The sequence below is a fragment of the Gossypium raimondii genome, chromosome 13 (genome assembly GCF_025698545.1).
Source record: "Gossypium raimondii isolate GPD5lz chromosome 13, ASM2569854v1, whole genome shotgun sequence".
Classification (NCBI taxonomy): domain Eukaryota; kingdom Viridiplantae; phylum Streptophyta; class Magnoliopsida; order Malvales; family Malvaceae; genus Gossypium; species Gossypium raimondii.
In genome coordinates, this window is record NC_068577.1 from 40,230,361 (window position 1) to 40,302,449 (window position 72,089).

Genomic DNA, 72,089 nt, shown 5'->3' on the forward strand with positions numbered 1-72,089 from the left:
ATTAATAAACGAATAATAGTAGTAAATAAATAAATAAGAGTAGTAATAATAATAATAATAATAATAATAATAAATTTATTCACTTTAATAAGAAAATAACTAAAATGAAAAAAAGGGCTAAATTGAAAATAAAACAAAATTTTAGGGGAGAAATCGGGAATAAAATGAAGAAGAGAACCAAATTGTAAACAGCCTCAAAAGCGGAAGGACTAGGAGCGCAAATAATCCCTTTTGTCCAAAAAAGCGGATCCTAGGCGGTTCGGGTCGGGTCGGTTCGATCCAGGTTAAAACGGCACCGTTTTGGGACCTATGCACACAGGCCAAAACGACGTTGTTTAACCCTGCTATATAAATTAAAGTTTCTATAAAAACTTCATTTTCACTTCCCTTCTTCAAAAAAAAAAAAGAAAAATTTCTCTCAAAACCTCTCCCCCTCCGGGCACCGGTCTAGCTCCGGCCAAGGGTCCGGTCGACCGTCAGATCGCATCACCGTGCCAAGGTGATCCAAGAATGGCGCCATAGTCTTGTGGTGGCGAAAATTCAAAATCCCCCTTTTCACTCCTTTTTTTGAGGAGAGCCCAGATTTGGGCCAAAAACACTGAGATTTTGGCTACAATCAGGCCAAAAACGAGAAAACCCTTCGGTTTTCTCTTCCTTTCGGCGACTGAGGTAAGTGAAAACCCTTCTTTTGTTTTTTGTTTTGGTATATGTAAATAGGGTAGGAAATAAATAATAACTATAGACTAAAAATGCCGAAAAAGAGTAAAACAGAAATGGATTTAAACCTTAAAATTTTTCTCTGTATTTTCGATATTCTATTTGTATTTCTTTTTCATATTTTTTTCTTTACAGTATACAAATTCGGCCTTTTATAGCTCGAGATATACACAAGAAAATCATAAAAAACTAAAACTATTTATTCTGTTATTTGCCACGTCTACTGCTGTTTGGATCCACTTTTATCGCAGGTATGGAGGCCGTGGAAGGGGCGCACGTGCGCGGAAAAGGCGGCGGCAGTTAAGGCGTGCGGCGGCTAGGGTTAGAGGCTAGGTTTTTGATTTGGCTGAAAACTTGTTAAGCTTTGGGCTTGTTGGGCTGTTATTATTTTGGGCTTGAGCTAATGAAATTGGGCCATATTGGGCCGAATGTATTGAATTTATTGGGCTGTGCAAATGGTTTTGGGCCTCGGGCAATTGGGTATTACATCTTAGATGACCAGGAAATCAGATTGTGACCTAGGTAAATAATATAAGCACTGGTGAAGGTGTAGTCATCTTTATTACCAGCCTAGTCAGCTTCGTAGAATGCATGAAGAGATAAAGATGTGTGACGGTGCAAGGCAAGACCATGATCAACTATATCAGAAATATAGCAAAGCAAGCACTTGACAACATTCCAATGATCAATGGTAGGTCGATGCATGAATTGAGACAACTTATTAATAGCATATGTAATATCAAGGCGAGTGAGGCACAAGTATTGGAGACTTCCAATAACTGTTCTATATTCAGAAGGATTTGTCAAAGAAGTGCCAAAAAAATCTACAAGTGTCGGCTCTATAACACCCTCAACTAGACCTGATTCACTGGGTACGAATCTTAGGTGTTACCACACACAATACTTAACAATTTAACAAACAATTTACAAAGTCTCATTTCTCTAATTATTTTTATTAACAAATTTAACATATAAAAACAAAGGAAGTATTATACAATAACTTGTTACATTAAACTTGATAATATATCTTTACAACATAGTAGATTATTAATGACACCTTGCTTTCTTATATGACACCCTGTACTGGAATCGGGCTTGCATGTTGGCAATAAAGATCGACAAAGGAATGGTGGGCATGTCTTTTACCAACAGCATGATGCAATTGCAAATTGTTTTTGCGTCCAGTTATGGTGGTCTTGTGTCATATGTGCAATTGTGCAATCAATAAACCTCTTCAAATAATACCTAAAAAAGTGTCACAAAATAATCACGAGTAAACATAACAAAGCTGTCGACAAGACACTAAAAAAAGCTTCTCTTGATGTGTCGCACGAAATAGCCTATTTATAAAGCATGTTTAAGTGGCCAATTAATAGTGTTTTGATAGGCTTTAAACTCCTATTTAAAAGCAAAAATTACCCCATTAATTATCCTGAGTATTTATCACATAAAAGTCTTCATAAATTAATCTTTCAACTGCTCTAAAACTCTTTTGAATAAATTTGATATTTATCCCTAAAAAATAACATTTTAATAATTAGACTTTCATGGTTATTCAATCACTTCAAGCAATTCGATTGGGAGTCTTAACACCCTTCTCGAACCATGCTTTTGATTTTGTCAAATATGCAGCATTCAAGTGAATTAAACTCAACACAGACGAAATAGCGTAGATGAAACCTATTCAAAGCCCAAGTCGATACCCAAGTAGAGAAACAATTTCGTTATAACAAGATATGTAACAAGCAATAACAACTTTCCCAACATAATTCATTAAATTAAGAAAAAAATGAATTGAAAAAAAGATCAAATTATAATATTTACCCTCGAGATCATTCGCCAGTTAACAGGCATTTACAATATTTTTGTAACAATTCAAAAAATACATTTACACACATTTTAATGATGGTTCACTTACACAGGAAGGATTCAATTTCTCGATTTCTTTTCCAAACCGATATATATATATATATATATAATGTGATGTTCTTTTTGTTTTCTTTTCTTTTTCCTTTCCACCTCCTTGTTAAAAAATCTAAATCTAATGTGAAGCCTATATATAGGTTCAAAGAAGTTACAATTAAGAGAAATGAAATGTAATCAAAGAAATAAAAAAAAAAGATTTCATGAATTTAGAATACAGATAATCAAAATTCTGTGTGTTGACTTGATGATTAGGGTGTGTTGGAAAAATTGTAATTTTTTGGAAACTTTGAGGCATATTCTTGATTGGTAAAGGTAGAGAGTTTAATCCTAAAATTATGGTTTTATATTCTACTCCGGGAGACCTTTACAACAGTATATCATATGTTCAAAATGGTTGAGTGATGAATGAGAAATTTATGCTCAAAGTAAGCTGTAATACCCAATTATTGCCCGGGCCCAACTATACTCACTAAAACTGACCCAAAGGCCAAATTACAACCTAACCCAATTACAAGGCCCAATTGGCCTAAGATAACAGAAGCCCTAAGCAAGAGGTAGCCTCAACAAGACGTTCCCACGTTAAAGAACAATCCATCACCCACGTCGTTTCACCCACGATCAAGCAACTCAAGATAACGCCGATTCCACCGCAATAAATCAAAAACAGAGGATTGATCAAGGGGGCGAGAGAAAAAAGAAAAAAAAGGAAAATGGTTTTTGTAAAATTTGGGTACGTCTAAAGCGATTTTTGAATCTGTAAAAGGGGTTAGCAAATTTTGTAATGGAAAAAAAGGAAAAAGAAAATACAAGGAAAAAAGGCAAGGATTTTGAAGAGAAGAAGGAAAGGAGGACTTACCGTTGGGGTGTCGTCGGAGTGCCCTCACATCGCCGTTGCTGGTCGGAAATGGGGCTTGAATGGCTGAGAAGAGAGGAAGCTATAGCGCAACTTCAAATGGTAGAGAAAGGGAATGACTTTAGGGTTTTCAAAATGGGATTTTATAAGGGTTCAAAAAGGGCTATTTTCGCAATTAGTCTCATGATTTTAGGGTGTTTTTCAATTTATCTCTTTTAAATTTTACTGCACATTTTATTTTTGTTTCAAATTGGTCCAATAGTGTGCGCGCTTTAGGGCGGTTGGAAAATTGCTCTTCGGTCCTTTATCTATTGCACTGTTTAAATTTACTCCCTTTCTTGTTTTTATTTTCAAATTTAGCTCTCAACTTCATTTGGCATTTTAATTTAGTCCTTAATTTGATTTTTAGTTTATTTTATTATATTGTTTATATTGTTTATTATTATAATTATTATTATATTATTATTATTGTATTTATATGTGTGCGCCTATATATATATATTAATATACATATATATTATAAATGTTTTAAATATATAGGTAGTACGTATATATATTTTATTACCATATATTTTATTTTTATAGTTCGTACATATTTTATATATACATTCATTTTTTATATAATAATATTTATGTTTTCATGTTTTATAATTCATATGTATATACATTTTATAATATGTACATATATTTTGCATTCTTTTCAAGGCTTTTATAAACATTTTCCATGTTTTATATTTACTAATACATTATATTTTTACCTTTTTAAAAAAAACATGTATTAATATATTTTATGTGTATTTTATTTTATTATTATTTTTATGACTTACGCATTTTTTTCCCTTTCCCTCATATTCCTATCGTATTTGCTAAAATTGTTTATATATTATACTTATAAATATGCATAATTTAAATTAAAATATTTGTTTCATATTGCATTAACATTTTAACATATTTTTAAAATACATTTTGGTTTTGTCAAAATATTAAAATCATTTTTTATGATTCAAGGGTTTTCAAAATAAAACGATATTCAAAGTTAGGGATTTTCGAGGAAAATTGAGCCCTAACGCATTGGGTTCCGATTTTCTTTGTTAATTCCAAATAACCGAGAATATTCGTTATTTAAAATATATAAGTAAAAATCATTTTTGGGAACTTAATTTGTTATGTCCTAACGTATTGGGCATGACATAATTGCTTCCTCGAAATGAAGATTTACTTATAAAGCAAAAGTGATATTCAAAATTCGGGGATTTTGAGAAATTGTACCCTAACGTATTGGGTCTCAATTTCTTCGCATGACTTGAACAATTGATTATCATTTTCAAGTTTCATCATTTGAATTTTAAAAATCTTTTTAACCCTGGACATTAAGACATCAAATAATCAATTTGGTACCGATTTTTGGGCGTTACGAGGGTGCTAACCCTTCCTCGTGCATAACTGACTCCCGAACCCTTTTTCTCAAATTTCGTAGACCAAAATTGTTTTTAAGGTGAGCCGATCACACCTCAATAAAGGATCGGTGGTGACTCCAGTTTTATTTTTAAAGTCGACAACCCAAATTTTTGTTTTCAAAAAATGGTTTCGACAGCTTGGCGACTCCGCTGGGGACTGGTTAGAGAGTTGAGCCGTAAATTGATTAATTTTTGTCTTTTGGTCGAAAAGTCAAATTTTGTTTTAAAATTCATGATTTCCCCTTTGCATTCATGGGTTTTTATCATGATATGTTTGTTTAATTGGTCTAAGTTTGTTAGTGTGTTTGCATTTTGCATTACATGGACGATTTTACCCCTCTAGGTGGGAGTGAGAAGCTACTCCTTCGTGAGGTTTTCACCTCCGTGCAGGATAATGGATCGCTTTCGGGATACATCTGTACCTATGTCTTCGTGAGATTTTCATCTCCGTGTAGCCATAGGGAAATGTATTCCCCTGAACTGAACTCGGTCTATATGAGCCTATAATGGGTGAGGATCGAGGAATCTGCTGGTTTGGGTACCCTTGCTCTAGAAGCTAAACCTCATATAGTGAACTTTAGGAACTTACCCTAGGTAGAATTATACCAAACCCTAGTAGTTACCCAAGTAGGTATTTCATTATTTTCTGTTTGTTTTTATACCTGATACTGACTTGTTGTGTTTTGTTTTGACTGCATGACATTTTGATTGCATTGCATTTTCATCTTAGAAAAGAGATGTTGATTCAAGTTCGATTACTGACTTAGAAAGCTTGTCATGGAATACGGATTTCTTGATAAAATGGAAGATAATACAGTTGCCTGAATATATCCTGAGAAACACGATAAGGGCGATGGAAGAGTTCATGACTTTACTTTGTGGCCCGAGGATTCAAGATGATTATTCGAGAGCTGTCGACATTCCAAATTCCTTAAAGAAGCTAATAAGCCTTACGAGGATGGGCAGACGATGGATTGCAACCAATATCAAGCAAAAAGGAGCTAGTAGTGCTGTTCATTGGAAATTTGCGAGATTTATCTTAAACATCCAGATGAAGTAAGAGGTCGATGTTTCTTGGAGTATGAGGGCGAGACCGTACATGCATTCGTTTTATGTAAAGAAGTTTGTCTTCTAGTGAATTTTTCTAAATGGAATTGAATCAGAATCAACGTCTCTTTATGCATTCATTTCATGCATTCGCATTACATGACATCATATGCATTAAAATCCATTAAAAGGGCCTAATTGGGTAAAATTATTTCAGTCAATTTGGAAAACCGACACCCTTACGGCACCCAAGCAAAGACTAGAGAAATGGACCAAAGGTTGGAGAAATTAGAGCGAATGCAAATACAGATGCAAGAGCAACTGACTGAATTTCAACAGGAAATGAGAGATATGATAATAGAATTACAGAGAGCTATTACGAATCAGTTAACCCGGTTGCTAGCTGGAGAGTTAGAGAAAGGGAAAGACTCGGTGGTTCATTATGTGGTTGATAATGAGGATCTTGCCTATTCCCTAGGTTGTACTCCAATAAATGTCCAGGTCCAGCCAGGTGGGCGTCCACAAGAGGCACTCTTTACTATTAGATCCCAACAATATCAAACTGGCACATCAACACCAGTAAGTTGCTTGACAGGCTTAGGATCCAATTTGAGGAACAATTTAGCTAATCCTATTGCTATTGATAGCCCAGCAGAAGTAAAGCAGGTGAGAGAAGGGTACCCAAATACTACAAAAGCCCTAAAGAAGAAGGGGAATAAGAGGGATAATGCAGATAGATATAACAAGGGTCACTCAAAACTAATCACTGTGGGCCGGACAAGGATAGAAACTACTAGCCATCTGAGCCCTTTAAAGCGAGAATCTTGCACGAAGACAAATACAGAAAGGCTTCAGTTCACCCTATACCGATGTCATATAGCGAGCTATATGAGAGCTTATTTAATGCACACGTCATTGCCCCTTTCTACTTAAAGCCTTTGCAACCTCCGTATCCTAAATGGTATGATGCAAATGCTCAGTGTGAATACCATGCGGGAATTACGGGGCATTCGATAGAAAATTGCACTGCTTTCAAGAAGCTAGTTGAGAGGTTCATCAATAGGGGTATTGTCAAGTTTGATGATTCATCCAGTGCAGAAAATCCGCTACCCAATCATGACTGATAATGGGGTGAATGTGATGTATGAGGAAGTGTTGAGAGGTGTTCACATCAATGCCATATATGAAGACACAATTAAAAAGGGTCCTTTTTAGATATCTATCCTTATGAACTTGGGAGTGTCCTAAATAATCGGATTGTAGAAGAAATCCCTATAGTATTTAGAGCTTGCTTAGAGTAATGTTCAAAACACACTTGTTGCTTTTAGCCTAGAGGCAATAAGAATTCCTTTGTGAAGTAGGCTCATGTCTAAATGTCGTTATTTTAATGAAATGCATCCTTGCGATCATTTTTGAACTAGTATCTTTTCAGTCTGTCTGAATAGTTATTCTTTCATTCTTTTGGATTTTCTTCCACATCATTCATTCATTCATAATCATATTGTATAGATAGTTCTTCATAAATTTATACATTCTTTTGTATATTCTTTGATATTTATTATGGGCCCCCAGATATCAATGACATGAATGACACTGCTACAGATTTAGAATCTCTTTTTGAGCAAGACATGTGTTAGAGGGATCTCGTGACTTTGAAGATGACATAGATCGTGGCCTATCTCCGGACTTGTTGAGGATGGTAGAACAGGAAGAGAAACAAATTTACCTCATGAGGAGACAATGGAGATTGTAACCTTGAGGGAACATGCATAGCTGGAGCAACAAAGCAAGACCTTGTTGAGTTACCTTAAGGGTTCAAAGATGTCATCGCATAGTCATACGAAGACATGCCCAGGTTAAGCACAGATATTGTAATCTGAGCAACAACATAACGTTAACAATTTGCAGTATGTTCAAGATTCACATTATGAATGATGCAGTTAGAATTCTTTGTTGGGGCAATACCTTCTTCTCTGGCTTATCCCGTTGAAGTCAAGTTGTCATTTTTCTGTATTTTTGTTGGATTTCATCTTAATCGAAAAGGAAAATCTAAAATTTTCTCCTCATAGTTTCGCCCCAAAAGGCTCTATGAAAGAAACCTGATACCAAAGAAGATTTTTCGCATACAAAATGAAAGCGAAAGATCTTATGGGGAATACCTTATCTGGAATAATATTGATTCTGATCGAAAAGGATGACCTGGACTTGCCTAATCCTATGAGTGCAGATTCAGTTCAAAAAAAAAAAAGAAAAAAGGAAAAAAAGAGAAAAAAGAAAAAAAGAGAACAAAAAGAACAAAAAGAACAAAAAACAAAAAACAAAAAGAAACAAAAAACCTCTACTGGGGCAATGTCTTTCTCTTTAGCTTATCACGGTTTTTCCATTGAAGTTAAATTCTTTCTCTTCGAGTATTGGCTGAGCTGAAGTAGGATGAAGATCCAATCTTGATAAGATCAGTTGAACTTAATTGAAGGAAATTGGCTAAAAGTAATTCGTCACGATCAGATGTACCAAAAACGGATAATGCAAGCTTATAACAAAAAGGGTTCGTCCCAGAAAATTCCACGAGGGAGACCTGGTATTGAAAAAGATCATTCCTCTACAAAAAGATTTAGAGAAAAATGAGTGCCAGATTGAGAATGTCCTTATGTTGTAAAGAAGACATTTTCCGGAGGAGCACTGATCTTGAGTGAGATGGATAGTAAAAACTTGTCTAATCCTGTAAACTCAGATTCAGTCAAGAAATACTTCGTTTAAAGAAGGAGAGGATTAGGGTAAAAACCCGCAAATGACACTTTGAGTCGCAAAAAAAAAAAAGATGAGAAATGAAAAAGTGAAAAAATGAAAAATGGAAAAGTTAAATGGAGAGGCTAAGGTGAAAACCCGCAACGGGTGCCTTAGACCAAAAGGGATTTGAGTTGAAAATCTGAAAAGGGCGGCTCAAATATTGATCAGAATGGGCATGAGGTAATCAGAGCAGCTCAAATGTGGATTAGAATGGGACATGCTGTGATGTGCCTTAGTTAGCAGGAAAGGGTGCGCAACATCTTGGGGCATCGACAGAGTAATGTAGATCTCCTAAACACATGTCAAACTCAAAATGGTCTTCAAGAAGTTTGTACAGAGAAGTTCAAGCTGCAACATCTGGGGCACCTCGTCTTCATACTATTTATTTTGAATTTGTTATTCTTGGAATACTTCATTCTTTTCCAAGATACGCATTCCCAATCAATTTCTTTGTTATCCTTCTTTACTATTTTTTATAATTTATTCATTTCGAGCTATGCTCAAAACTAACTTTATTCTTATCCATTGTTATGACCTTTTTGCAAGCATGTTGCATTGGAATAATGATTAATGGACTAATAAAACTTTCACAAGGGAAGTTTTGCATATTACTCTAGAAGTTTCTAAACAATATAGGAGCTTGAAACAGGACTGTTGTTTAGAACGCACCAGGTTTAAAGGTGGGAAATCTAATAAGGAAGAGTCTAATTAAGACTTTCTCTTTGGATTTTGTTGTCAAAGGCATTAATTGAACAAAATGACAAGATGTCATGTTGGTGATAAAGCTTCATTGAGCAAATAAGTAATGATCATCAGGCAATAGAAAGAGGTTACCTCGGAGAAGAGAGCCTTCATTTTTGCATGAGTCTTTGGTATGACACCTTGGGAACGGTGTAAGGAACTAGAACGATTTAAGTCCTGTATCCTTGAATTGTGATAAGAAAGGATTGAGGAAAAGACACATATTTTTACCATTGGGTTACGGTGGAAAAATGATGGTACATTTTTGCATCCCAGTGGATTAAACTTTGAGGTTTACAGTGGGGGCAACCTGATTAAATGTTTCTTCTGAAAAGCCAGCTAAGTAAGAGGGATTTGTAGCACGTCGGAGATAAAGCCTTAATAAACTTTGAGCAATGATAACCTAAGAAGGATCGTTCTTGAAAAATATAGAATAAAATTCTGCATTCATGCAAATACTATTCACACCTGTCTAGTTAGGAGCATTGGATTCATTTTGATCATGCCATTAGGCATAATCAGGTTCATCATACATGTCATGTTTTACAGAGAACAGATCGAAGATGACAGATTTTACCTCCCTGTGGTTATAGTGGAGTACATTGAAGCCAATAATTCTACTTCCCTGGGCAGCAGTGGAATAGATTGAAGATTTCAGATCTTGTCTCCCTAAGCAGTAGTGGAGCAGATCAAAGATGACAGATTTTACCTCCCTGTGGTTACAGTGGAGTACATTGAAGCCAGTAATTCTACTTCCCTAGGCAGCAATGGAATAGATTGAAGATTTCAGATCTTGTCTCCTAAGCGAGAGTGGAGCGAGATCAAAGATGATGATTTTACCTCCCCGTGGTTACAGTGGAGTACATTGAAGCCGATAATTCTACTTCCACAGGCAGTGAAGTGGAATAGATTGAAGATTTCAGATCTTGTCTCCCTAAGCAGTAGTAGAGCAGATCAAAGATGGCAGATTTTACCTCTCTGTGGTTACAGTGGAGTACATTGAAGCCAGTAATTCTACTTCCCTGGGCAGCAGTGGAATAGATTGAAGATTTCAGATCTTGTCTCCCTAAGCAGTAGTGGAGCAGATCGAAGATGGCAGATTTTACCTCCCTGTGGTTACAGTGGAGTACATTGAAGCCAGTAATTCTACTCCCCTGGGCAGCAATGGAATAGATTGAAGATTTCAGATCTTATCTCCCTAAGCGGTAGTGGAGCAGATCGAAGATGGCAGATTTTACCTCCCTATGGTTACAGTGGAGTACATTGAAGCCAATAATTCTATCTCCCTGGGCAGCAGTGGAATAGATTGAAGATTACAAATCTTATCTCCCGAGGCAGTAGTGGAGCAGATCAAAGATGGTAGATTTTACCTCCCTGTGGTTACAGTGGAGTACATTGAAGCCAGTAATTCTACTTCCCTGGACAGCAGTGGAATAGATTGAAGATTTTAGATCTTATCTCCCTAACCAGTAATGGAGCAGATCGAAGATGGCGAATTTTACCTCCCTGGGGTTACCGTGGAGTACATTGAAGCCAGTAATTCTATCCCCCTGGTTGGCAGTGGAATAGATTGAAGATTTCAGATCTTATTTCCCTAAGCGGTAGTGGAGCAGATTGAAGATGGCGGATTTTACCTCCCTGGGGTTACAGTGGAGTACATTGAAGCCAGTAATTCTATCTCCCTGGTCGACAGTGGAATCGATCGAAGAATAGCAAATCTTATCTCCCTAAGCAGTAGTGGAGTAGACTGATGACGGCGGATCTTGTTTCCTCGACATTGTAATTGGATAAATTGAAGAAGATAATCTTATTTCCCTGAAGTTGCAGTGGAGCGGATTAACACCACGGATCTTATCTCTATGAATTGCAAAGAAGCAGGTCGCGTCAACTTTCAGTGGAATAAATTGAAGCTACAAGTCATATCTCCCTGAAGTTGCAATGGAGCAGACTAAAGATAGCAAATTTTGTTATTTTGAGAAGTTACAGGGTACAAGTCCTATCTCCTTGATGTTGCAGTGGAGTGGATTAAAGCACCGATTCCTATACCTCTGAAGACGCAGTAGGTTGGAATGAGGCTACTTGAATATAGCGCCAAGGTCCAACATGACCGGGCAAAATTGGCCATTTTTTAGTCTTTACTATGTTCCCATTACATGACAACGAGCAAAGAGGGGTAGCTATAATACCCAATTATTGCCCGGGCCCAACTATACTCACTAAAACTGACCCAAAGGCCAAATTACAACCTAACCCAATTACAAGGCCCAATTGGCCTAAGATAACAGAAGCCCTAAGCAGTAGGTAGCCTTAGCGCCAAGACGTTCCCACGTTAAAGAACCGTCCATCACCCACGTCGTTTCACCCACAATCAAGAACTCAGATAACCCGATTCCACCGCAATAAATCAAAAACAGAGGGATTGATCAAGGGGGTGGAGGAAAAAAAAAAAAAGAAAAATGGTTTTGTAAATTTTGGGTACGTCTAAAGCGATTTTTGAATCAGAAAAGGGTTAGAAAATTTTGTCTTTGGAAAAAAGGAAAAGAAAATACAAGGAAAAAGGCAAGGACTTTGAAGAGAAGAAGGAAAGGAGGACTTATCGTTGGGGTGTCGCTTGAGTGCCCTCACATCGCCGCTTCTTTGGTCGAAATGGGGCTTGAATGGTCGAGAAGAGAGGAAGCTACAATGCAACTTCAAATGGCGAGAAAGGGAATGACTTTAGGGTTTTAAAATGGGATTTTATAAGGGTTCAAAAGGGCTATTTTCGCAATTAGTCCTCATGATTTTAGGGTGTTTTCAATTTATCTCTTTTAAATTTTCTTGCACATTTTATTTTTGTTTCAAATTGGTCCAATAGTGTGCAGCGCTTTAGGGCGGGTTGGAAAATTACTCTTTCGGTCCTTTATCTATTGCACTGTTTAAATTTACTCCCTTTCTTGTTTTTATTTTCAAATTTAGCTCTCAACTTCATTTGGCATTTTAATTTAGTCCTTAATTTGTTTTTTAGTTTATTTTTATTATATTGTTTATATTGTTTATTATTATAATTATTATTATATTATTATTATTGTATTTATATGTGTGCGCCTATATATATATATTAATATACATATATATTATAAATGTTTTAAATATATAGGTAGTACGTATATATATTTTATTACCATATATTTTATTTTTATAGTTTGTACATATTTTATATATACATTCATTTTTTATATAATAATATTTATGTTTTCATGTTTTATAATTCATATGTATATACATTTTATAATATGTACATATATTTTTGCATTCTTTTCAAGGCTTTTATAAACATTTTCCATGTTTTTATATTTACTAATACATTATATTTTTACCTTTTTAAAAAAAACATGTATTAATATATTTTATGTGTATTTTATTTTATTATTATTTTTATGACTTACGATTTTTTTCCCTTTCCCTCATATTCCTATACGTATTTGCTAAAATTGTTTATATATTATACTTATAAATATGCATAATTTAAATTAAAATATTTGTTTCATATTGCATTAACATTTTTAACATATTTTTAAAATACATTTTGATTTTGTCAAAATATTAAAATCAATTTTTATGATTCAAGGGTTTTCAAAATAAAACGATATTCAAAGTTAGGGATTTTCGAGGAAAATTGAGCCCTAACGCATTGGGTTCGATTTTCTTTGTTAATTCCAAATAACCGAGAATATTCGTTATTTAAAATATATAAGTAAAAATCATTTTGGGAACTTAATTTGTTATGTCCTAACGTATTGGGCATGACATAATTGCTCCCTCTAAATGAAGATTTACTTATAAAGCAAAAGTGATATTCAAAATTCGGGGATTTTGAGAAATTGTACCCTAACGTATTGGGTCTCAATTTCTTCGCATGACTTGAACAATTGATTATCATTTTCAAGTTTCATCATTTGAATTTTAAAAATCTTTTTAACCCTCGACATTAAGACATCAAATAATCAATTTGGTACCGATTTTTGGGCGTTACGAGGTGCTAACCCTTCCTCGTATGTGAATCGACTCCGAACCCTTTTCTCGAATTTCGAGACCAAAATTGTTTTTAAGGTGAGCCGATCACACCTCAATAAAGGATCGGTGGCGACTCCAGTTTTATTTTTAAAGTCGATAACCCAAATTTTTGTTTTCAAAAAATGGTTTCGACATAAGCTACTTGTGAAAATTTGTTGAGGAAAAGAAAAGGTTAAATCCCACATTGGTTAAATACCAAGTGTGAGATGTGTATATATATGAGAACCCACTTGAAAAGTGATTGAATGATTACACTTGAAACCTTGCGTATAGGGGTGGGGATGCAAATCCAAACCCATCGAGGTTGGGGCGCACATGCACAACATTGGCGACGTGAAATGTCTGAACCGGTCAAACCCAAAATGGCCTTGTGGATATTTTAACCCAACAGGAAATTTATTTTTCTCAATAAAAAAATACAGAATCTGTTTTAAAAGGACATTTATATTGATTTTATTCAAATTGATTTAAAGGCTCATTGATGTAGATTTTGTATCTTTATTCATGGAAATTTCCAAAATTCTTTCATATTGAATGCTTATAAAAGCCTAAAATTTTTACACACACTCTCACCGAGTTTATTTTGCTCTCCAAAATTCTTCTCTTTTTCCTCTTCATATTTTCCAACGTTTCTGTGATAGAAGAAGGCAAGGTTTGTTCGTTGATCACTGCAGAGGTGCTACTGCTTCGATAATCTTATTGTTGTATCCTAGGAGACAGTCGATCAATGTTTCTCCAAGTACCATAGCAGCAGCTGGATCTGTCTTAAGGAAACTATGTAAAATATGCCTCAACATCTAGTAAAACTCGATTCTTTTATTTGATTTTTGGTTTTCATAATCTTATTTATTTAATTGATTTTTAGTATCTTATATTTTAAATATAAATATTTATTTTATTCTTATATAAATATTTGTTTATTTATATTTATATTTTTTCGCTGACGTGTTTTGTCCAATAGAGTGTCCAATAAAAAAGGCTTTTATCTCCTTTCCTAAACAAGATGCTTGAGACTATAAAAATTGACTTGCTAAAATTATTTTCACCGTGATATTCTATAAAAATGACTTAGATGAGTTTTGTTTCTCTTTCACACTACTTTACTTTTGTCATTAGAAAAGAATGACTTAGTTAACCCAAAAAAAAAAAAGTAACTGGAAATTGTAAATTTTAAAAATAATGAATTACATGAAATTAAATATTAACATTTAATTATAATATTAAATACCAAATTAAATCTTAAAATTTACTTTTATCTCATTTACTCCTATTTATTCAAATTAAACCTGAAAATATTATAGATATAATTATAATGATAAAAATTAAATTGTAAATGCTAATTATATACTATTTCAAAGTGTAAAAAGTTAAACTTAAAATAGAAGAAAATATAATATAAATTAGGCAATACTTATTTTTATCAATTTATTTAAAACAATAATCTTATGTACCTCTATAAATCATAAATGCTAAAGTCAATATTAACCCTTTTATTTCTATTGGACTCTTAGGAAATTATTTTATACCTCGTATAAATAAATAAAATTTTAAAATTATACATAAATTATGATTTAATGTGCAATTGTATATATAAATTTTAATTTTGTGCAATTTTATACATGAAATTTTGATTTGATCCAATTCTTCTAAATTATTAATACAATTATTGATATAACATCATTTTATGTGTATATATTGCATACATAAATAATTATATTTATCTAATATAAAAATAAATTGATATATTTATTTCTTTAAATGTGTATGCTTAAATCAAAATTAAAGTTTCAAGTATATATTTGAACCACGATTAGAGTTTCACGTATATAATTACACCAAATTAAAATTCATGTATACAATTACACGTTAAATCAAAGTTCATATATAATTTTAAGATTTACTCCTACTAACATTTAAAATAATGAAATTAAGAAAACAATTAAATTATCCCTGCTAACATTTTAAAATAATCAAATTATCCTATTAATTTCAATGGCTCTTATATAGAGTTAGTTTTATATTAGATATAGATTAAACATTTATGATAACCTTAAAAACATTTATAATTAAAATAATTAAAATATTAAATTAACATGTTTAACAATAAAATTTAAACTATTCATAATTCCAATCTTAAAAATATTTAATTTAATTTGTTGCATGCAAACATGTGTATAAAAATTAAATTGTTAAAAATGAAATAAAAAGCTAATAAAAATAATTTAAGAATAAATATGGTATTTAAAATACAATTACTTCAAATAAATACTAAAAGTAACTTCCAACAGCTTAAAAAAATCAAAAGTGAAAATTGTTAAAATATAATAATAATTAAAATAATTAATTAGATTTTTCAAAATATCTAAGTTACCCTTAACTTTTAATGTGTAAATTACCTCGCCTTAATTTATAATACCTAAATTATCCCTATTTATTCCTAATGACTCCCAAAAGAATTGGCATTGTAATATATATGTGAAATGGAATAATCATAGACATTCTAGTCTTAAGGAAAACAAATCTCTTCCTATAAAGAAAGGTGATCATATTGAAAGTCTTCACATATCCTTACTTGACTTGCTTTTCTCTATGATTGGGTCTCAATAAAGTGCTACTAAAAGTCTTTAAAGATGTTCCATTAGAGAGTCTAACAAGTCAAAAGATACCAATCAAATATGTCAAGTTATATTGACTTGCAATATACAAGCTAAGTTGCAATGGAGTTACATTTGATCCAAGTAATAGCTTTAACAAACTCTACTGATAGTGTATCAAAAAATTATCCTATATGAATATTTATCTATCTATTATATATATATATGTAGCGATTATTTTGTCAACTGATAGTGGTGTAAAAACTGCACAAACGAGTTGAAGATACTGCCAAATGTCTCTTTTATTATTTTATTACTATTTTACTACACTATAAAAACACATTACATCATTGTAAACTTGTTTGTGAAGGTTTTATTTTATTTTATTTTACTAACGATGGACATGATAATAATTTACATACATAGGAAAATTGTTTGGCACATTGTAAGTAGAGATTTAAACTCCAAAAACAAGATTTTAAAGTGATACATATCTCATTTAAGATATAATAAAATAAAATAAAATTCAAGAATTAAAAAATAATAATATATGATAGTATTTGAATTCTACTTGTGAAATTAAAATATTCTAGTTCCAGTTAACTCATATATATTATATGCTTCCAATTATTATATTGAAAAATATATTATAATTGTTAATGGCTTGGGTGCTTATGGCTTGGTTGAGTCGAGTTTAAATAGATAAATTTTAGATTTTGTACTATTTAACTTGAATTTAAATGAATAAAAATAATTTAATATAATTGCAAAATATATTTTTAAATATCCAAAATAAATCATTGATGACATGTAATTTTATTATAAAAGATATATAAATAAATTTCCTCGATTTCTAAATGGATTGCTTTCAATTTTCATTGTCTTCTTGAACTCTTTGGTGTGAACATAAATGTCAGTTAGAAGATACAAAATTTTAATTAGTAAAGAGGAGAGACTTGAGATTGAGAAAATAGATTCAGATTTCTATGATTTCATACAGAAATTAGACCATGTCAGTCTTTTCTTTTATATTAATTTTAGATTGACTCTTTACTTAATTCCCCGAAGGAGAAATAAATATTTGATTAATGGAAGCTCCAAATTTTAGACTGACAAATAATAAAATATTCATCTGTTTACTTAATTTTGGAGCAGTGCATCGACTATTTACTTAATTCCCAGAAGATACAGAAGCCCTATGATGCTTTTCTAAGACGTATACATGCAATACGTTTGTCTTTTACTGATGTGGTCTCATGCTTTCTGCATATAAAAATGTAAACTTGACAAAATTTATGGAATAAAAAGAAGACTCATTGAGCGGATCCATTTTTCCAAGTCAACTCGTTTGCCTGAAAGTAATTCAAACATAAACCACAGGATCTAGGAAGGAACGTACTACTGACCCGCGTCTTTGACGAATTGAGTCTTTGGATCATTATTTACATCCTATATAAATAGATGGAACTGAGAGATTCAGTAAGTAGAGTCCGAAAGATGGTGAGACAACCGTATCTGAAGAAAGGAACATGGAGTCGTGATGAAGATCACAAGCTGATTGCTTATATTGTGAGATATGGGATTTGGAATTGGAATGAAATGCCCAAACATGCTGGTATATTAGACATCTCCTTTGAAGCTTTCAACTTAAATCATGAAATGAAAGAACTCAACTTAAATATCGTTAAGATTTTGTGATTAGAGTATTAATTACCTTCTGATTTGTAGGGTTGCAAAGATCAGGGAAGAGTTCCAGACTTCGTTGGATGAATTACTTGAGGCCTAATATAAGGCGAGGAAACTTTACCAGGGAAGAAGAAGAAACCATAGTCCGCCTGCAAAAGATACTAGGAAATCGGTTAGTAGCACAGCCATAAATGTAAGGTTATAGTTGGGATGATATATATTTGCTGAAATTTTGATTAATTATTATATCAGATGGTCAGCAATAGCAGCAAGGCTCCCACAAAGAACAGACAATGATATAAAGAACTACTGGAACACTCGCTTGAAGAAGAGAGTAATATCGGAGAACAAAAATTCAACAGCTGCAACTACATCAACAAAAGAAACCAATTCCAGCATGATGGAGAATTCGTCTGATGCTGATTCCTCATCGATGTTGACGAATATTTTGTTGGACTCACCGGTTTCTACAATAGATGACTTGCTGGAACCACCCGCTTATTCTTGTTTTTCTCCATCAGGCTCCGACCTTGTAGCAGTTGATGACAAATATAGTATGAGTACAGACAACTTTTTAGTTTCATGTTGGGAAACGCAGAGTTACTTGGAGCAGCCACAGATGATAGAAGGTTTGGATTGGGAAGCAGTGTTACCAAATTCTGAGCTGTGGCACAGCCACCATCAGCAATGCTATGATCCTCTGGATGATTTCTGGATCAATCCATTAATTTAGTATTGTGTCAGTGTCAGTTATAGATTCTTTTAGTGTTTCTCTACTAATATTCCCTGGTCTTGAAATGGATAGTCTTTCCTTGTCTCATAGTTCTCGAATGTGAAAATAATAATATCTAATGATTTTCAATATTTTCATAATAAAATAGGATTTAGACTTGGATCAGGCTTGAAACGACGATCAATAGAGAGTCCCAATCCCACCTCCACTCATCAGCAACAATTCTACGACTTTAAACAACTTTATTTTCTTCTGTTCTTTCCAAAAGAATCTTTTTTTCTTTTAGCGATCTAATAATTTTACATTATATATTTTATATACAGAGAAGGTGTCTAACTAATTTTACATACTTCCATAATTTATTTTACTTTTATTATTAATATTTTAACAATTCAATTATAAAATTTATCAATATAATTATACTTATCATGGATATAAAATTTTAAATTAATTTAATACTTTTAACATATTAATCTAAAATATTTTTTATTAATATATATTTAACAACTAATTTTTTTACATGATCTATATAAATTAAACATAAAATATAATAGAATAAATTATCTCCTTAGTTAACTTAGAATTGTGTCGTTTTTATTTATTACTGTCAAAAATTTTATTTAAAATTATTTTTAAAAAACGAAACCTATTCTTGGATCTAGATGCGACGTCATCATCTTCCTCTGATGAACTGGTTGTAGTGTAACGATTGTTGGAGATATACTAATGCAAAACGAAATCATTAGTATTAATAAGAATAATAAACTGAGCATAAATGAATAAAATAATCACTGTATCGTGGACGAACCACTTCCCTAGAAACAAATTTGTCCTGATCAGTGTAATCGTGTAGTGGACGTTGCCCTCCCAAGGTTAACATAGTACTTCAATATTCGTACACTCGAATAAAAAAGGTGGAACACAATTGGTATTACTCTCCTCCAAAGGAATCGGAAAAATAGGCTGGAAAATAAAATTGAGGATTAGGTACGAAAATTTGACCAGAAAAGATAACAGATGAGTTGAGAAAAGAAGAATGAGGTTGTTGTTTTCCTTGTTGTGTAAAATGAGGACAATGACCTATTATTTGAACTATTTTCTGAAGGGGCAAAATGGTAAAACGTGTTGTGTCAGTTTCCACAAAAAGTGCAACACCTAGAAACTGATGAGACGTTTTTGTAACAGTTAGAGGATTTTCTGCAACTAAAAATATTCTGAAAATAATAAAACAAAAAATAGAAATTTTATCCAAAAAGAAACATGTGCAGTACGTGTTAACATAGACACGGACCGAGCTGGGCAATAGCACGCGTGTGTTGGGCCTTTAGCCCCAATTACTCAATAAAGGTAAGAGACAATGCTATATTTAAACCCTCTTAGATGCATTTTCTCAACCAATGTGGGATTGCCCACTTTGCATTACCAACATTCCCTTACAAATGCAAAAGAATTGGAAATTTTTGTAAACATGAGAAAAAGTACAACGTGAGAAGAACAACAATGAAATTATCCGCTTAAGCATGAGTATCATGTGGATTTGAAGTAGTACATAGAAAAATGGGTGATTCATCTTTTTAACAAGTGAACGAATCTTGAACTTGTTAAGATAGGTGTTAACTCATAACATACAACTAATCTTAGAGTCAATTGATGTTACGTGATAGATCAACAAGTTTTAGGCAATACACCTCGGGATGCTGGTAAGTGCTTCAGAAAAACGATCCAATGTCTTTCATTGAAGGTGGCTAGTTCTTCACACGTACGTAGGTTATTTCATCAAGTCTATCTCAATATAGACTACCTGAATTAGGATTATGAAATCAGTAAGAGCGTTTGTTAAGCTCATTCTCTCAAATTTAAATTTGGTGAATGCATCAAGTATGTCTCAATAGGACCACCCAAACCCTGGGATACGAATTCGTTAAGAGTAAGAACTCAACCTTATGCATGTACATCATTCGCCATAGGGATAGATAAAAATATACAATATGAGTCTTTCCATCGTTTCATTTGACCATATTAAACTTAGAAAACTAAGTTAGGTATCCACCATGAATTCCTCAACCATTAGGCTTAAGACTCATCCCCCTCGACGAATCAAGAATCATTTTCCTACTTAACCCTTTGGTTAGTGGATCAACTAGGTTTCTCTCAGACCTCACGTACTCTAAAGCAAGTACTCAATTCTTGATTAAATGTCTTCATGTCTTATTTGAATATGTCTCTTCTTACCATTGTAAGCTTAACTATCAACAACACAAATTGCGACTTGTGAGTCACATAATAGAGATACGGGAGGTGTCGATTTTCCCCATAAAGGAATCTCTGCAAGTAGATTCCTAAGCCACTCGATCTCTTGTCCGGCTAAGTCAAGAGCTATAAACTCTAATTCCATTATGGAGCGAGCAATACATGTTTGTTTAGTAGACTTCCAAGAAATAGTTGTTCCACCCAAAGTAAATACATACCCACTTGTAAATCTAACTTCATCATTATCATTTACTCAGTCTGCGTCACAATATCCTTTTAGGGCTATAGGGTTTCCGACAAATTCTAACTTCCAAGTTATAGTACCTTTAAGGTATTTAAGAAAATGCTTTAGAGCATTCCAATGTTCATTGTTAGGATTACGGGTATATCTACTTAGTCTACTGACTGCATAAGCAATATTAGACCGAGTGTAGTTCATAAAAAAACATGAGGCTTCCAATAATTTTAGCATACTCTAATTGAGAAACATTATTTCCTTTATTATTTATTAGTTGTATGCTAGAACCAAAAGGAATTTTCACAGGAATTACATCAAAGCTGTTAAACTTCTTTAACACTTTCTCTATATAGTGAAATTGATTTAAAGAAAATCCTTTTTCTAATTTGGTAACCTTAACCCCTAAGATTACATCCACCTCTCCCAAATTAGTCATATCAAACTTGGTAGATAAGAAATTTTTGGTTTTGTTAATGACTTCTATATTATTACTGAAAATTAACATGTTATCTACATACAAACTTATGATGACACAATTAGAACCAAACATCTTAAAATACATACATGCATCTGCACCATTAACAATAAAACCAAAGTTAAGAATAGTTTTATGAAATTTCTCACACCATTGTTTTGGAGCATGTTTGAGACCATACAAAGATTTTTTAGTGTACAAACTTTATCTTCCATATTAGGTGCCACAAATCCTAGAGGTTACTCCATGTAGATCTCCTCGTCCAAATCACCATTCAAGAAAGTTGTCTTCACATCCATCTATTGTACCAGCAAATTGTGAATAGAAGCTAAAGTAAACAAGACACGAATGGTTAAGATCTCAGTCACAAGAGAGTATGTATCAAAATAATCTACTCCAAGTTTCTGAGTGAACCTTTTTACAACTAATCTTGCCTTATACCTTTGTATTGACCCATCTGGTCTAAGTTTCTTTCTAAAGATCCATATTTTACTAATAGGTTTAAAACTTTTAAGAAAGTCTACTAGTTCCCAAGTGTGATTAGACATAATTGACTCTAGCTCATTATTAATGAAATCTCTCCAAAAACTAGCATCTATTGATTTTATGGCTTAATCATAGGTTTTTGGATCCTCATTTATAAAAAATTCATGAGCAATAGAACCGCTTATTGGTAACTAAAAAATATAGACTTTTTTAGCATTTTTTGATCATTAATTCATGCAAATTCCAAGTGTTTTTCATTAGATTCGTAATTTTATTAAAAATATCTAATTTGGATAAAATTTAATACACATATATTTTTAACTATTTTGATGCTAAACTTGAATGATTCTACCAATTTTTTGTAGTTTGGAGCAATATAAGAAAATTCAGTCTTGAATTCACATTGGGAAGCTCAAATTGCTGTAGCATCCTTACAGCATAAGCCATATGGAAGATGGTTGATTAATAAACAACCATAGACGCCCCAAAATATTATTTTTGGACTCTAAAAATTTATTTGACCCAATTCTCAACTAGGAACTAGACAGCCTGATGCAAAGAAAGAGGCCCGAAGCATCCAATTGAGGAGGAATGAGCCACCAAACCACGAAAGGCCCAAGCCATCCATGATATTGCCCAAATCAACCATCCAAAGCTGATTTAGATAATTAAAAAAATCAATCCCTAGATTTCTTAATATGATTGTTCCAACCCCTCCACTTTTAAAGCTTTTTATTTCAAGCACCTAGCTAAAAATAGCAAGCCATCAACACCCTCTCACTACAATGAAGGGCCGACCACATCAAGAGAGAAAATCAAGGCTCTTAATTCTTATTTTTAACCATGCTTCACTAGTACAAATAGACCCTCACTTTTTCATCAATTCACCTCTCAATTCATTCTTCCATCTTTCATCATTCATCTCCAATTTGTTCTATATTTTCTCTCTTTTTCCTTTCCCTATATTTTTCCCTCTCGAAAGAGTGTTTGCAAGGTTTGAGAGCAACCCCATTCGGCCATATTGAGAGCTTCTTAGCTTGGTTGTTTCGGTAAGAAAGGAAAGAATAAGGGAAAAAACAATTAAGTTATGCTTCAGAGATTTACTAGAAATGACTTAGAGTTTCTTCTTTCCTTTAAATCTTTTTTTATCAATTCCATGATTATGATTGCAACTAAGTGTTTTGTTTTCAATATAATCATGATTGCTTAGTTTTTTTGGTGTTAGAATAATTTGATTTTCTTAGTTTAATTTATTTAATTTTGTTAAAGATGTTACGTGCTTTTGATCATTTATTCATACAAGTAAAATCATGACTATGTTTCTTATGCATTATGAATGTAAGGAAATGACTGGATTAAGTAATTAATCTAATCAAAGTTTTAATTAATTGACAAAATACTTGTGTGGTGTATGTTTAATCAAGTAGGGATTAAATTTGTAATAATACAAATAATATTAATACATTACATAGCCTTGTATGAAGTTACGCTTATAAAATTATAAGTTTATTAAATATAGAAATATGTGAGATAGAATTAGTAATTGAATAAGTCTAACATTTTACTCAATTAAATAAAGGTTATTATATGATCAACTTCCCACGGAATCTCCGTAACATCTTTTAATAGTGTTTAAATAAATCTAAGCTAGGAAAGAAGATTATTCAAACACAAACATGTTATTATGATAACTCTAAAAAAACTTTCATATTTTTTGTGTTTAATTTATTTTGACATACTTAGGTCATTTTAGTTAATTAAATTATTTAGTCTATCCACTCTTACTTGTTTGCATCATATTTTAGTATAAATTATTTTCACTACCAATTTGTTTAAGTTTTAATTTTTCACAAAGAATTGCTTATACAGTCCTTATGAAGACGATACTCTATACTTATCACTTTATTACTTGTCAACGATTGTGTACACCTACACATTTCGGCGAACCACTTATCAAGTCTAAATCACTAATCTGAATTAGAAAGGAAGTAAGGATATCAGGTCTGAAACTAGTGACACTTCTTTGTCTTTTACTCCTCCTAAGTTCAACATCATCATTAAGAACATCTTTATCATGTGCACTAGAAGAAGAAACATGTTCATCTAACTGTATATTAGTAGTTATGCTAGATTTATTTAAAGGAAAAACATTCTTAAAGAAAACAACATCTCTAGATTCACATATGGTATGATCATGCAAATACATGAATCTATATACAACACTATTTAGAGCATAACCAACAGATACAACATCAACAATTTTAGGTCTAATAGTGCTCTTTTTAAAAGCAAGCAAGCCTAATTTTGCAAAACACCCCACCACTTTCAAGTATTTTAGATTAGGGGAATAACCTTTCCACAAGTCACATGGAGTACAGTTTAAATTTTTATGAGGCACTTTATTAAGAATATGGCTTGTAGAAAGTACAGCCTCCCCCCACATACTGTCAGGTAAACCAGAACTTAGTAGTAAAACATTCATAATTTCTTTTAAAGTTCTATTGTTCCTTTCAACTATGACATTCTGTCGTGGAAAATAATGAGCAAAAAACTAGTGTATAATATCATCTTTCTCACAAACCTCTTTAAGGAAATTAATGTCATATTTACCACTTCTACCAGATTTCAGACGTTTTATTCTCCTATCAAACTGATTTTCTACTTTTGCTTTATAAAGAAATTTTTTTTTATCATCTCCATCTTTCGATCTTAGAAGATAAACCTTTGTATATTTAGAGTAGTCATCTACAAAGGTGATATAGTAGCGTTTTCCACTCTTACTCTCTGTATTTTTAAAGTGTGCTAGATAAGTATGAACTAACACTAAAAGTTTAGTATTCCTATCAATAAGAGTTTTTAATAAAAGTCTAGCCTTCTTGGATTCAACACAAATTTCACATTTATTAAAGCTACTATCATCTAGATTAGGGAGTAGATTCATTTTCATGAGCTTCTTTAGAGAATGAATGTTCACATGACCTAACCTAGCATGCCACATATCAAGGGATTCAAAAATATAAGCATAAGTGGTGTTTTTATTATTATCAGTAAACATAGTCTCAATCACAAATAAATTTCCACTCAGATAACACTACAGCAAAACAGGTTTTTAACAGCGTTTTTAGTGGCATTTGGGGAAAAAATATCGCTATAGATCGAGCTTTAGCGGCGCTTTTTGGAAAACGCCGCTATAGATCGACTATTAGCGGCGCTACTTGAAAAACGCCGCTATAGGTAGACAATTAGCGGCACTTTCTGAAATCGCCGCAAAAAAAAATTAACCACAACGCCGTCGTTTTATGTTAACTTTAGTGGCATTAGCGACGCTTTTTAAAAAACGCCGCTAATGGTCGACATTTAGCGGCGCTCTTTGAAAAACGCCACTACAGGTCGACCATTAGCGGCGCTTTTGGAAAAACGTCGCAAAAGACGTTTTATTTGTCTATTTATTATTTAACTGGTTTATTTATATTAACTAAAATACAATTTATTTTAATTGAATATTTAAATTATTCGAAAAAACAATGACACGAGAAAAAGTTTGAAAGTAAAACATAGAAAAATATTTTAAAAATGAAAAAATGAAAATACTATTATTTAAAATAATTTTAAAGTTTTTGGGTGCATGACTGATTGTTTTTAATGTATATTAAATAATTTCTTATATAATCGTAAAAGAGATAGTATTAATTTTAAAATATTGAATTAATTATCATTATAGTTTAGGGTTTATAGTTTACGGTTTATGGTTTAGGGTAATAGTTTAGGGTTTAAGGTTTAAGAGTTACTATTTTAAGGTTTATGGATTATGGGTTTAGGGATAATGGTTTATGGTTTATGGTTTAAGGTTTAAGAGTTAGTATTTTAAGGTTTATGGGTTATGGGTTTAGGGATTATGGTTTATGGTTTATGGTTTAAAGGTTGGGGTTTAAGGTTTAAGGTTTAGGGGTTAGGGGTTTAAGGTTTAAGGTTTATGTTTTATGTTTTATGATTCAGAGTTTAGGGGATAGGGCTTAGGGGTTTAGGGTTTAAATTAATTAGTATTTTTTAATCAAGCCTTTTTCACCCTTATTTGTAGGGTTCTTAGAATGTCATATGTTCATCCTCGTGTTAGAAACAAGCTTCAGACACGAATACTTCAAGTAAAATCAAGAGTCAACGGAATAGAATTATCCTTTCTATTAACCAACCATGAACTTCTTTCGAATTGATTTGATCCTTCTAATTTATTCGATTCTATCGTAACATCATAAGCTTTGTCTTCTCTAATACAAAAAACTACGTATCCTTCATCAAGAAGACATATCCAGCTCGAGTTTTCATATTATTTAAAATTATTTTCATACACAATTATAAAATTTTACAAATTAAATATATAGTGTGGAACGAAATAAATTTAATTTAAAGGAATTTAAGAAATAATTAAACCTTTCAAATATAGAAACAAAGAAGAAAATTGGATTAAATCTTTAAATATTTAGTAGTATCAAAGGCATTAGCGGCTTTTTTTTCATAAACGCCGTAAAAAGTAAGCAATAGGGCAACAATAATTTTTTTAATAAAAATGGCGCCGTTTTATTGGATTTCTTAGTGGCGGTTTTGGTTCAACGCTGTAATATGTCGGGTTGTAGCGGCGCTATCCTAAAAACGCCATAAAAAGTTATTCTGTTTTTATCAAAACGACACTTTTTTATTTGTTTTTAGTGGCATTTTTGGTAAAATGCCGCAATAGGTCAGGCTTTAACGGTGCTAGGTGAAAAATGCTGCAAAAGGTTAATTTGTTTTAATCAAAACAGTGCCGTTTTATTTGATTTTTTAGTGGCGTTTTCGTCGAAACGCTGCAAAAGGTCGGGCTTTAGTGACGCTACCAAAAATGCCGCAAACTGTTATTTTGTTTTAATCAAAACGGCGCCGTTTTTGTAGGATTTTTAGTGGCGTTTTTAGTTAAACGCTGCAATATGTAGGGATTTAGCGGCGCTAGTGGATAAACGCCGCAAAGGTTGATTTGTTTTAGGCAAAACGCCATCGTTTTGCTCTCCTCCATTTTACCCAACCAATAAACCCGATGAACGTTATTCATTTCCCCCTTCTTCTGAATTTTATTTCCCCCTTTTTCCCTAGTCTGAAATCCACCCAAAATTTGCAGCCCAACCTTTTTTCTTCTACTTTTTTCCCCAACCTTTGCGGCTAATTCTTTTCCCCCCCGAAATCCCTAAGTTCCACCCGAAATCAGCAGCCCAACTATTTTTCCCCAAATCGGCAGCCTTGAAATCGATATTGAAGGTTTGTTCTCGTGTCTTGATTTGTTTTTTCTGCTATGGATTTTATATTATTTTTGGGTATGTTTTAAGATGTGCGTATCTATATTTTAGCTGATTATTGCTCAAAAAAGGTGAATTTGGATTCGACTGATAGAAAAAATGGATATAGGTGTTCATGGTTGTTCATGGCTGTTCATCTTTGTTTCCATAATTACAAATGAACATTTTTTTTTACTGTTAAGCTAAATTTTGGACTGTTAGGCTAAATTTAGGAGGAGGTTAACATTAAAATTACATTAATTTAATGGTTTTTGTTGAGTATTATTCTTACTGATATATATAAGTTTAATTGTTTGGTAACTTTTACGTTTAAAAATAATTCAGACATTCGGAAAAAGAAAAAAAATCTGAGTTATGAAATAGAAAGAATCATGTAATAATTTAATGCATTACAATCTATCATTTTTATGAATTTTTTAAAAATTTCACTTACATTTCTATGTTTGTTTGTTAAAAAAAGTCTTGTTATATACAGATAATTTTAGATTTATTTTAATTTAAATCTATTATTGGATAGTTGATTATATTGTTTATTTTAAATTTTGATATAATTATTCAAATGAATTGATTGTAATCGTAAAAAGTATGTAATTGTATGAATCCATGTTGTCATAAAGGATAAGGGTTAAGTCTATTGTGGATGTAATTTCTCATTCTAAATTTATAATGTAAAAAAAATCATTTTATTGTAGCCTAGTAAAATTGATATTATATGTGATGGGACTTATAGACAAACACATATAATTGTACATGATGGATTTGAATTTGAGTACTTAAAAGTTGAACTTTCGCTTTTATCAATTATGCCAATACTTTATCAACAGTTCCTTCTTTTATCGATACAAATAATTTATTAATCTAGTTTATTAGTTTGAAATTAATATTTAAATTTATATTATTTAAAAGAATAGAATGTTAAATTATTAAGTATGAAATAAATAATAGCATAAACTTTTGATCGTTTATATTCAAGTCGTATCAAGGAGCTTGGTTGCTTTATAAGATTTCAATTGATCTATGTTTATATGTTGAGATTTTATATATACACACACATATACGTGTATAAATATCCTGAATTTGGTCTGCATTTGTTTTAATGCGGTGATTATCTGTTTAAGCTTTTGCTTATTGGTGATTCTGGTGTTGGGATATCATGTCTACTTTTGAGGTTTGCTGTAAGTTCTTGGTCCTTTGATTTTAATCTTTTGGATCTTAGCTTTATGATTTTTTATCTTCTCTATGCGTTCACCAAATGTCAATGCTTTGAATATCATTTTTCTTTAATTTTGGTCAACCAAGATGATTCATATCTGGATAGCTACATCAGTACCATTGGTGTTGACTTTGTGAGTATCGTCTTCATACTTTTTTCTCTCTTTCTATATTAAGCATAAAATAAACAAACTTTTGCCTAGTAAAAAATCACTTAAAGCTTCTATGCATGTTATTGACAAAGATATTTCATTCCTGTAAGACTCAAATCCCATTACAAGTTTCTTATTGCCATAATAAGCGTTATTTATAAGGATCAATTGCTAAAGGCTACTTGGTAGAGGAGTGTATGACTTTCCGTTCTAGATATTTGGAAGATGTTGAAACAAGACTGAATAGGCCAAGTAGACATGCTGGGTTTACTGATCATAACTTGGCCGAAACTTATTTATTTCAAAGTTATGGAGAATTAATCGGCAAAGTTGAAATTGCAGAATTAGATGATAGATCGTGGGTACAAGCACATTGATATGTTCTTTTTCACCACGATTCAATGGAATCATTACGCAAGTAAGTTCTAGAATTTGATAAATATTCATCAATTATAATTTGTTTAATTTGATAAATATTCATCAATTATAATTTGTTTATCTTCTAACAAAGTAAATCTCTTTTTAACATAGTGAGTACAAATAAATATTGAGATCTCATTCACGCTCCCGAAGATTACAACATCGAGAGATTAATAAGTTATTTACAGAATCTTTTCATGAATGGTTAAGCCAAACGGTATGCAATTGAAGCTTTCATTGACAAATAATAATGTTTTCTCATAACATTTATAATTACTCAATTTACTTTCGATTCAATAGGTTTGGAGTCGGAAGGACGTCGATGACGAAGTTAAATGGCTTTCCCAAGGTCCGAATAGAATAGAAAAAAGATATAGTGCCTTCCTCATCAACAGATTCAGATTTCATACAAAATATCGTGAGAGATTAAGGAGAACTCAAAATTGTGGAATAGTTGTTAATTCTTCAATTACAAGTTATGCTAGTGCTAGGGAAATGTGGAGTATTATGAACTTCTTACTGACATAATTGAGCTGGATTACTATGGCAAATGGAAATTTGTCTTATTTCGATGTGATTGGGCTGATGTTAATACTGCTCGCGAAATTAAACAAGAACAATTGGTTTTACAATGGTGAACTTCTCTCGATTGATTCACACTGGACAACAATTGATAGATGAGCCGTATGTATTTTCTTCTCAAGTGAAACAAGTTTTTTACTCAAAAGATCCAACTGATGAGGGTTGGTACGTTGTACTCCGTAACATCCCTAGAGACTTGTTTGACATGGGCAATGGGAGTAGAGATGGCATCGACGATAGATCAGAAACTTTGTCTTTTCTAGAACAAAACTTAAATGAAAATATCCCTAGTACTAGTACACAATTTCAATGGGTTCGCCAGGATGTTGATGAAGATATTTATGAATTATGATGTAGTAAGATTTTAGGATTTTTTAATTATATGTAATATCATAATTTAAATCTTGGTCTTATTAAATATTTCAACTATTTTATATGTACTGTTATTGTTGTAATTAGTTACTAAATTTTCAACTATTTTATGTGTATTGTAGATAAAATGCCTAGAAGAAGATTGCGAGATCTAAGTATTGTTCAAAATACTCCTAACTCGGAAGAAACAAATAGTGAACAACAGACTGCTATTGGATCTTCGAATGTTTCGAATACACCTAACGAAACTGCAGAAATTCAAAGTAATGTTAAATTTAATTTACATGCGTGTTGACTTTTATTATTGATTTCTTTTTCAAATTCTTATATTATAATATACCATTTTTCAGCTAAAAGTGGTGGGATGCACAAAGGTCGAGGACGTACGCTACTTAAAGATTTATACAAGTTAAATCCTGTTGAGCGTGTCAAAGTATGTAGAAACAATTTTGGTTAGCCTGTTGGATCAGAAGCTCGACTTTTAGCAATATATTTAGGCATTATAGCACGAAATGCCAATATGTTGCCTATCAACTACGAGTCATGGCATCAAATGCCTGATAGTAACAAAAATCAAGCTCTCGATAATATTTAGGTAACAAAATGTGAATGTAATTTATAATACTTAGGTTTAAGTTTCATTTATATTTACTTTCTAAACTTGTGTTTTTTGTAGGAGAGGTTTGCTTTAGAGGTCTCGGATAATTATGTCAAGAAGGCATTGGGAAAAAGATGGAGAAACCATAAAAGTACTTTAAAGAAAGAATGTTTTAAGACAAAAACAACCCTCGAAGAGAAATTACGAAATGTCCCGCTGGGAATGCTGAGGTACCAATGAAAAGATGCGGTTAGATTTTGGAATTCAAAGAAAAGAAAGGAATTACGTACTTCCAAACTCTTATAATTATTTCAGTTTATAGTATTTACTATATATGTAATAATAATTTCATAATGTAGGATCGTGAACGAGTTGGAACAAGCAACGGGCAAAAACAAAAATTCACTCACACAACTGGGTCGAAAAGTTTTGCTTGTGTAGCTGAGGACGAGGTATTTTGAATTTATTAATAGTGTCAAATATTTATTATTTTCTATTAAATAATATTTTTACTACTATATTGTAGGAACTGTCGTCTGGTCAAAAAGTTGGACGCCTTCATCTTTTTGACATTACACATAGGAAGAAATATAGATCTCCTATGACTTCTGAAGCTGCATAAATTATGGTATGTTTACTTAATAAAATTTGAATTATTTTAAATATTTATAGTGTTTAACTATAATGGTTTAATTCTTTGTTTGTAATGCAAATAATGTTAAGTTATGTTGCATTTGTTTTTATAATATATATTGCATTTCTAACTTTTTGATTGATTTATTAGGATAAACTAAAGGATAAAAAGGCGGAGTATCAAGCGGTTGCTTCGAGTGATAATTCTGTTAATCTTGACGACATTGATAACTGGATTATTACTGAAGTTTTGGGTCCTGAAAGGTATGGTCGAGTTCGATTTCAAGGATCTTTTGTTAACCCAACCCAATATTTTAGATCCAGCTCACAACAATACATGCCTTCGGGGAGTCAGACTCAAGCTGAAGTTCAGAGGTTAAGAGACCAGATGGCACAGATGCAAGCGAGCACAGATGAGTGAATTGCTCAACTTAAAGTGGAAGCTGAAAGAAAATATGAAGAACTCCAGCTACAACTTAAAGTAGAGGCAGCAGCGAGGGAAGCAAAGCAGAGCAAAAAGTACGACGCACTCCAGCTACAGCTTCAGAATATGATGAAGATGTTTCAGCAGTCGTAAAATCTGCCATCTTAGACTTGTATGAATATTTTTAACATTTTAACTTTTAACATTACTGTAAGAATAATTTGAATTATACTCCAGTTATCAATTTATATCATATATCTTTCGTTGAATTTGAAGTATCTTTTAGATTTGCTGTTTTTGGTTGGATTCTATGCTACAAGAAGGGTTGCATATGGATGAAAATTGGATGTTATAAATCTGCCAAAGTTAGTGGCATTTTTTTTGTAAAACACCGCTAAAGAACGGTACTTTTAGCGGCGTTTGTGAAAAACGCCGCTAAAGGTCATGTTATTTAGCGGCGTTTGTGCTAAAAGCGCCGTTAAAGGTCATATTTTTTAGCGGCGTTTGTGATAAAAGCTTTGCTAAAGATGTTCTTTAGTGGCGTTTGTGATAAAAAGTCGCTAAAGGTCATGTTCTTTAGCAGCGTTTATGCTAAAAGCACCACTAAAGGTCATGTTCTTTAGCGGCGTTTGTGATAAAAGCGCCGCTAAAGGTCATGTTCTTTAGCGGCGTTTGTAATAAAAGCGCCACTAAAGGTCATGTTCTTTAGCGCCGTTTGTCATGAAAATGCCGCTAAAGGTCATGTTCTTTAGCGACGATTGTGACAAAAGTGCCGCTAAAGGTCATGTTCTTTAACGGCGTTTATGTGAAAAAAACGCCGTCAAAATTAGCAACATTGTTTATAGTGGCATTTTTTGCGGCGCTTCCTGAAAAAACGCCGCCAAAAGCCTGTTTTGCTGTAGTGTAACCTTTCCCAACATAATCTCCATTATGATAAAGTACAAGTTCATCAAATGCAAAAACTAATTTAATGCATGCCTTAATCGATAATCCACCACTGATCAAATTTCTACATAGTGCAAGTACATAAAGGACATTATTCAATGCTAATATTTTTCCAGAAGTAAGTTTAAGGAAGATCTTTTCTTTACTGAGTACTTCTGAACTGTTCGAATTACCCATGTAGACTTGTTGACCTTTCGCTACACTTTCAAACTTGGTGAATAATTTTTTGTTGGAGTAGAAATGTTTGGAAGTGCTTGTGCCTACAATCCACTCGGCATTATTCACAACCAAGTTCACTTTGGAAACCATAGCGACTATTATCTCATCTAGATTTTCAATTATGTGTGCTTGTGGTTTGTTTTCATTCTGGTTGTCAGAAGGTTGGTAGAATTGGTATGTTTTGTGTCCAAATTTTCCACACACAACAATTCACAGAGTTGTTGGATTTTTTATTCTTCCCTAGTTTCTTGAAGTTGGCAACCTTATTGTTTTGAAGTTTTGCTTTCTTCTTTGAATTTTCAGTGTCGTTTAACCTGTTAAACTTGAGACCAGAACCAAATTCCACAAGATTAGCTTTTAAATGAAATTCACTTGAAGAGGATGTAGTCGACTTCAATTTTCTCAAAACATATAACCATCATTTGAGACCAGCGTCGGTAGTTGGTTCCATCTAGAGGCTCAAGCTTGGAGAGATCAAGAATGTACTTCTTCATCGTGACAAACATGTTTAAATAGTAATAGGATTTGCTTCTAAATTGTTGGAAATATACTACTGCAAAACGAAATCGTTAGTACTAATAGGATAAATAAATTGAGCATAAATAAATAAAATAATCACTGTGTCATTGAAGAACCACTGCCTTAGAAGCAAATCCACCCTGATCAATGTAATCATGTAGTGGACGTCTCCCCCCAAGATTAACACAATACTTCAATATTCATACACTCGAATAAAGAAGGTGGAACTCAATTGGTATTGCTCTTCTCGAAAGGAATTGGAAAAATAGGTTGAAAAATAAAACTAAGGATTTGGTTTGGAAATTTGACCAGAAAAGACAACTGAAAAGAAAATAGGAGAGTTGAGAAAAGAAGAATGAGGTTGTTGTTTTCCTTATTCTGTAAAATGAGGAGATTGACCTATTATTTAAATTGTTTTCTGAAGGGGTAAAATGGTAAAGCACGCTGTTTTAGTTTTCACAAAAAGCGCAATGCCCAAAAACTGACCAAATGTTTCTGTAACAGTCAGAGGATTTTTCACAACTGAAAATATTTTGAAAATAATAAATTAAAAAACAAAATTTGTTTCCATAAAGAAACATGTGCAGTATGTGTTGTGGACACGTGTTAACACGAAAATGGAACAAGCCAAGCGGCGACGCGCGTGTTGGACTTTTAGCCCTAATTACTCAATAATGATAAAAGGCAATGCAATATTTAAACTCTCTTAGAAGTCTTTTCTCAACCAATGTGGGTTGTCTATTTAGCGACGTTTCTAGGAGAACCGCCAAAAATTGTGCCTCTTTTAATATTATAATTATTATTTTAAAATTAAAATGATAATTAAATAATATTTATAATTATTTATGTTTATGATAATTTTATATTTTTATTTTTTTACCTAAAAAATTTAGGTAAAGTTTTAAAAATTTATTTAACCCATTCAAATTTTACTTAAGATTTTAAATTTTATTTATTTAAAATTATTAAAATTATAATAATTATCCACATGTCGGTTAAGTAAATTATACACATCATCTTTAGATCTTAGACCTTGTAATATATATATTTGATTTGGAGCTTGTGACTTTCCTAATTCAAATGCTCAAAATTCTAAAAACAATAAAATCTTAAAATGAAAATTGAGTCTAGTTGACCGAGCCTTAATTCGATTGGCATTGACATTATTGACAGTGCAGAAGGATGTGAATTCGAGTGCACTTATATACATTTATCCCCTCCTATTTAAAGGTTAGAGTGAAATTATGTAAAGTTAAAAATGACTTTAATCCCATATATTTTCAAATAAAATAATAAAAATAAATATTCAAATAATCTTGCATGCCACTTTAGCTTCCATGCAATCTATATTTCAACTTTGTCTCTGAAATGTTGGACAATTATATTATATTTACATAGAAAATGATGAATTAAATACTAAAATTAATAGAACTCATGTCTAAAATTAATTAATAAATTATACAATTATGTCATTTAAGTGCATTATCACTTTTCACAGGCTTCTCTGTACACCAAAAATCAAGCCAAAAAAACGTATCAATACCCGATCCAATGAAGTTGCAAACCTTATTATCATCAACGAGACTAATAACGATTCTCCGTACCTTAGACATTTTGACTTTATATGCAGATTTTGGCAATCAATGCTGCACATCATGACCATAATTTGAAACAATAAGATGAAGGCTCACTCGCGAATCTCCACCACCGTTTGGTGACGGAAATTTTAGAAATGCCAAGCCTTCCCAAACTTTTTAGGAGTACTCAACCTAACTTCACCAATTTTGTATCTATCTTTTTGATCACGCCGATTGGAGTCTTTAAAACGGACCTATAAAAATAAAGGGAAACCCTAAAATTTTTCAGTCTGTATTAGAAAATTTTGAATGAAGTTGAACAGCAAAATCCATCATCGTAAGACAAAAAGTAATTAATTACTTTCAATCAGTAAGAGAATTCGTCAACAAAAGTTTAAGAAAAGAAAAAAAGAACTAGTTACTGTAGAAATAGTGGCGGTTTAGTTATCTCATCTTCCACGATTTTGTAGAAATAGATTTTAAGATAGTAAAATAATATTGTGAATGTCCTAGAAAATCTATCATCAAACATAAGACAGATTGTCAAAAGTGTGGACGAATTTTTAAATAGAAACAACATTATAATAGTTCATGGATAAGGAGGTTGGCTTGATCCCTCAAGTCAAGTTTAAAATAGATAATTTTTATCTTGGGTTTGTTGGACGGGGACTCAAATTTAAATTAAATTCTAAAATTTTTCAATACACATTTGGTCTCAAAATTAGTATCTTCTCTCAAAGTTATAAATTAGCTTTTATGCAACTTGGATAGTTATTCATCAATTTTAATTTGATTCCATTTTCATATTTCAATAGCTTTATTATCCATGTGGCACGATTTTTCATTAAATAATGTATAAATTGTTGATATGACATTTTATTAGGCTAAAAATAAACAAATTAATTTAAAATATTTCCACCTAGATTAAAAAAAATAAACACACTTGAATAAATGGTTTCTTATTTTCCCGTGAAATTTATTTGTTTTTAACCTAGGTGAAAATGTGAAAAAGAAAACAGTTGTTGCTGTAGCTCTACTGTTGGTTGCAGCAGTCATGAAAAAGAAAGAAAAAAATAAGGAGAAAAAAATAGGAGAAAAATAGAGAAAAAAATACTTATTTCTTTACATTAGGTTACATAGTCTATTTATAATAAAAGAAACTATACAAAAATAAGGAAAGTCAAATAGGGAAAAATATGATATGATTCTATAATATTGTGCCAATTAATCCTAGAATCATGATATAATTATGCAAGATATCACAACTGTTCACAACACTTACCCTCAAGTTGGTGAATGGATATCTTCTGTTCCAAGTTTGCATGATTGTGACTTAAGCGATTTGGGGTTTGTAGGCCGTTGGTACACATGGGAGAGGAGTCGTTTTGTGGATACTAATATTCGTGAACGTCTGGATAGGGGAGTGGTAAATTCAGCTTGGTGGAGTTTATTTCCAAATTATTCTGTCACGCATTGGCCACATTCGATGTCTGATCATTGCCCTATTGTGATAAACACGATGGGCCGACGAAGTAGTATGCGAAGGGGTAGTGAGCAATTTTGTTTTGATACAGATTGGTGCTAGGAGGACTCGTGTGAAAAAGAAATGTGTAATTTATGGTCTTCTTCTATGATTGATTTACCAAATAAACTGAATGGGTTGGGGAAAGTGTCGGGAGAGTGGAACCATTGGAACAAAGGAAATAGAGCAGTGCATAAGCGGAAGTTAGAAATACGGATGAAGGAGCTTTTCACCAAAGATCCTAATGATGGGCTTCTTGTCGAATTATTGGATATTCAAATTGGGTTGAATTTAGAGGCGAGTAAGGAGGATCTGTATTGGGAGCAACGTTCTAGAGTTAATTGGCTCTCACATGGGGAAAAATACCATGTTTTTCCATAAGTTTTCTTGTGGATGAAGGAAGCAGAATAAGATTGATGGGATTGAAGGGAGTGGAGCGAGCTGGGTAATTGATGATGATGGGATCCTAAAGGTTACCTCTGAATACTTCATGGAGCTTTTCATGGCAACGGAGGAAGGGTATGCTTCCTTGATTTTTTAGCATGTTTAGGAAAAAGTGACGACAGAGATGAATGCCGAGTTACTGAGACCACTCTAACCTAATGAAGTGTAGGCTACAGTCAAGTCTATGTCACCCCTCAATGCCCCAGGTAGTGATGGGTACCCTGGTTTATTTTATCACAACAATTTCCATATCATAGGTAATGATGTTACAAGTTATTGTCTTGCGGTCCTTCGAGGGGAGACCTCTGTTGAAGGAATCAATAAGAGGCAGATTGTGTTGATCCCTAAGGTCAATAATCCCCATAATATAACCTAGTACAAACCTATTAGCTTGTGTAATGTGTTGTATAAGATTATTGCCAAGATTTTAGTTAATAGAATGAGTGGTTTTTGGGAGAGTGCATTGATGAGGCTTAATGGGATTTTATCCCTGGTAGGCAGATATCAGATAACGTTCTTGTTGCCCATGAGATTTTATATTCCCTTAAGGTTAAAAGATCAAGAAAATTGGATATTTTGTACTTAAGCTTGATATGAGCAAAGTTTATGACAGAGTCGAATGAGATTTTCTTACAGGAATGATGTTACATTTGGGTTTTCATGCAGATTGGATAAGTTTGATTATGAGATGTGTGTCTTCAGTCTCTTACACAGTTGGGGTAAATGGTAATATTAGTAGCTCTTTTTTGCCTTCAAAAGGTTTGTAACAAGGCAATCCTCTTAGTCCATACCTATTCTTATTATGCGCTAAAAGTTTTTCGACTATTCTTAATGAAGCAAAGGTAATTGAGCGAATGAAAGGTGCGTGTATAGGTAGGAAGAGGTTAGTGATAAATTATATTTTCTTTGCCGATGATTGTGTTTTATTTGGTGAAGCTTCAAGGGAAGGGATAAAAATGTCCAGTAAGTTATCTTCGAATATGAGAAAACTTCGGGGCAAAAAAGTCAATTATGATAAGTCTCTAATTTATTTTGGTACTAATATGGATTTGGGTGTTTGTGATATGATAGGGAGGTTTTGGGGGGTTTGGATATCGAAAATTCCAGAGAAATATTTGGGACTTCCTATGATGGTTGGTAGAGGCAAAAAGCAAGCATTTGCGTATTATTTTGACAGATTTCGTAAGAAGGTGGAAGGTTGGGGAATGATATTTTTTTCTATGGGTTGGAAAAAGGTCTTCATCAAATCAGTGTTACAGGCATTACCTATTTATGCTATGCAATGCTTTCTTTTTTTGAAAGCTCTATGTACTTAAATGGAAAGCGTTCTAAATAGATTCTGGTGGAGGAATAACAAAGCAAGTCATGGCACACATTGGTCTAATTAGCGTTAACTTTGCTTACCTAAGGCCTAAGGGAGGTATGGGTTTCCGTGATTTAGCCAAGTTTAACATTGCATTATTAGCCAAGCAGTGTTGGCAAATTATTAATAACGGTGATTGTTTGTTGGCTAAAGTACTAAAAGCTAGATATTTTCCCATACAAACTTTATGTCAACAAGATTAAGGTCTTACGCTTCTTTTACGTGGAGGAGCATTTTGGATACGAAAGGCTTGATTGAATCGAGCATTCGTTAGAGGATTGGGACGGCTAGTGGTGTCAATATCTGGAATGATGCTTGGATTTCTAAACCTAGAGATGGGAGAATTCAGTGTAGTAATATTGATAGAAATTTCACTACAGTCTCTCAGCTAATTAAGCCTGATACTTGTACCTAGATTGAGGATCATGTTAAGGCCATTTTTGAGAGCAACCAAGCTAAGAAGATTCTAACGATCTCTTTAGCTCGAACAAACTTTGTTGATATGTTGATCTACAGGTATGAAGGGTCAGGTAAGTACTCCCCAAAGAGTGGTTATAAGTTATTGGTTGAACATGCGCCCCAACTAGACATTCCTCAGTCTATTAGTGCCTCTAAACTTATTACAGCACTTTTTACAAATCTATGGGCTTTACATATTCCAGAGAAGCTTAAAATTACATTTTGGAGAATTATATATAATTTCTTGCCTACTTTTGTTAACCTAGCTAAACAAATTATACAGATAGCTAAACTATGTCCTTTTTGCAAAAAGGCTGATGAAACTGTGGATCATATTTTGAGGTATTGAACTGTTACGAAACAAGCTCTAGCCACTTTGAACATCAAGATGCTTCTTGTGGATTAGTATACAGATTATAGAATCTGGTTAGCAATGGGTTTTAAAATCCTTGCTGTTAAGGGAAATGAGGCACTTGTGATTACTTACTGGGCAATCTGGTACGTGTGAAATAGATTGATTCATGATGGTATCAAGTAAAATGCATAGGAATTGGTGGTTTTTGTTAAGGGCTATCAACTGGAGTTAGAAGCCCTTGAGAGTTTAAAGCCCTATTCTTTTGTCCTGAACTAGGAGATTTGGGCACCTCTGATCCCAAACAATGTTAAGCTAAACTACTATACCTCTTTCATTGCTACTCTTAAAAGATCTATTTCGAGTGTTATAGCTAGGAATGAAAGTGGGGAAATTTTAGCAGCTTGAACTTACCCACATTATGGTGTTGTAGATGCTTTCACAACGGAGGCGCGGGCATGCGAGCAGAATGTGGCCTTTGCCCAAGAGCTAGGATTTCGATCGATATTTGTAGAATATGATTCGCTCACCATCACGAAAAATTTACACAATGTAAGTCTAGATAATCAATGTTGGGGCTAATTATTCAAGATATCTAAGAGAAAGCACGAGGGTTTGATTGTTGTACTTTTGGCTATGTTAGACGTTTGGCGAATACAATAGTACATACTCTAGCGCGATATAGGCTTTAGGTTTCAGAACTAAGGTACTAGACTGAGGAAGTCCCGGTGGAGGTTGAGCATGCATTGAACTTGGACTAGCAGAAATGGGTTTCATGAAGCGCTGAGAGATAGTTTATAGCGTTTTCGCTCTTGAGTTTTTTTGAGATCATCTTATCCTTTTCTCTCCAATAGTCTTTCAAGAAAGGGTTTCTTGTGGTTTTCTATTGTTTCTTCAGGCATATCTTTGATGGATATGAGTTTATAGGAGACAATTCATTTTATGGTTTTCATCTAGGGCATTGGGTTGGGGAAGAGACTCTTTGCAGAGTGGGGTGTATGTTATTTTTCCTTATAAACTATTTTATTTTTCTTACTTGAGTTGTGTGTTGATTAATTTATTTTGTTTCTGACTTGCTGGAATGTATCAGTTCCTATATAGAATAATTGTTCCCCACTTTTTATTTCAATGAAGGCCAACTAATATTTCAAAAAAAAATCTTGAAATATAGTACTTGTTAGTCCCTTTGTGAGTATGTCTACCAACTAATCCTTGGTTGAAACAAATGAAGTGCATATCAGACCACTGTTTAGTTTCTCCTTGATAAAATGTCTATCAACTTCAATATGCTTTGTTCGACCATGTTGAACAATGTTATGAGCAATATTAATGGCTGATTTATTATCACATTACAACCTCATGGGTCATTCCAATTTTATTCTTAAGTCATCTAGGATTAAATTCAACCAGAGTAACTCATATATTCCTAATGCCATTGATATGAACTCTGCCTAAGCGCTTGATCTTGCTACCACGTTTTATTTCTTACTTCTTCATGCTACAAGATTCCCACCAAGGAGAGTACAGTAACCAGATGCTGATTTCCTATCGACCAAAGATCCTGCGTAATTTGCATCAGTATAAGCTTCTAATGCCACGCTTGTGCTTGTTCATCGCTTAAACAAAATTCCTCTTCTAAGGTTGCCTTTCAAGTTTTGTAATATCATGTTTACTGATTTAAGGTGTGATTATTTGGGATTGTGCATAAATTGGCTAACCATTATTACTGTAAATGCTATATCTGGTCTTGTGTGTGCTAGATATACCAACCTCCTAACAAGCCTCTGATAAGATCTTTTATCTACCATGGGATCTTCTGGAGCATTACATAATCCATGATTGAATTTGATAGGCGTTTCAACCGGTTTACAACTCGTCTTCCCTATTTCTTTCAACAAGTCGAGTATGTTGACCTAACGTCAAATGTAGTAGTCATTTTAGTATATTTTCGCACTTAAGGAGATTATTTTCTAGACATTTTAATATTAAATATTGAATTTTCAATAGTTAGTAGCTAAGCAGTAAAAGTTAATAAACTAAGTGTTTTTGAGACAATTTTTGAGTATTGGTAACCTATTAGGCCGACGTGGGCCTTAGGTAGGTTTAATTTGTGTATTTAAGTGTGCAAGATGCTTAATTTTAGGCTCAATTTACGTATGAACTTGGGATGAGTGTTGCATAAGCTTCCCAAGTCATGAAAACATGACAGGAACGTCCAAAGCCACAAAAATGACTATTATGGCGTGACACAACCCTTGTGTTAAGCCATAGCATCTCTTGTGTTGAGCTATAGCAGCCTATGTTGAGCCATAGCCTGAACGTGGGTCAGCAGTAATGATCATGTTAGCAACTGTATTGTGGCAGATTCTCATAGATTTTATTTCTTACTTGCACCCAAAGTATCGAGGGCATATCGAACATAAAGTGCACATATTTTAGCCTATAAAAATGAGGCTCCTGTACACAAATTAGTGCAGATTCAGACAGACAGTTTTTACTATTTAGTTTACTTTGTATTTTCTTTTCCATGTTTGCTTAGTCGAAACTTTTCTGTTCTGATGTGAAGACAATTGCGAGCGAAGATTGCTCCAAAATTGCACTTCAATATATATTCATGAGCATTCACTTATCTCTTCTTATCTCTTCTTTTATTTATATTTCGTTGATCTGGCCAATTGATGTTTACATGAATATTAGAATACATTATTATGCTTTATTTATATCTTGCATGATTCAATTATTAAATTGATATATCGATTAAGTAATTATTTATCTAAAATTTGTTGTTTATATAAGGGTACTTAGTATATTAAAGAGTGATGCCCTTTATAAAATATCTAAACAGGTGAGACCAGAAAGGTATCCTATCGTGTATAACTTGTATAAAGTAGTGAGCCCGGGAGGGTATTTGTATGCCTAGGAAGAGACCGGAAGGGTGACTTATGTAGTAATCGTTAGTGAAAATGAGACCGGAAGGGTATTCTTAGCTAACGGTCATAAATAACTCAATCGAGGATAATTAATTATTTAATTAGATAATTAGGGATTTAATCAATCATAGGCTAGAGGCTTGTATTGTCGACACTAGGAATAGAAATTTTCATTGGGTTAATTAATTTAATTAGTTTAATTAATACCTTAATTTGGATTAATACTACTAATTCATGATTCGATTAGATTAGTAATTATTTTTTGAAATTAATTTAACAATAATTTCTCTAATATGCAATCCCTTGGGTACAATCCTCGAAATACTTCTATGTGTTCCGTTGTAACACTTACTATATTACAATTTGACATGTATGCTTGCAGATACCACACTTAAATAATTATATTTTTATTTGCATGATTCTTTTACTCTAAATGATAACACATTTAGAGGTGATCATATGTACTTTTGTTGGGAGATGAAAATTCCTTGCTTTGAATACACAATTTCGAAGCCTAGGAAGTGATTTAATTTTCCTAGATCTTTGATGTCAAATTCCTTCAAGAGAAATTGTTTCAAATTGTTCATATCTTTTACATCATTACCCATTATGATGATATCATCTGCATAAACTAACAATGTTGTAACTCTCGAGTGCCTCACGAACAAAGTATGGTCTCCTTGACTTTGCTTGTATCCCAACGATATCACTACCTTAACAAACCTCCCAAACCAAGTTCATAGTGATTGTTTAAGCCCATAAAGAGCTTTCTTTAGCTTGCACACCATTCCCTCTTTAGATTCAAATCCACGGGGAACTTCCATGTAAATTTCCTCTTCTAGGTCACCCAGGAGGAACGCATTTTTAACATCAAACTGTTGTAGATCCCACTCAAAATTAGTAGTTAACGAAAAAAGTATCCGTACTATGTTCATTTTTGCAACAGGTGCAAATGTCTCAAGATAATCAATGCCATAGGTTTGAGTACATCCTTTGGCCACCAATCTTGCCTTGTATCTTTCCATTGAGCCATCAGTCTTGTATTTATAATGAAAACCTACCTACATCTGACCAATTTCTTTCTTTTGGGAAATTCAACTAAATTTCTTCCTTTTGGGAAATTCAACTAACTCTCATGTCTTGTTCTTCTCAAGGGCTTCCATATTTGTTTTCATAACATCTTACCATCTCTTCTCTCCTAATGCCTTAGTTAGATTTTTTGGTGTAGGAATTGTATGGAGATTGGTTAGGAAGGCTCTATGGTTTTAGGATAGATTTGACAAGAAATGAAAAGATACAATAGGGGAACGTTTGGTTCACTGTAATGGAAAAGAGCTGTAATGGAATAGAGCTGTAATAGTAATTCAATGGTTTGGTTGAATGGGATGGAATAGAGCTATAATAGTATTATTGTGTTTGGTTGAATGGAATGATATTGTAATAGCATAAGGAAAAAAAACTAAAATGACTAGAATACCCTTAGCAGAATTTTTTTTAGTTAGATGATTATTATTATTGTTATTAAATTTTAATAAGATTATTAATAAAAATAATAAATAATTTAATCATATTTTAACATAATTATTATTAAATATAATTTAATAAAATAATATATAATTTAATAAAATTCTTAATATAATTATTCTTATATGAATTTACTAAAATCATAATATATAATACTATAAAAATAATATATAATCTACTTTATTATTTTTAAACTGCAATACATATTTAATGTGCTAAAATATTATTAGTGAAATAAATAATTTAATTATTCTACAATAAAAAAATATTAGAAGTAATAAATAACTTGAGAATTATATTTCACATCTAAACATAATATTCATATATTAACAAAAAGTTACATGATTTCATTAGTTTATATGTCATAATCCATATGTATAAAATTTTACAATACAAAAGTTACCAAAATATCATCAACACAAACATGATTTTTAATGGATGAAGAAGGTAAACTAAAGAAAATGAATGTGTTTTTGTGGATTTGATTAATTGATGATGACGTTTAACAATTATTTTTTTAAAAAATACTCATTTGATTAATATAGTGGGTTAATTATCTTAAAATTATGTATTTTAAAATATTCGATTATTATTTTATTTAAATAAAATCTAAAACTCCATATACATTACATTCTTACCATAACATGATTTGTTTGTAGCATTTTACTTTCTTTTTCTTTTTGTTCCGTTTGTTGAGATAATTTTGTAGTGTTAATTATAATTTTAATCAAACAATATAAGTAATATAAAATATTTTTAATTATAATTTTCAATCATACAATATAAGTAATATAAAATATTGTTTGAAGACCAAATTTAAATATAACATAAATTAAAGATATCGAAAATAAAAATACTTTAATAATATATTAAAAGATTAAACTAGTTTTAAATGAAACATATCAAAAATAAAAACATATCGAAAATTAAATATAACCAAAATATTCTTGTTTAAAGTAAAAAGATCAAATCCGAATTGTAAATGTAGTTTAACATGTATATATTGTCTGTCCCGTATTACTAGAAAACAATAATGGTATCATCATTCCAGTGGAGATAATTGTTTATGTTCGTTTGTGAGAGTTACATGATACTTGTCTGTCCACCTACATCAGTAAATAATAAAGATGTTATCAAGACAAGAAATTGAGATCACTTGTGTAAAAATATTAAAGCTCCAAATGCATTGTAAGCATCTCATTCAAATGCATGTATTTAGGGATTAAAACATTAAAGTATACCTTCCAAATACTACATGCCATACATAGTTACCATTTTTGAACAAATCAACTTGCTGACTAATGCATCTAAAGAAGGAAAGTTAAGTAATTAAACAATGGTGATGCTAGCTTTTTCCATGCACACACACAGTCTCACTTATGTATGAAAGTGACAATGGTTTATTTTCACCATAAAGTCAAAATCAACATCATTATCATGGTAATCACGAACAATAGGTAGAAGACCAGTTCAATGGCTCTCTCTCACCTTTGTCTTTATGCAGAGAATCAAGTTTTTTCAACAACAGCTAAAGCTTTGAACCAACACTACAAAGAGAATGGTTAAGAAGAAATTGGCATTTGAAGTGATGGAAGATGAAATGATTTTGGCTTAAATTACAAACAACATAAACCTAGAAACTAGAAGGATGATAATAGTTCGACTCTTGTTGGGTTTTAATTGAAAGGGCAGATTTTTATTTTTATTTTTAATAACATTGGATGCTACTGTCTACCGATAAACAACCAAAGTTAAAACTCAATTTTTAGACCTCAATCACAACCTGATAAGTTTGTGAATTAAAAAGAAAGAAAGAAATATAGCAGAATGTTTTATCAGAATATTTTATCAGAACATCTGCTCACTGGATGGCATTGGCAACAGCTGCAAAGATGCATATGTTATTAGATTAATCAGAGCATTTTATGATTTTACATCTTTGTTTAATCAAAACATTAGATTAACCATCTCATCAGCTCACTGGATGGCATTGGCAACATCTTTGTTTAATTTTGTTTTTATATGATTTCACATAATGTTATTAGATTAATCAGAACATTTTATGCTCAAATCCATAAACAAGAAACACCACATCAGAAAAGGAAAGAAAATGAGCATTTGCGTGAATGCATGAATGAAGCAGCAAAGAAAGGTGAAATTAGAAATGCAAAAAATGCAAGGCATATACAAAAAATGAAAGGTGAAATTTTAGGTCATTTTCAATCAAAACCCAGAAGAAAATAGGAAAACAAGTCTATAAACAAACAAACCACAATGTTGAAAAAAAAAACCCAAAATACAAACTGTAACTTACATTTGCAAATCTAACAAAATCAGAGCTAACAAAAGAGAAATCAGCCGCTGCAAATTCAGTAAAACCATAAAAAAGAAGAAAAAGAAAAGTAGCTCAAAATCCAGATACGATCACAAAGAAACATTTTAATAATCTCTTGCCGAAACAGTTGTCGAAGATACAAAAAAAATACAAAAAAATATAGATAGAACATATAACCTGAAAATAACCACCGATAAAGTGAAGAAGCACTTGTCGAAATAGTTGGGCCGGAGATTTGAGACGGTGAAGCCGGCGAAAGATGCTAAGATGAAAGTGAATCGGGAGTGGGTGGAGCCTTGGGTGACTTTTCTGGCAGCTTCTATTTGATGTGTTTTGGGGATTTTGGGTTGGGAGGGTAAAACAGGATTGAATAGCTAAACGGTGATTTGGTAAGGGAATAGAAATCCTCCAGAAATCAGCCAAATGTTGGCATACACCCGTAATGGAATAAGCCTGTAATAGGGCATTCCATTAAACCAAACGGATGATTAGATGGGCCCACAAAATAGGGCTGTAATGGCATAGCCATTACACCCAACCAAACATGTTGTAGGTGTTTTGTGCAAGTTCTTGATACCTTCCTAAGTGAAATTGGCAGGTCTTCAATACTCATTTTTTTGTTCGTCTATTGGTTCAATTGGCTCAACACTTGGTGTGTCATTGACAATTGGTTTTATCAATTTGATCTTAATTCTATGTACCTTGAAGAAAACATCATACTTATTAAGAAACAACACAAATAAGAAAGCGCAATAGCATGAATAGGAGATTGTACCTGAATTTGTTGAGAGACTAGTATTTTCCTCCTAGAATAAACATGCAATGGATGAATGTTATCTTGATTTCCCTTATCTTTCATCATTTCAACTGATTTGGCTGACTCGATTGACGAAAATTTAGAGAAGTAAGAGAAGTGGACTCACTAAGAACAAATTCAGATGCCATGAATGGTTTTGATTGTAATGAAATGGGCTCATAAACAGTTATGGGTATAGACTTATCAAGAAGAAACATATTTTTTGCTTTATCTTCATTCAAGGTCTCCCCTTGAAGATAAGTTTGTTGAAAATAGGATTCATCTTTGACAAAAGTAACATCAGTTGAGACAAAATAATTTAGTAGGTGGGTGAAAAAATTTATAACCCTTTTGTGTGGAAGAATATCCAATAAAAATGCATCGAAAAGCACGTGGATCAAATTTACTCCTATTATGAGAATGAATATGAACAAACGCAACACACCTAAAGATTTGGGGAATAAGATTGTTTGAAGGAGAAAACTTTGAGAAAATTTTTGTGAGAATATCAATTGAACTTTTGAACTCAAGGAAACGTGTTGGGAGCCTGTTAATAAGATGGGTAGTGGATAATACCACTTCATCCCAGTATTGTTTTGGAACATTCTTGTGAAGCAACAATGCTCTAGTGATCTCTAAGAGATGACCATTCTTTTGCTTAACCATTCCATTTTATTGTGGAGTGGTAACACATGAGGATTCATGAATAATCCTTAGTTTTTCAAAGAATGGAGAAAGGTTTGATTGAAATAATCCTTTGAATTGTCCGATCAAAATATCTTAATTTTTACATCAAACTGAGTATTGATCATGTTATAAAAATTAGGAAAAATAATGCTATCATTGGATTTATTTTTCAAGAGGTAAAGCCATGTCACTTGGGTACAATCATCAACAAATGAAACAAACCACCTAGCACCAGAAATATTTGGAATGTTAGAAAGTCTCTAGATATCACTATGAATGAGAGAGAAAGGAACAATTTTTTTTATTTCTTATTGAAAAGGAAACACGTTTGTGTTTGGCAAGTTCACAATCATTGCAATGAAATGTGTTAAAAGCAAGACCTTTAAATAAGTAAGAAAACATCAACTTGGGCACCCTAAAAGATGGATGACCTAAATGATGATAAAGAAGACAAATTATATTTTGGTTTGACATGACAAACTTGGAAAAAATGATATAGATATGGGATTTTCACCTTCAGTTATAGTGCTTTGTTTTTTCAGGAAGTAGAGACCAGCTCTCTAACTAGCATATCCAATCATCTTCTTCATGTATAGTGCCTAAAAAACACAATATGAAGGGAAAAATGTTACACTACAATTTGAATATGTGGTTAATTTATGAATAGAAATAAGGTTTGCAAATAGCTTTGGAACATGGATGATATTTTTTAGTGTAAGGTCATTGTTTATGTAAATATCCCTTTGGCCCAGCTACGATGGTGATGAATCCGTCGACTATTGTGATCTTTTTATGGCTATAGGTCATAGTATAAGAGATAAAATGTTTGGAGGAACAGGTCATATGGTCAGTAGCACCTGAATCAATCACCCACATGGGAGAAGAATTTTTTTGAAAGACATTAGTACAAGATGAAGAAGAAATACATGAAAACACCAATGAACAAGTACATGTAAAGGTTGGCTTTTCAAACAATCCTAAAAAAGTTTTCAGTTTCTCAATTTCTTCAACATTGAATTTAGAACCAAATTTCTTTGAATTTTCTTCACTAGTCGACGAAGTAGTCACCATATGTGCTTGACTTTGATAATTCACACTTTGATTAGGCTTTTCATTGGGCCTTGTATGAAGTTTCTAACATCTTTTCTTGGTGCGGCGATGCTTCTTATAGTATGTGTAAAATAGATAATCTCGATTGAATGGTTTGATTGAGTCCCCTGAGCAACTAATGAAAGATTGTTTACCCTTTCAATTCTGTGGATTTGGTAACAAGTGCAGAACCATCTCCCTCTTAAGGTTCAAGCATAACACTTCAACATCCCTTTTCAGCACGTATAATAGAGATTGTCTCATTTAGAGATGGTAGGTTCGGTTTTCCCAAGATCTTGCACTCTTATAACATTAAATTCAACATTTAATCCTACAAGAAAATCATAAATACAATTTTTTTCCATAAATTGCTTCAAAATTGTTGCATATTCACTGCAGTGGATTTGGATGCATTGATAATGATCCATATCTTACCACAAGCCTTGTAAGAGACTCGAATATTCAATGACAGTTCGAGTCCCTTGTTTGGTTGCTGAAATTTGTCTTAATTTTGTAGATTTGTGCAATATCATTAACCTTGGAGTATGTTTGTCAGATAGCTTTCCAAATCTCTTTGGTAGTTTTGAGAAATATACATGTATCAATAATTTCTAGCAGCATTGAGTTCCATAACCATGACATCATCATGAAGTCTTGTTCATCTTACACCATAAATTTGGGATCGTCTTGCGAAGGACTTGTGCCAATTAATGGCTCAATTTTCCTTTTCCCTTTAGAAATGTGCGGACCAATTGTGATCACTTCAAGTAATTCTTCCCATTCGATCAATATGCGACTTGAATGTTCTACAAATCTTCGATTGCAACAGCGGCAATATTTTTGAATGTATAGGCACTCGTGACAAGGTTGGTGATTTCGGAAAAACTTTTGGGTGATTCCAACATGATTGCTTGAATAAAAAATAGATACAAACAAGGAAATATGAGAGAGAAGACAACAATGATTGAGAGAAACAAAGAAGATGGAGCTCAGTTGGGTATTGCCATAGAAAAAAACTTTAGAGTTTTATTAGGAAGGATTCAATGGCTCTAATACCATGTGAAAAAGAAAACAGTTGCTGTTGCAGCTCTGCTATTGGCTATAGCAACCATGAAAAAGAAAGAAAAATAAATAAGAAGAAAATAAGAGAAAATAAGGGAAAAAACTTATTTCTTTACATTAGATTACATAGCATACTTATAATAAAAAACTATACACAAATAAGGGAAGTCAAATAAGGAAAAATATGATATGATTGTAAAATATTGAGCTAATTAATCCTAGAATCATGATATAATTATGCAAGATATTAAAATTGTTCACACAGAAAATAATTTAGATTTATTTTTTATTTTAACTTAATAAAATGCCATGTCCACAATTTGCATATGATTTAACGAAAAATTATGCCACATAAATCACGGATTAGTAAAATGTGAACTAAACTAAAATTAAAGTTTAATGTCTACAAATAATCAAATTAAAGTTGATATATAACATTTCAAATTGTATCAAAATTCATGTATAATTTTAATATTTATTTTATTATGTATTAACAATTATAACCTAAAATCTTTTACCATTTATACCCATGTATTATTAATTGTCTTGTCCTTTCATTTTATTTATCGTGTCATACATTCACTTTTTTCTAATTTAAAATTTTAAATAAATTTATTAATTCAATGTTTGTATCTTATCAAATCTTAATATTTTTAACAAATATTACATTAAAATTTTTAAATTATTTATTAGTTTTATTTTTAATTGATTTGATTTAAAGGTTTTCAATATTTTATTTAATATAGCAAATACTTAACTAAATATATAAAATTATATAGCTATATTTTAGTAATTATAAAAATTTTAAAGATTTATTAAATTTGAAAATATGTTATAAGTTTCATTATACTCAAATATTATTATAATGTTTTTCTCTTTTGATTATAATTTATCTCATTATCATTATTACTATTGAATTCAAACCCATATTTAATCATTGATTTTATTTTCACCGCTGAAGTATCTAATTTCATTATTGAGATTATAAAATAAATATTAATATATAAAAAATCCTTGAATTCAAATTAATTAATTTCAAATTTTACTGTCTTCTCGATGGTTTGGGTATGAACTTAAAATGTCTGTTACATTCTTCAAACCTTGGTTTCTTGAAAAAGTTCAACTACCCTTTAGAAGATATTATTACGAAGCAGACATAACATTTTAATTAATTATTATAGTGGAAATACTTGGAATTGAATTAGATTCCAATGATTTCCATGTCCTAGGATGTTAGAAGGTACAAATTGTAGACCATGTCAACCTTCATCTTTATATTAATAAAAAATGTTTGATTAATGACAGCCCCCAAAATTAGACTGAGATCAATTAAATATTTAACTCTTACTTAATTTTGGAGCAGTGCATATCAATTCCAACACATACATGCAATATGTTTGTCTTCTACTGATATTGTCTCATATTTTCTGGATATAGAAATGTAAACTTAGCAATCACAGGCTATTATGGTGGAATAAAAAATGACTCATTGAGGTATTTTCCATGGATACTCGTTTACTCTAAGGTAATTCAAACAAAATCAAAATTCTAGGAACCAACGTAATCACTAACCTGCGTCGACTTTGAATTGGATGATTAGAATCTTCGCAACATTATTTACAATCAATATAAATAGATGGAACTGAGAGATTCATTAAGTAGTTGAAGAATTAAGTTATAGAGTAGTGTGCAAGATGGTGAGACAACCATACCTAAAGAAAGGATCATGGAGCCGTGATGAAGATCAGAAGCTGATTGCTTATATTACGAGATATGGGATTTGGAATTGGAATGAAATGCCCAGATTTGCTGGTACGAAGACATCTCTTTTTAACTTCATTAACTTGAATGACCATGAACAAGATTTCATCAAAAACTTAAACTTCGCCTAGATTTAGTGATTATTAATTAAAATTTTGATTTGTAGGGTTGCAAAGATCAGGGAAGAGCTGCAGACTTCGTTGGGTGAATTACTTGAGGCCTAATATAAGGCGTGGAAACTTCAGCAGGGAAGAAGAAGAAACCATAATCCACCTGCAAAAGACGCTAGGAAATAGGTTAGTAGCACAGCCATAAATGTAAGGTTATAGTTGGGATGATATATATCTCTGATTTGCTCAAAATTTTGATTAATTATAATTAGATGGTCAGCAATAGCAGCAAGGCTCCCACAAAGAACAGACAATGATATAAAGAACTACTGGAACTCTCGCTTGAAGAAAAGAGTAATAGTGGAGAATAACAATTCAGCATCATCACCTACAGAAACCAAATCTAGTGTGGAGGAGAATTCGTCTGATGCTGATTTGGAGAATAACAATTCAGCATCATCACCTACAGAAACCAAGTCTAGTGTGGAGGAGAATTCCTCTGATGCTGATTCCTCAATGATGCTGGGTATTTTTTTGGACTCAGACACTCGTGGAATGCATGATTTCGCAGAAATAGCTGCGGATACTACTTTTTTTCCATCAGGCTCCGACCCAAGTGTGGCTGTTGATGACCACTATAGCATGGCTATGGACAACTATTTAGTTTCATATTGGGAAATACTGAGTTTTTTAGAGCAGCCACAGATGATAGAAGGTTTGGATTGTGAAGCAATATCACAAAATTCTCAGCAGTGGCACAGCCACCATCAACAGTACTATGACCCTTTACATGATTTCTGGGTCAACCCATTAATTTAGTAATGAATAAACTAAAGATCCTTATTGTAATTGGGGCTTCGATTTCAGCTGTCAGTGTAAGTTGTGGATCCTCTCTCTATTAATACCGATAGTCTTTCCTTGTCTTAATTTTGTTGAATGTGAATTTAATAATATACAACATATGTTTGACATTTCGATAATAATATTAATAAATCCGATGATCACGCTTGGTGGATAAAAGCAATCCGATAATAATAATTTAGTAATGATTGGTAATGAAGAACAGTAATTACAAATTTCCACATCAAACGACACATTATATTTAATTTCTACTAATTGAAATAAAACTCATGTTACACCCAAAACATTACATAAAAGTGATGGAAAGTTTTAACTTCGTATTCTTAAATTGTATTTAGAAAAAAATAAAATAAGTTCACTTGTAAAATAAAATTTTTTACCGTCCATCTACTAAATAATTACTCATTCTTTATTTGAAGGAATCAACTTGCATTGGTATAAAACCAATATGATTTTACACGATTTTTATAACTTTTCTTTTACATTTGATATTTTATCGATTCAACCTTTACATTTTATATTCAATTTATACAAATCATGCATGTCAAGTTTGGAGCAAAAAAAAAATAACAATTTTTCTTATGTAAACAACTTTCAACCATTAAATATTTATTAATATAGACAAGGACAAATTTAGGGGTGTTGGTAGGCCTTGGTCCCCTAAATTTTGTAAAAAGAAAATATTAGACCCTTTTAAGTTTTGAATTTTTTAATATTATATTTAGTGTTTTAAAAAGACAAATTTGTGTTCCCAAGTTTTAAAAAAAATTTAATTTGATTTTTATAGGATTTATAATTTTTAATGATAAACTCAGTAACATTTTTAATTTAATTTGATAATTTAATACAACTAGTATTTTAAATATTAATTTGGTAAAATAAAGTTTAACAATTGTAATATCTAAATATATAATAATATCTAAAATTAATTAGGTAAAAATAAACTTAAATAATTATAATATTTAACACAAATTGATCATTTAACTTATTTTTCCTTATATTTTGGTGATCAAGATTATCCCAAATTTAAAAATACCTTATCAAAAGTAGGCTTGACCCGACCATGTATATTTTATATAAACATCTTGACCCTATTTATTAACAATTCTCGCTTCAGCCCTTGAATATGAACAACATTTTAAATTAATTTAATAAAAATATCGAATAATTTATATGTATGATAAATACAATTATGTTAATAAATTTAATAATTGTATTGTAAATTATCAATAATAAAAAATCATAAAATATATAAAATCACAGAGAACTTTCATAGTTCTATGGAAAATAAGATGGTGACGCAAATGAAGGCAACTTGATTACTTCACGATGGAGGCTTTCATTTTAATAGAATTGAAATTTAGAATTAAAAGTTATAAACTATACTTGCTATTTGCTTACAACCGCCAATTTCTATTTTCTTTTCTTTCTTATTTAATATTGTAAATACTTTATTTTAGCAACAATAATTTTTAATATCTGTTTCCGCTATTTAATATCCTCCATGAGCAATTTTGTTCAAAGAACCATAATTTGAGAATAATTATATTCTCAAATAAAACAATTGTATTTAAAACAATAGCTAGAATAACTTTTATTTAAAATAATTATTTTTCAAGAAGAACCATTGTTTAGAATAGATTCTATCAAAAGAAGTACAACAATAGAACAACTCATCATAAAATAAGATTGTCCGAGAAGGCATATTCTTTAGAAGATGTTTTGTGAAAGATGTTCCACATGACACTACCTCACCAAAGAAGAAGTGAAAATAACCTTGGAATATGACATTATTCTTAGGTTATTCTCACTCTTGGCATGCTTCAAAAAGTTGGGCTTGTTGGATCTAATATGGAGGTATTTAATCGATTTCCTCTTAACCTTTCCTTGTAATATAAAGTGTTCCCTTTCTTTAAAATTGTTGCAAACTCTTGTTCACTACTCATCATTACCAAAATGTAGTTAAATTTTATCGATAAAACATTAATATCTTTTGTAACCGAAATATCCCTTTCATTACTCCTATCTAATATCTATTATAACTTCTATTTTCTAAATCATTAAATAGGAATTCTTCACAACTTGTGAGGGGACTTTTTTGGCATTTTTCCGACTCTTAAACTCTTTTTAGAGTCTTCTTGGCTTAATCCTTTGCTCATCCTTATCCTCAGCCACAGTTAGCCTTATTCTATCTTATTAACTAGCACTTGTTGCTACACTTAACATTACAAGGTTTGCTCAGTCTTCCTCTTTTCCATCTCTAGTACATTTCATTTTACTTGTTTGAAATTTTTTTTCTCCATCAAAGAACCCTCTAAAAATATTATGGAGAATTTTGCTCCACTGCAAACATATGTAATCTTTATTTAAAAGGAATCTTGTAATTTAGTCATAACTATTTATTTTGTCATTGCTTACACAACTACTCAAATGCTTCAATTTTTCTATATCACTCTAGTGGAAAATGTAATAATACATATATTTTGGGGGACAAAATTTAGCTCCCTTGTTTATGACCTTTTATGTGCTCAAATTATTTTTGACATGTGTATTAGATTATATGTACATCAACTTTTGTTTTCTATTAAACTTATTATCGAATTTTCTTCTTCTTTTCATTAAACCAACAAAAGAAAAGAGTTAAAAGTACGAGGAAGAAAAGAGGATTCATGGTTGAAAAAACTATTCAGTTTGCCACTAATTCAAATTGTTGTCTCGACATGTATTCAGATAGGAGTTTGAACAAAAATCTAAACATAAATGAAAACAGAGAAAGTAAAGAGGGATTTGCAAGCACTTGTTTGTTAACGCAGTTTGAAAATAATCCCACTCCGTGACACTTCTCTTAGTAAATGGTTTCGTTTCACAATTGATCTAACTACCTATTGGTTAAAACCCAATCTACTCTTATGAAAGAAGTAATTGCAACTCTAATAGCTAGTCCTGACTTATTACAACAACTCACCAAAAACCTCACTTACAAAGGTTCAATATCTCACAAGGAATGTCTAATAGAGAGTGTGAAAATACAAGAAAATAACAAGAATAACTTCAGCAAATCAGCACAACACTCCTTTAATTAATGCATCTTTACATTCGAACTAGTTGCCTATTTATAGGCTTAATATGACAACTTTAGTTGATAAACACAACTTTATCATCATAAAAATCTATATAAATAATCTTCAATCTTTTTCCAATATAAAATAGGGTTAATCCCCATAAAATATGCACATAAATCTATATGCTAGGATAAGGATAAAAATAAGCACAAGCCTTATCCACAAAGTTTAAGTCAATCATAACTTCTTTAAAGTATCCAATATTGACCACAACTTTGTGAAAAGGTATAGCGCGTCCTCTAAGCCCATTTACTTATGATATTAACACAACAAAGAGCCCAAGTAAAAAAATGCCAATATATCAAAACACATTGGTTGTCCTAAGGTCCTTGTTGTAACAGGTGTTTAAATAACTATTTAAACAACCTCTATTTAGTCACTTCTTCGAACACCCATCAAAACACCAGAGCTAGACAACCTTGGTTTTATTAATGTTCACTAAAGTTAAAAAGAAATATACCTCCTTTCTTAGATGTCTCAACTACCTCATGTTCGACTAATGGCAAACAACACAACAACATCATATTTAGTTGATATTGAAGTGAAGTTGACCGCTACCAATATGGTCCCAAAATAATAGGGCTTTGATAGGAAATAAGGAAATAAAGAACATAGAGTTATACATAAATTTCTTAGGTTTTTTTAGGTTTTAATGATTGAGTTGATTTATTATCCGAAGATTGATTAATCACCTTATTCTCAACTATGTTCAAGTTTTGGTATTTTTCTTTCTTAGCTTTCCTGTCTCTTTTGATTATTTTTTTATTGATTTTTTATCCAAAGATTCGATGAAAAATCGAGAAGGACCATTTTAATCGATTGCAAGGTTATCGCTAGATAGAAAATCTATAAATATTTAATATCAACTTCAGGATTTGAAGCGTACTTACCACTTCTTGGTAGAGATTTGGAATGTTTCTAATGAAAATTTTGATTCCAGTAGAAAAATGAGTTAACAAAGATTGAATTTGATTCAAGAAAAGCAATAATAATTCAACAACAAAAATATGTAAAATTTGATGTAAAAGAGAGGAAAGAAGAGAAAATATGAGAACAAGTAAGGAGGTGAAAGAAATTCTATTTGGTTTTGGAAAGGAAACAAAATCCTATTTCTATTGGGAAAATTAGATTAAATATCTAGGGTTTGGGAACCTTAGGGCAGCAAGAGCAATTTTCCCAAAATTTTGGGCCTGAAATTTAAAGAAAAATTTAGAAGGAAAATAAAAGGGACAATTTGAACATGGGTATACAAGGGAATACTTATTAAGTTTTCAATCCAAATAATATTTATTTTAGTATGATTTTTCATCATTGTTCATTTAAAATTAATAGAAAAGAAACTGGGGAGGTATGGATAAAACCTAGGACCTTAAGGGAGTACACTAACAACTTAACCATCTAGACTAAGTCATTCATTGGTTATTTATTTCATCTAACCCCCTATATTTTTGGGTGTTATAGCTAACCTATTATAGAATATGTTTCATGAGTTTTGTGTAATTAGGTTTTGTTAGGACTTTGAATATTTCCTCTTTGAACTTTCTTTGATAATATCATCTTTTGAACTTTTCTTTGAAACATTACCTGTTTTAGATGATATGCATGAATTGTAATAGGTTGTAAGTAATATTTTTATCATGATTTTAAAATATATTGGTTGTTACACTTGAATAGGATGAGTAGTTCCAAATGCATGATAAAGGAATACCTAAGCAATTTCTTTGGATCGTTTGAGCCTTTCAAGCCAACCCTTGCATAATTTTTCTTAGTACCTTAATTTCCAGTCTTTTAAGAATTTTTTTTCCACGTTTAATGTTATTATCTTAGACTATAAAGCTTTAATTGTGAAATCCCAATCCTTTTGTTTACCTCAAGTATTTAGTGCTTACCAAAGTTATTTCTTCAGCTTAAGTATTAAATGGAATAAGTAGCAATATTAAGGTGGATATTTTAGGGTGAGAGAATGAATAAAGCATGATTTAATTATCATTTGTATATACATCATGGAAAATTAAAAGAGAGAGGGAGATAGAGAGATAAAAAGAAAAGTACTATTTTTGTAACGCCTCAAAATTTTTAATTTCGTTATTGCGAAAATAAAACACAAATATCTGTCACCTTTAGTGGTTATATGTTCTGGGAGTGTTTGGTAGGTCCCAAGTTCAAGCCTTCGCTTAGGAAAATTTTGGTATTTTAAATGAATTGGGTCTTTCTCTTTTTCAGTAGGCTTTTATTTGATTGTTGGGTAAATTACATCAGAATGGGCCTGCTGGTCTAGTGGTTAAATGGTGTGTTATTATGGTGGAGGTCATGGGTTCGAATTTTTGGGACGGCAAAGGTTGTATTTTTTTGCTCCTAATTTTGGCAAGAGTTGTGTTGAATTGGGTTTCTGAGTGGTGGATGTCTAGTGGGAAGTGGGGGATCGATTTTAGGAGTGAATTAGGGGATTATAGGGGAGTATATCCAAAATCTGATCATTTTTTTCCTTTTTCGAAAAAAAAGAGAGTCGTTTTTCTCTCCATCTTTCTAATGTTTTCTCCCCCCATCTCTGTCGAATTTTTCTTTTTTCTTTGCTTCTTACTCTGTTATCTTTTCTTTTCTTTCCTCTACTACTGCCAAAGTTCCCTTGTTTCCCCTAATCCATTCTGTCCTATTGATTTCGTAGTGTTAAGCAACACTTGTGCATATTCAGCAAGTTGTTGGGTATCATTTTAAGATATTATTTTGTGTTCAATAGTATAACTCTGGGGTGTTGGCAGCAGCATTTCGTGAGGATTAAGGCTCTCATCGTGATTTTTGTAAACGTACCAATTTAAGGTTTTGCGGTAAGTGTTCATCGATTTATTGGTAAGTATTTTGGTTTCAGGATTTTGATTAACCGCGAGGTAAGACTGATTATGGTGTTATTTGTTCAATTATAGGCTTTGGAGTTCTCAGGGACTGTTTTAGCATAAAAAAAACTAGGTGTGTACCCGAAACGCAAATATAAGGGATTCGGCGAAAAGTTGAAATTGCTTGTTGTTTGTACAGCAGCAGTAGGCTGACTTTGAAAACTCTTCATAAATTGTGGAAATCGAATTATGGATGAAAAAATATAGAATTAAATCTTGTTGAGTCTAGTTTTTCATAGAAGAAACGGTGTTAGTAATGGAATTGTAAATCATGAGATATAACAAACATTGTGAGACAAGGTCAGAATAAATTTGAGTTCCCCTGTTTTGACTTTGGAAAATTATCAAAAATTGGAGAAAAATAATTAAGGGTTAAAATTTACATGTTTAAATTATTAATGAGTCTATTTTCAATAGAAATAAATGGAAACATCATCCAAATTTTGTACTAAGAGATAACTAATTTTTAGCAAAGAAGAGTCGAAGCTGTTAGACAGCAGGACAGGGGTAAGTTTAAAGATTTTACTGTACTTATTGGCTAAACCAAAAATTCTGAAAATTTTATGGTAGAAAGGTACTTGAGTCTAGTTTCAAAGACACCAAACAGATCTTAAGTCAGAATTCTATAGCTCAAGATATAAATAATTGAGTAATAGTGACTCAAGTAGACGGCTTTGAAGGATCATATAAGTAAATTGTGGAAACACATGTGAATAATTATCTAGCACGAGTTACATTAAAATGGATCACGAGGCTAAGACCAATTTGAGCCATGTGGGCCACACGGGCGTGTGGACCTACACGGGCGAACATCATGGGCTTGTAGGCCCATTTTCACTGTTTTATTGCTAAGGTTACACGGGTCGCCCAAGTCGACTATGGACCTACTGTAGGGTCAGTAAGCTTACCTAGACCCCTAATTGACTGAAATGACTGTATTACTGATATGGCTAAGCCTGATGATGTCCCATTGATTTGATACTGTATGCCTTGTTTACATGCATGATATTATGTTATAGCATGTCATATCTATATATTGCATTGCATTGGGTTGGGTTGGGGGATTATAATATTCGGAAGAAATGTACTGAATGGCCTCGAACCTAATTTACTGGCAGCTCAGCTGCAAACTAATGTCTAGTGCCACATTCGGTACTACTTGGAGTGTAGGGATGGGTGGGTTGATTATATCCCCACATGGAGTGTAGGGTTGGACGGAGATGGTGTGTAGAGGCTGGATGGTTAAGATTTTTGTGACTGCATATTTGTTACTACTACTGATACTGTGATGGGCTAAAGCCATACTGCATGACTATTTTTGTACTGAGATGGGCTAAGGCCCAAACTGGACTGATACTGATACTGAAAGGGGCTTAAGCCCAGATTGTGATTATCTATTTACTGTCTATACATTTGTATGGGGATTACACACTGATTTTATGTAAACTCACCCATTCTGTTTAATCTGTACATGTAATCCCCAGATATAGGCGGATCGGTGCGGCGGAGGACTCAGTGGTGGGCACACGACTTCTTTTACACTGTTTATTACCTATTTATGATTTTATTTTTATTTGGGAGTAGTTTACTGTAATTATGGCCTTTACGAATTTTGGTTTAAATTTGGATTTTATAGGGTTTTATGATTTAAATCTGTTAGTGTTAGGTAAAACTCAGGTTTTCAAATGAAATTAATGTTTTATCCACGAACACGCAAACTGTTTAAAAGCTTCTACAATAAAAAAATGTTTGGAAATTGAATAGCGATTTGTAAAGGAATAATGTTTTGGAAACGAATGACACGATTTGAAATGAACAGAAGAAAATGAAAAAAAATGGTTAAATAGAAAAGGAGATTTAGCGATGGTATATTTTTCGAAAAGCACTACCATGTGACAAAGTCAAATTCAGCCATAACGTCTAGGCCAGGTTTGGTGTGTTATAATTTTTTTGTTTACTTTTTTTATCCATGCTTTATTTGAAGGATGGAGAAATAAGGAGGTAAGCAAAAAAGAAAAAGATGGAGTTGAAAATATAATTAATGCTTATATTAGGTAAGAAGGGAATGATAATTTACTCTTTTCTCGATTTGTAAGTAACTAATGCTTAAGGTTTGAGTCTAAATTGACTTTTCATCCTACCTTAGCCCTAGCTCAATTTTACAAGCCAAAAGACCTAGTGACATTGTTATGCATATTGGAATCGAATTAAAGGAGAGGGGAACTATTAATGGACTTATGAATTCATGATTATTATGCCTGCCTTACAACCTATTGTTGTTTAATGCGTTGATAAGATTGCACATAGGTAATTGCACATGAGTATAGAGGTCCAAGGTTTTTAATTTTGCTTAATTATATAAATATTTATGTGACTGTTTATATTTTGACTAACATCTATGATTTCTATTTTCATCATGATTTCTTTTTTATAATACTTTTGTACTTTCTTCACATGTTACTATAGTTTGTGTACTATTGTTAGTAGTAGCATGTTTTTTAGTTTTTGTTGCTTGAGGATAAATAGAAATATAAGTGTGGGTTATGATGAGTCCTTATCATATAATTATTTTGGGCTATATCTTACTTTCATTTGTTTAGTTTTTGGAGTATTTTATATATTTTCGATTCATTTTAGATAATTTGACTTTTTTATGTTTGTATTGTAAATACTTTGTTTTTAGTGTTTTTCACGCATTTAGTTTCAATAAAATATTCAATGTGGAATTTGCAAGTAAAATAGGTTTGGGAAGAATATGTCAATACATGGAACTATGAGCTAAATGCACTAAGCCTAAAGTTGATCCAAGATGATGAGTGACAATCCAATGCTTAAAGATTCAAAATTTTGTAATTTGGACACATTTAGAACTTCCAGTCGCAACACTTCTTAGTGTTTTGATCATTTCTTGAGCTTCAAGACTCCATTTTTGGGTGTACTTTATATTGTCGAAAAGAGAATTTGAAGATATATTCAAATATTGGAACATCAGTACCAAAATGCATCAGGAAGAAACCCAAAAGTAAAGATAAAGTTACTTGGAATTTTGATGGACAATTTTGATGCATTTTCGTGTTTGGATCATATCTCCTAACATACTTGGAGCTTGGAGCTGAAATTTCTAAAGTGAATGTACAAGATACAAATCTCCAATAAATTTTCTTGGAATTTTCCCATTGGGAGACATTAACTTAGAGAAAAGAATTCATCAATCAACATGTGAAAAATGACTCCAGAAGATGAAAAAGAAGTGGGCCTAGCAATTTATTACTAGCAAGTCCTTGGCATTGTCATTTTCCTCTTCACAAACATCTATAAATAACCTTTGTTTCACAATAGGAAGTTGAGATCAAGATCATTTTCTTGTTAGTATTTGTTTGTTTCTTTATCCTTATAAAATCTCAAGTTTCTTATATCTAATATGTCTTTTTCATATAGTTTTGAGTTGTTTAATTTTGTTATGTTATTCTAAGTTTTCAATTTTGAGGTGCAAGGATAAAACTCTTAGCAAATATTAAGGAAAATTACATACTCATCGTTTGAGCTAAAATCAATTATTAATCACTTGTTATAATTATAATTGAACAGTAATATCTTTTATTTGTTATAGACAATAGATGACACAATGAATGCTTGGATAAATTAACCTTGATTTGTTGTAGACATGTAAAAATTGACATAATAAATATTTGAAATATTTTTATAAGGTTTGAAGTTATCAAGTGACTATAATACCATATGTTATATTTTTAGACTGAACTTAAACAATTGAACTTTCATTTTGCACCATCCTTTGCTTATGGATTCATTTTCCAAGTTCTTGGACTTGTTGGACAATCATATTGGACACTCCTTTGATGGACATACATTTGCTTATGGATTCATATGATTATTTATTAGGTTTACATTGCTACATTATTTGATTGGGACCTCCATTTTGTGTGGATTCTAATTGAGTAATAACATTTAGTACTAAATTTTAATCTTAATATGACCCCAAGAGTTGATCCTCTAACCTCAACATATTTTTTCTAGGTAATTGTTTTTATTATTTTTAGTTAATTTCTTTTGTTGATTTTTATTTTTATTTCTAGTGTTTCTTACTCCTATTTTCATTTTCAACACTTATTCCAAAAGTTAAGTGTTAAATATTTGTTCTAGCATAATACTTGTAATCTTGTATGTAACACCCTTAACCCCTCTCCGTCGTCGGATTAAGGTTATGGGTATTACAAACAAATCAAAACAAATAATCAATCATAATTGTAAAGCCCAAAATCTACCCGGGCCCATACCAGCAAAACTAACCAAAAAAATAAACTCAATAAAAACAGTCCATTTTACAAAGAAAAAAAAAACCAAAACCAACACAAACCCTAAGCCCAAACTACAATATCAGCCTAACTACCCAAACCCTAACAGCCTAAATCAGGAACAAAAATAAACAAAACCCTAGGTACGCCGCACCTAGGGCTCTCTGCCTTCTGACCAGTCGCCGCTCTCATGCCCACTGCCATCACAGTTCGCCTATCACCGACCCCTGACATCTGCAAAGCAGGCCTCACGCAACAGAGGAGAATAGCCAAGCAACAAAATGACAGAAAAATAGAAGTTTAAAAGTTGTAAAAATCGGCTATATAGGTCGAACAAGAACATTGTAATTTTTTCCTTTTCTTTACGCATATCAGAAAGTCAAAGAACAGGTTGCTACCTCTTTCGGTCTACTTTTATCTATCTATTTTTCATTTTTTTATTTTTCAAATCTTCCTTTAATATTAATAAAAAGAAAAAGGGAAAAGGGGAAGAATAAACTCACCTGATTTGGCCCCTGAATCCGACGTCGTCATCGGCTCTTCTCCGTCGCCAGACGCGGGTTAAGGAAGGGGCAAAGGCTTTCCGTTTTCTCTTCGTTTCCCCGTTTCAGGGCCTTGATCTCTGAACACGCTCCAACGCACTGGTGGGAGACGCCCTCGCATGGCTCTGGCCACCGGGCGATGGGGAGGCATGACGGTGGCGGGGTTCCTAGCCTTGGAGCCCTAGCAGAGAAAAGGGATTCTCCCTTTATTTTATTTTTTGTGTTCTTTGCAGCAAAATGAAACTACAGAAAAATGTAAAATTTTTAGGCTTTATGGTGATTAAAACGGCGCTGTTTGAAGGAGGGAGGCCTGCGCATTCTTGCCCTAATGGGTAATTTGTGCCTTTGGTCTCTCCAATTCCGCGGTGCATTCAATGCAGCCTTTTATTTCACTTGATTTTGGCCACATAATTTTGCGCCTGTTCCAATCTAGTCCTGTGCAAAACGATGCGCATAAGGGACGGGGAATATTCACAGTCAGTCCCTCATGTCTTCAGCGCATTTCATCTCGGTCCCTCGTTTTTTTATTTTTTATTATTCTCATTAATTTCATCCTGACTTCAATTACGTCCTTATATATATATATTTTCTCTAAATTGTATTTGTTTTTTTTTTTGTTGTTGTTATTTAGGATTTTCTTTTATGCATTATTTTATTTTAAACTGTTTTAGATTTATTATTATTTATTTCAAGTTTATATATGTTATTCATCTCAAATACGTGTATATACCTTACCCATTTTAAATTTATATGTACTATGTAATTTAAATTGTTTCCTATGCTATTTATTTTGAAATTATTTATATTGTTTATTTCAAAACTGTTTTATTTTTGTTTATTTTGAGTTTCTATACATTAAGTATTTTATACATTATTTTATCTTATATTAGAATGCATTATATACACTAATTATTTTAAAATTATTTTGTACCTTTTCAACTTTGCTATTTGTTTTGTGTTTTATTTACTACCCATTTTAAGATTTTTCTTATTTTACGTTTTTATATGTACATACATATTATTTATTTTAAAATTTTTATATATAGTATTTCTAAAATTGTTTTGTATCTAATTGATTTTTTTCTTTTAAAAAAATTCTTTTATTCATTCAAAACCCATTTATTATCTTTTAAAACTATCCTACATTTCATTTGCTCTATTTTTTGCTACTCATTTTGAAATTGCTATGTATGCTACTTAACTTATTTGTCTTTGATTATTAATAATGCATGTTGAGTGAGTATTGTCATTGTGGATGCCATAATTAGTTTACTTGCATTTTCATATTATTGTTATACATTTGTGTAATTTTATCCATGTATCATTATTCCATGATTATTATTACATTGTCATTTCATGTCATTGTATTGTAAATTAAGCTCCAATATAGTTATCCAACTTAGATTACTTTATTTTATTCTAAGTAGGATAAATGCATACCTTCAAACATATTACTTGTTATTATTTAAAATGGAATTTTGCTAATTAAGGTAATATTTTGTATTTTGGTAATTCGAGGATCGTACCCTAACTTACGGGGTTTCGATCTTCTCGTTAAACCTAAATCGCAAAGTACCCTTTTTTAAGCTTCAAAATCAAAGAAACTTCGTTATAAGGCAACATTTCGCGCTTTGGGTGATTCGAGAAATTGTACCCTGACTTACGGGGTTTCGGTTTTTCTCATTAAACTTAAATGGTGAAATGTTCCTTTTAATTTTAAAATATGAAATTTAAATAAAAATTAAAGTCAAGTTTATTCTCTAAAATTTCAAATGCCGCGTCCTGACTTACGGGGTGTAACATTTCGCTATTTTGGAATAAGCGGGTCTTTAACTCATTTTCAAATTTATTAAACCATTTTTAAATGTACATTAAATAAAAAGGGATCGTATTTTCAAATTTCTTTTCAAATTTTCAACTTTCGACATTAAGACATTAAGTAATCAATTACGTACCAATTTTTAGGCGTTACGAGGGTGTTAATCCTTCCTCTTGCATAACCGACTCCCGAACCCGTTTTTTAGGATTTTTGTAGACCGAAAAATAATGTTTTAATAAATCAAGCTATTTATTAAAACGATCAAATTGCGAGGTGGTCTGATCACACCTCATTAAAAAAGATTAGTGGCGACTCCCGTGTTCGTTTTCATTTTTTAAAATCCAAGTCGACCCCGTTTTATATCAAAAAATGGTGTCAACAGCTTAGGGACTCCACTGGGGACTTCAAGAGAGTCAAGTCGTATTAATTAATTTATGTCTCTTTTGCCGAAAATTGAAACTGGGTTTAAATATACGCCCTTTTTGCTACATTGTATTCTTCTTCATTTTGGTTTGAAATTGTTGCGATACATTACTGCATTACATTGGATGATCGGTTGATCCTACACCTTTAAGTGGGAGTGAGAAGCTATTCCTTTGTGAGGTTTTCACCTCTGTATAGGATAGTGAATCGCTTTCGGGGTAGATCCGTACCTATGTCTTCGTGAGATTTTCATCTCCGTATAGCCATAGGGAAATGTATCCCCCCTGAACTGAACTCGGTCTGTATGAGCCTATAATGGGTGAGGATCAAGGAATCTGCCTATTCAGGTACCTTTTACTTTAGGCCTAAAACTGCATATAATGAACCCTAAGATTTTACCCTAAATAGAGCCATGCCAAGCCCTTAGTGGTTACCCGAATAGGCGCTTTACTTATTATTATTACTTTTTCCTTCGTATGCTTTAAATTCTAGTTTTTGTGTCTGATACTAACTTACTGTGCTTTACCTTGAATTTGATTGCATGGCATTTTTCATCATAAAAGAGGTGTCGGTTCACGTTCGATATAAATAGAGAGCTTAACATGGAAAAGGAGTTTCTTGGTAAAGTGAAGGATAATACGACCGTCCAAGTTTGGTCTGAAAAAGTTCAGCAAAAAAAGGGTGATAGCCTCATGGAGCGATACGTGTCAGAGTTATGGGACTTCACTCGAATCAGCGTGACCCAAAATAACCTGCAAGATTTGAAGGGGATTTGGGATTAGTGGAACGATGAGATGAAACAGCTCTTCTATAGCAATTATGGTGATTTGCCCTATTTGCTCGACATCAAGGTAGACAAGCACTTGTTTCGAGCTCTCTCTCAGTACTGGAATCCTGCATACAGTTGCTTCACTTTTGGGAAGGTTGATTTAGTGCCCACTATGGAAGAATATATGACCTTGCTTCGATGCCCAAAGGTTCAAGTTGACAAGGCATATTCAAGAGCTGCTAATGTCCCGAATTTTTTAAAGAAGCTGATGAATATCACGGGAATGAGTGAGCAGTGGGTCGCGGCCCGAATTAAGCAAAAAGGGGACAGCAAATGCATACCTTGGAAGAATCTACGGGATCTGATTTTGGCACATCCGGATGTGAGAAAAAGGGTTGATGTTCTCGCCTTGAGCATTTACGGTTTAGTTGTTTTCCCCAAGGCATTGGGGCATGTAGATGAAGCGGTCTCGGACTTGTTTGATAGGCTTGATAAAAGAGTCACACCCATCCCAACGATCTTAACAGAAATATTCAGATCTTTAAGCACATGTCGAAGAGCAGGCGAGGGAAGGTTCATCGGGTGTGCTCAGCTTTTGCTAGCCTGGTTTCATAGCCACTTTTGGAAGGTAGAGAAGGTCTCCTGCCGAGTTTTCTCTGAAAATTATTCCCCACTAAAGGAGCTAGTGACCACACTAAGACGGGACGACGTTTTAGAAGAGAAATGGATAATGATCCTTCAGAATCTCCAAGAGGACGACATTGAGTGGAGAGCTCCTTGAATGATTCCTAATGAAATCCTATATTGGTGTGGAGACTTTGACTGGGTACCGTTGCTCGAGATTTAGGCAGCCATTGGATATGCACCTCTGCTAGTGTTGAGACAATACAGATCGAGGTAGTTCATACCGGCAACGCAAGGATTGGCTTAGTGCGAGTTTTCATACAAGGGAGATAACTACAAGAAGAAGGTTCGTGAAATATCAAATGATTGGAACCAAACCCCCAGAATGAAGATACTTGTCGTAAGTCCAATGACAACTCCAGAATATAGCAGATGGTAGAGTAAGAGAGTTAACGACAACATCACCGGGCCGAGAGAAAATTGCATTCAATCTATAGAGGAGCATCTACAAGTAGTTCTGTCAGAATTAGAGATTATCAAACAGGATTTTGAAAAAAGAAGTTCCGAGTTGGGAAAGAGGATAGAGCAGCTAGAAGAAGAAAAGATGCGTTTGGGACTAGACGTCGATATCCACAAGCTGGAGGCCGAGAAATATAGAAAATGGAAGAACAAGGCTGAACGGGATTTGGATAGTCTAAAATGGATTATAAGAAGCTGCGATTGTCGATAAGAATTGCCGGTTTGGGCAAGACGTCAGAGTAGTGGTGACAAGGGATCAATGAGGAAAAGACTAGGGTCGATCAGTGGGAAAAGAAATTTCAGGACGCTCGGGCTCAAGGGAACACTTTCGAAAGAATTTTGTTAGAATTCCGAAATGAGAAAACGGGATTAAAGGCTAGGGTGGCAGAGCTAGAAAAATCACTTCACCTGTACCGCAATGGCAACTCCACGATCGAACTAAGAGCAAGCTTAAGTAAGATTGAAGAACTGGAAGGAAAAATAGGAGAGCTTGAGGACGCATTGCAAAGTTCTGAATTGCGAGTAAAGCTCCTTGAGAGGAGTAACGAGCAGTGGCAAGAGCAATTCCATCATTCTCAAAGTCAGATTAGAGAAAGAGATTACATTATGGGCGAAACCGAGACTCAAGTACGGGAAGTAGCGGATCATCAACAAACTCTAGCAATTTAGGCTGATATATTAAGTTTAAAATTTGAGTCAGAATCAAGCCGAGGTTGAGATTTAGCTTGACTCCTTAGGAAGGTTAAGGATTTGGGTATAAAGGCGAAGCCGTATATGTAGTCCATCTTATATAAAAAAATTGTTTTCTAGTCTAGTTTTTCTAATGAAATTGAATTAGAATCAATGCCTCTTTTTGCATTCATCTCATACATTTTCTTATATCATATGCATTAAGTTTTACAAAATGACCCTAATAAATTAATATTATGACAGTTACCCTGGAAACCAACAAAAATCCGCCAACCAAATATCACTACGGTACTCGTCGCCAAAAAAAAGCAATGGATCAGAGGTTAGAAAGATTAGAACAATTGCAAAAGGAGATACAGGAACAGCTGGATAAGATCCAGCAAGACATGCTAGAATCCCAGACAACTATGATGAACAAATTGGCGCAGTTATTGGCTGGAGGGAATGATAAAGGAAAGAATCCTATAGTTGATTCTGGGGTTGATCATGAGGACCCTATTTACCCTCCAGATTTCACCCCAACAAGCACCCAGGCACAACCAAATATGTGCCCGCAAAGAGTACCTGTCACTATCAGAGCTCAATATCAAGCTGGTGCCTCGGTACCAATGCACTTTCAAATTGGCTCAAGTTCTAATCCCGGGAACAACCCTACCAATCCTGTGGTCCCGGATCTCGATAACATGGCAGAAATAGAAAAAGCAAGAATGGATCTGCCAAAACAACTGGAGGATCGGTGTAGGTGGCTAGAGGAAAAATTTAGAGCCTTGGAGAACACTGACTACCATTGTGGAGTCGACGCCAAGGATCTGAGTTCAGTCCCTGATTTAGTGCTCCCGCCTAAGTTCAAAATGCCGGAGTTCGAAAAGTATAATGGGACTAGCTGTCCTGAAGCTCATATCACTATGCTCTGTCAAAGGATGACAGGATACGTCAATAACTATCAACTATTAATCCACTTCTTTTAGGACAGTTTGATCGGGTCCGCAGCCAAGTGGTACAACCAGCTGAGTCGTGCTAAAGTTAGTTCATGGAGAGACTTGGCGCAAGCTTTTATGAAGTAGTACAGTCATGTGACAGATATAACACCCGATAGAATTACGTTACAGAACATGGAGAAGAAACAAAACGAGAGTTTCAGGCAGTACACCCAATGATGGAGGGAGGTGGCAACGCAAGTCCAGCCACCCCTTTTGAAAAAAGAGGTCACCATGCTTTTTATCAATACTTTGAAAGCCCTGTTCATCAACCACATTTTGGGGAGTGCCACCAAGAGCTTCTCAGATATGGTAATGTCAGGTGAAATGATTGAAAATGCAATAAGAAGCGGAAAATAGACTCGGGGGAAAGCTTCAAAAGACCAGCTTCAAGGAAAAAAGAAAGCGAGGTGAACAACATAAGCACATATAGCAAGAGTAATTCAAAACCAATCACTGTTGGCCCTCCAAGAACGGTAGCCACTAGTCACCAGGGCCCCTCAGGGCAAGAGCCTAACACAAGGCCTAACGCAGAAAGGCTTCAATTCACGCTCATTCCAATAACATATAGGGAATTGTATCAGAAGTTATTCGATGCACACGTGGTATCTCCAGTTTATCTAAAACCCATGCAACCTCCGTACCCCAAATGGTACGACGTGAGTGCCCAATGTGAGTACCATGCAGGAAAAACAGGGCACTCGATTGAGAACTGCACCGCGTTTAAAAAGGTAGTGGAAAGATTCATTAGGATGGGGATTGTAAAGTTTGATGACCCATCAAGACCAAACGTGGTAGGGAATCCATTACCCAATTATTCTGATAAAGGGGTAAACGCGATAATTGAGAGTAGGGGAAGGAGAATCAAAGTTGACATTGCGGAGGTAAAAACCCCACTGAGATGGGTTTGGAGACGAATGATAGATGGAGGTCTCATCAAGCAAGATCCAACGGAAAGGCCTGAAGGAACGGGAAAGTATTGCGAGTTCCATGCTGGAGAGGGTCATGATATCCAAAAATGCACAAAGTTCATAACCATGGTGCAAAATTTAATGGACAACAAAGAATTGGAGTTTTATGAAGAGATCAAAGGATTAAAAGAGGGAGAAATTTATGCCTCGAAGGAAGGATCTACGGGAAAGGCCCAAAGGCTTAATCACCCGATGGTGATTATTTCACGGCCAAAGAGCATAGAAGCTGGAGTGCAAATGGCACCAAGGGTCATAATCCAAAAACCAGTATCCTTTCATTACAAGGATAGCCAAAGGGTTCCTTGGAATTATGACTGCAACGTGACAATCCCGGGAGAAGAGAACCCGGTAAACGCTTCAGAGGAGGGTAATGATGTAGGCTTCTACACGCGCAGTGGAAAACGCTACGATCTAGCAAATGCTTGAGTGGAGCCCATAAAAGGAAGGGCCTTAGCAGTTGAGCGAGGGGAAGCAAAGACGGCCAGAATTGAATCGCATATTAACAAACCGGTGACTGAAAACGAGGCTAGAGAATTCTTAAAGTTCTTAAAGCATAGCGAGTATAGTGTGGTGGAACAACTGCATAAAGAACCGGCTCGTATCTTGGTGCTTGAGCTACTTCTAAGTTCAGAGACCCATCATAATGCGTTGACAAAAGTGCTAAATGAAACTTACGTCACTAACGATATCTCGGTAAGCAAGTTGGACCGTTTGGTTAACAATATAAGTGCCGACAACTTTATCTTCTTTAATGATGATGAAATACCGCCGGGGGCTCGAGGAGCCACTAAAGCCCTGCATATCACCACTCGCTGCAAGGGATACACGTTGCTAGGGGTGTTAATTGATAATGGATCGGCCTTAAATGTCTTACCCTTATCCACTTTAAACAGATTGCCGGTGGATATCTCTCACATGAAATCATGCCATAGTGTAGTAAGAGCATTTGATGGCACTGAAAGAAGGGTAATAGGAAGAATTGAGATACCCCTTTTGATTGGCCCAAATACCGACGAGGTAGATTTCCTGATAATGGACATCAAACCTTCGTATAATTGCTTGTTGGAAAGACCCTAGATTCATTTAGCCGGGGCAGTGCCTTCGTCATTACACCAAAAATTGAAATTGGTTACAGAGGGTCGGCTGGTTACGATAAGCGCAGAAGAAGACATCATTGCATTGGTAACTAGTGACGCACCATAATTAGGGACAGATGATGAGGCGATCAAATGTTCTTTTCGATCTTTGGAATTCGTAAACGCAACCTTTTTCGTTGAAGGGGATAAGATCCCAAGGCCCAACATATCTAAAACCACGAGGATGGTACTGCAGATGACAATTGGGAAGAGAGCCTTACCTGGGAGAGGACTCGGAATATGCCTTCAAGAAAGGACGGAGGTACCAACGCTGAAGTATAAACGAGACTGCTTTGGCTTAGGATTTAAGCCAGATGCGAAGTAAAGGAAGAAAGAGTTGGAAAGGAAGCAAGAGAGGAGAAAGGCGCATTTGAGCGGAGGAGAAATCGATTGGGAAACTATGACCTTCCCCCACATATCCAAGACCTTCATATCAAGAGGAACCATTTATCTTGAACAAAGGAAACCAGAAGGGATACTACAGAAGAAATTTTAGGAAACCTGAACATCAATGCCATATTCAAAGAAGAACTCGAAGAAGGAAGTATATCAGGCATTCGCCCTTACGAACCTGGAAGTGTTCTGTACAACTAGACTGCAAAAGAGATCCCTGTAACATTTAGAACTAATTAAGAGTAATATTCAGAACACTTGTTGCCCTAAGCCTAGGGGTAATAAGAATCTTTTGTAAAAGGCACATGTCCAAAATCTTACTTCAATGAAAACGTACCATTCAGTCTCACTTTGAGCAAATATTCTTTCATTCTTTTCATTCCATTTATAATCATACTGTGCATACAATTATTCTTAGATTCTTCTTTCTTTGGACCTCTCTTCGTCCCAATAACAGGTCTTCAGATATCAATGATGTGAGCGACGCTGTTACTAACTCAAAGTCCCTATTTGAACATGACATGAGTATGAATGATCCTCAGAATTTCGAAGATGATCAAGACAGCGTTTTATCTCCTGATTTGTTAA

The 72,089-nt window shown here is 33.0% G+C and overlaps 2 protein-coding genes and 1 long non-coding RNA gene across 4 annotated transcripts; all 3 read left to right on the plus strand.

The window, feature by feature from the left end:
- The first annotated feature begins 17,672 nt into the window (after positions 1 to 17,672).
- Positions 17,673 to 18,752, plus strand: LOC105781580 (transcription factor MYB13). Its single transcript, XM_052627003.1, has 3 exons — positions 17,673 to 17,790; positions 17,904 to 18,033; positions 18,114 to 18,752. Exons 1-3 carry the CDS (start codon positions 17,673 to 17,675, stop codon positions 18,592 to 18,594), a joined length of 729 nt encoding a protein of 242 aa, XP_052482963.1. The 3' UTR covers positions 18,595 to 18,752.
- A 9,706-nt stretch (positions 18,753 to 28,458) lies between these two features.
- LOC105784290 (uncharacterized) lies at positions 28,459 to 32,026 on the plus strand. Of its 2 annotated transcripts, XR_008192718.1 has the most exons (9): positions 28,459 to 28,539; positions 29,071 to 29,146; positions 29,260 to 29,365; positions 29,449 to 30,365; positions 30,453 to 30,697; positions 30,779 to 30,930; positions 31,060 to 31,152; positions 31,227 to 31,328; positions 31,485 to 32,026. It is a non-coding gene; the product is annotated as an uncharacterized LOC105784290 (long non-coding RNA). The 2 variants fall into 2 exon arrangements; XR_001130446.2 differs by lacking the exon at positions 28,459 to 28,539 and having other exon boundaries at positions 28,546 to 29,146.
- A 19,234-nt stretch (positions 32,027 to 51,260) lies between these two features.
- Positions 51,261 to 52,378, plus strand: LOC128036246 (transcription factor MYB4-like). The gene is made up of 3 exons (XM_052627219.1): positions 51,261 to 51,392; positions 51,508 to 51,637; positions 51,724 to 52,378. The coding sequence occupies exons 1-3, from the start codon at positions 51,275 to 51,277 to the stop codon at positions 52,268 to 52,270; spliced, it is 795 nt and encodes a 264-aa protein (XP_052483179.1). The 5' UTR covers positions 51,261 to 51,274; the 3' UTR covers positions 52,271 to 52,378.
- The last annotated feature ends 19,711 nt before the right edge of the window (positions 52,379 to 72,089 follow it).

Coding starts and splice junctions, on each gene's coding strand:
- LOC105781580 (XM_052627003.1), top strand. CDS start 17,673: ATGGTGAGACAACCGTATCTGAAGAAAGGAACATGGAGTCGTGATGAA. Junction 17,791..17,903: donor TGAAATGCCCAAACATGCTG/GTATATTAGACA, acceptor TCTGATTTGTAG/GGTTGCAAAGATCAGGGAAG. Junction 18,034..18,113: donor CAAAAGATACTAGGAAATCG/GTTAGTAGCACA, acceptor TTATTATATCAG/ATGGTCAGCAATAGCAGCAA.
- LOC128036246 (XM_052627219.1), top strand. CDS start 51,275: ATGGTGAGACAACCATACCTAAAGAAAGGATCATGGAGCCGTGATGAA. Junction 51,393..51,507: donor TGAAATGCCCAGATTTGCTG/GTACGAAGACAT, acceptor TTTGATTTGTAG/GGTTGCAAAGATCAGGGAAG. Junction 51,638..51,723: donor CAAAAGACGCTAGGAAATAG/GTTAGTAGCACA, acceptor AATTATAATTAG/ATGGTCAGCAATAGCAGCAA.